We start from the raw sequence: 72089 nt of genomic DNA, 5'->3' as shown, positions 1-72089 counted from the left end.
AATAAGCTTGTTCTTATTATAAAACTCACAAAAACAAATCTTCATAAGCATAAAAAATCATTCCAGAAGTTGCTCATACATCTCTGATGGTCAAAAAGGTCATGGTAAATCTTTGGCCTCCACTTCACTTTGCTGCATGCTTCCCCAGATCTACAGATGGCTGAGTTCAAATGTCAATTGATCTCAGCCTTGATGAGCTCAATGATTGAGCATTCATAACCCTTAGCGAATTCCAAAGAGTCACAGAGCTGCAATTTCTACTCAACTCATCTCAAAATTGCTGCCCTTTCTCATGAGATGATGCCCATAGGTCTGTCCTCACCTATAAAGAGATACGACATCTTTACAACTGCCCTATCAAGCCCACTCAGAACCTGTTATGTTACAGTGCGATCACCTCTCATTCTTCAAAACTGAAGGTAGCACGGAGCTCTCGTGGTGCAGTAGTAGTCCCTGCTACTGAACTGGTAGCTATGGGTGCTCTGGAAGTGTCAATCATAGAATCCCTAGAAGCAGGCCTTTCGCCCATCGAGTCAACACTGACCATCCAACAGCATCCCATCCCCTACTTCCATATGACCCTGTATTTCCCATGGCTAATCCACCCAACCTGCATATCCCTGGACACTGTGGGCAATTTAGTATGGTCAATCCACCCAACATGCATATCCTCACACTGTGGGAGGAAACCAGAGCACTGGAAGGAAATCTACGCAGACACAGGGAGAACATGCAAACTTCACACTGACAGTTGCCTGAGGGTAAATCAAACCTGGGTCCTTGGCACTGTGAAGCAGCAATGCTAACCATTGGGCCACTATGCCATGTATATTAGAAAATATCCAGTCACATTCTCATCAATTTGCCATATACAGCAACCCTCTCATCCCAGCAGTTAATTTGTTGAATCTTAAAACAAATATGCTCATTCTCAAGTAAGGAAACCAGAACTGTACACAGTACTTTTGGTGTGGTCCCCATGAAAACCCTATACATTTGCAACAAGCCATTTTCAATTTTGTACTCCAACTCTTTCTATTGAACTGGTGGAGGCTCTTGGTGACAAGTCTAGTCTGTTCTACACTTAACTGAGTATGTTATACAACATGTAGCTCAAATTCACCAAAAAGGAACCAAGGAATGTTGAGAACACACCAACAGGGTGCTGAAATCTTGGGCTGTCAGTCTGCACATTGCTAGTTGAACCCTCCACTTCTCACCAGAGTGTCCACCATGGTGGTCTGTCATCACTTAAAGATGAGAAGGATGGGGGGGAGTATCTGTCTTCTGGACAAGCTGTCTAGGAATGCCACGTTTGACTCTGGTTCCCATAAATACTGCTCAAACGTTTTTGTTATTCAAATGTTCTACAGCTTACCACCCCTCTGTCAGAGGTCACTATCCTCTTAACTACAATCCTGAAATAAAAGTCATCACAAAGCAAGAATTCAACACTGACCTTATTCAACAGCATATCTAAATATTCCTCAATGTAACCAAATGTTCATGCTACTGCATTCCCATCGTGCTTTTCGTGTACATACTTTGGCCTCACTTGGTGCTGCTCCATTGTGCTAGGGCTTTAGCTGATGGAAGCTGACTGATTTTCAGTGGAAGAATACTACAGGTTAGGTGAGAGGGGATATGAAGAGATGCACGATCACCCTGTTTGTAGACTGTATATCATAAACAGATTAGGAGAAAGTGAGGACTGCAGATGCTGGAGGTCAAAGTCAAAAAGTGTGACACTGGAAAAGCGCAGCAGGTCAGGCAGCATCCAAGAAGCAGGATGAAGGGCTTATGCCCGAAACATTGATTTTCCTGCTCCTTGGATGCTGCCTGACCTGCTGTGCTTTTCTACTGCAACACTTTTTGACTCATCATTAACAGATTGCAGAGTGAGGATGAAGTGGGATTGGAAAAGCTTCACAAGGCAACAAAGTACTCTCATTCTTCATGATTTTAGCATTGCATCTTAGTATGACCTCAGTGATGATGCATTCTACTTGCCTTCAGCACCATGTGGCCTGCTTCCTGCCTGTTAATTATGATTGCCATTTAGTATGGGCGATCTAACCCTGCAAAAGCAGGAGAGTTGTGTCACTGACTGTGTTGTAGCCTATTTAGTGCCATAGTTGAACAGCAGGCTATGTGTGCAAGCTGAGAGATTTTAGTGAGCAGCTTCTAACGGCATTATGTCTGTCATGTTAATACCTGAAGGTGAAGTATCAGAATATGAGGCACTTGGTGTGGTTGATAGCAGTGTTGTTAGGTAAGTAATGGAGGTATGGTGCATTGAGCTTTAAGGGAACCTGATGATGTAGTTATTAGGATGTGGCATTTGAGGATACATTCAATGACCTTAGAAATTGTGAAAAGTCAGTGAACCTCTTATAGCACTGTCCAGATTCTGCACCAAAGCCTCTACTCAATATCAGAGAACTCTGGGGCTCACATTTTGTCCTGCGTGCCATTTTTGTTTCAACCTCCAGACTTTTTGTGCTTCTCCCTGCTGAAGCTAGAATTTACCGGTTCCAAATAGTGCAGGCTAGCTTTAAATGGTACAAGCTTCATACCAACCTTGCCTCCCTGTTGAGGAGTACAGTCACTCAGTACTGGGCTGCATGCCATTGTCATTACAATTCAAACTAGGCTGCTTGGAATTATGAAACTTGGTCCCTTAACCCATTAAGTTGAAGAGAGTTGACTCACCAGCATAAGTGCCACCCCAATAGGAACAAGCTAATACTGACCTGTTTATTGCTATTCTCTATTTCCATTTATCTATTTATTTCAGAAAACCACATTGGCTCTATCCAATTATATGATGATTTCACTATTTTGGTCGTTATTATTGCCCCAGAAAATGATTTCATCCTTCTTTTGATGTTTGATACCAGGCAAACTAACCTATACTTCCCTGTTTCTCCCCTTTCTGAATATGTGTGACCCTACAATTCACTGGGACAATTCCAAATTACATTGGGAAATCCCAACCAGTGCATCCATTATCTCAGCAGGTATGAATCTTTGGAAGTGATCCATTAGGCCTAGCCAACTTTGAGCAATTCAGTTTATTTGTGCCATAATTTGAATCAAAATAATGGTGAGGTTAATAGCACTGACTGTTATTTATGTGCAAAAGCTACATTAACTTTGCATAAAAGTCGATCCACAATTCAATTCAAAAATGCACAAGTTCCCATTTGAAATATACTTTTCTGCTGGGAGCATTTGTGAAAATAGCTCACCATTGAAATGCATTGATTGGTGTGAAGTTTAAACCACGGAAACAAACTGAACATATCACAGCATGTAAGAGTTGTAATGTGGAGAAAGTAAGGACTGCAGATGCTGGAAGTCAGAGTTGAGAATGTGGTCCTGGAAAAGCACAGCAGGTCAGGCAGCATCCGAGGAGCAGAAGAATCAAGGTTTCAGGCATAAACCCTTCATCAAGAGTGGTAATGTTTGTTTTAAAGCCATTTAAGGTCCACAATGTTTAATTAAACCTGGATTTGCTGCCTGAGATTCTTTCAATAATGTATTAATTCTTAATAGTTGTACATGGATTTGTCTGACACCAAGAATTAACCATCATAGAAGTGAGGTAACATTTCTTCAGGTTTAAATTGCTGGGCATTTTAAAGACACAAAATATAAGATGAAAACTCTTTTTTAAAATTTTTCTTTATTTAATTTCCTTCTTGCTCTAATCTCTCTTTCTCTCTTTCTCTCTCTGTCCCTGATTTAACATTGAATTCACTCAGCTGAAGTTGTACTCCTCCGTCCTTACGCTGTTAATTTCACAATCGATCTGACATGTTGAAATACACAAATGATTAGCCTGTCCACCCAGAAACCAAATGCTCTGTTTTATTCACTGTAGGTTTTCAGTTTATACTTTTCAGCAATTTTCAGCGTAAAATATTGTCAAGATGAAATTGGCAATTCTATCTATTGGTAGGTATCATTTTCATTGCAAATTATGGCCTCATGTCATAGACATTTGATGGTTCCACGTTGTTTAATCATTTTTCCTACGTCCCAGAATTATATCGACTCTGAAGTGACAAGGCTGCCAGAAAGATAGAAAAAGAAAAATGCATGTTAACTGAGCCAGTCATTTTTTTAAGATTTCCTGATTTCACTAGAATCTGCTGGAAGGTACGAGTACATTGTTTCCAGACTGTCTAAGTTCCGTGCAACTGGAATATGCTGTTATGAATGTTGAACTATTTACAGGAATGAGGGTTGCCACATGCATTAAGTAAAACTGGTAAGGTTATGACCTTCTTGCTTTTCATTCAGAAGGAATAGAGTAAGCCCTTACAGGAGTCTGAGTGATATGGGCTCAAGGAAGATTAATGTCAGAACCAGACAAGAAGTCTGGTAAGAAATATCTTGACTTTGGGATCAGCTTATTAAATCATTTATGATTTTGGGCGTGGCAAGATGTGTTTCTGACTTGGCAACAGTGAATTGCCAATGAAGGGGATTATTGCTTGTTAATCATCTTATTAACAGCCCTATTTGCCTCATTAATATCCAGCTTCCTAGCTTCCCAAGTGTACCAAACAAGCTTGATATTGAGAAATCTTGGCATGGATGTCAGAGTGGGTACCTGTCAGCTACAGCTCACTGCCCGCTCCAGAAGACTTCCATGTTGGACACCTGGCACCAATATCTCAGGGCATGTTCCATAGGTACTGACCATACACACCCCACTAGTGTCTGACATGTGGCAGCCTCTAAGAATCCTCGAGGCATAACTCCAATCTACTTCCAGGATGATTCTGTCCTTCAATGCTGAACCTCCGGCTGCACAAGCAGCTACCATTGTAATGTTGCTGCAAGGAGTCTGTGTGCATAGGGATTCGCACCCAGCTCATGGACTGGACCAGGCTGCATTGCTGGGCTCTGTGTGCTCTGTCATAGCACTCAATCACTCTGAGCTAACCTCTATGTTATCCACATCCCCACCATGCATTGCTTTTGCACTTTCCCCTTCAACCAAAGATATCAAACTCATGTTACTTCTGTCTTGGGTTGCTGTGTAGAGAAACTGATGGCATTTGGGCTGGCACATGAGCTGTGTGCCCTCAGGATAGCACTGATTTACAGGCTTCTGGCATACATGGCATTTCACATGAGCTGTGCGATGTGAAAGCTGCTAATGTGCTGTCCAGCCCCCTGCTTCTACACTGGTACCAACTTTTCTAAACAACTTAAATTTGCATCAAAGATGTGAATTTTTAAAATATAGTGAATAAAATTAACCATCAACTTATGCATTGTTTTGGCTGTTGAAAACGAAATGTGAGGAATATAAGCTTGACACGAGGACTGCATGGATCCAATAATAATAGCAATCTGATACATTTTTTTATCCTTTTTGGATCTGCATAAAAATTGCAAAAGAAAATCTCCTCGATCAAGTACAGAAGTTTATTTGGCAAGTCAGATACGTCGTGCTCCATCTTTGTACACAAAAAAAACTTATAAGAAAGTATTTGATTCAGTTTAATGCAGTTATCAAGAATATTTGTTGAGTTATATTTTAAAAAGACACATGTTTTGAGCTGTTGAGATTTTGATTCTCACTTATTTTACTATTGTGCGTTTCCATAAGGAATAAGAACAGGAATAGGATGTTCGGTCCCTCAAGATGGCTCTACCACTCAATAGGATCATGGCTGATCTGACATACCTCACATTCACACACTTCCTGCCTTTTCCCCAGAGCTCTTGAATCCTCTACTGATCAAGAATCTATTTATCTCAACCTTAAATATATACACAAGGACACTGTCCCACAGCTCTCTATGACACGAAGTTCCAAAGATTCCCAACCCCCTAAGCAACAAAATACTTCCTCATCTCAGTCATAGATTGCACCCCTTTACTCTGAGGTTATACCTTTGGTCCTGGACTTTCCTATGGGGGGAAACAGTCTCTCAGCGTTTACCCCGTTCTAGCCCCTTAAGAATCCGATATGTTTCAATGAGATTACCTCTCCATCTTCTAAACTCCAGTGAGTAGAGTCCCAATCTTTTTTTAACCTTACTATTCATATTTTGCAATGATTTTATTTTAGCCTAGTTGGGTATTTTAAAAAAACCTAAATTGATCAACAAAATATCCACACAAAAGCCAGATACTTGCACAACTGTGTGAAGATAAGATTTTGCAAGGTTTTAGAACTGCTGAGAGTGTTTCCTTTTCTCTCTCTCTCTGGAGGATCAGATGCCCTGAATGTGTCCATTTATTGTTAAAATTGGTGTTAGTAATTACATTAAAATGTGACGCTCTGAAATATTTTGGTTGTATCACACATTTGTTTGGAAACTTATCTGTCTGTCTGGGTATACAGTGAGATTGTGATTAGTTTGCTTTGAAGCTCAGAGGTAGAGTGCTCCATTGCCTCATATTATTTAGACAGCTGTTAGCAAATTGCTAAATTGTTCATTTAGACTAATTTCAGTTCTTTAAAGATGCATCTGGAGAATACTTTCACAGCAGAGAGAGTTAATATATCAAACTGCAAGGTCAACTATTGCATAAAGTCATTTTTAACATCTGAAAGGCTTATTCATTTGCTGTTAAAAGCCTTGGAATAGATTTACTTGGTATGTCATCTGAATAACAGACAAGTAAATTAATGAACTACATAGCGAAATGTGAAATTCACCCCATAAGCAGCATGACAACTGAAAATTGAAATGTTGAATGAAAAAAATGGTTCCTTGCTGTTTGTCATAGATTTAACATTTTTAATAGAACCATTTAAGCAGAGATGAAAGTTTTGTACTGATAATCGATACAAATTGCACTTTGAAATATGGACTTTCTTTTATTGAAATGTCTTACAAAAAACAATCTAAACAGCAATATTATTAAGGTTTCTCAATCCTCTCTGGAACATATTGTAATTTTAAAAAAATCAAATAATTAATGTTTCATTTAATATATATCACTGGTGTACTGTTAAGTCCACAAAATGTGCTACATTACAAATACAGCAACAAGCACCTACTCAAAAAATCTGAATATAAAAAAGAGAAATAAGGGTAAACGTATTTAATTTTCTCCTGACTTGAACATCCACTGCTGGCTATACAGATTGCAGAGATAATACTAAACTGTCCACCCATTAAACTTAACAGATGGGAAATTATGGGCAGTGTGCTTGTAATTTCCTGATACGTTTAACCAGTGGACAAGACTCCCCATTTGTAGCATTGCTCTGTAAATGATTTTCTATGGCATTTGAACTGTGTAAACATGCATGTTCTTGATTAGAAATATCTCTAAATACCATTTCGCCCTCTTAAATCAGTCATGCCAACACTACTTTATAAGATTACTCTGTGAAGAATTTCTAAAATGTGATAATTAAAAACCTAGGTATCCCTCCCTCCAACTGGGTGTTATTTATTTATTCTCTGTTTCCAATTTCCATTTCTCCATTATTTCAATCTTTCTTGTGCTGCTACTACATTAATATTTACCACATAAAGTGGATGCTTATGTTCATCTGTGACTCTAAAAGCTGTATTTGGTTAGCTTGAAAGATAGAGGTTTGGGCTGAGAACCACACCCCATAAAAGGTGAAGATTATGAAAACACTATAAAATTGAAATACTAAGTAGTCCACGCGATGAGAATGGATGTCACCACTTTATTAGGGTGAAAACATTGGTTCCATAGTGGTACATTCAAGCTCTGAATTAAAAGGTGGTGATTTACTCCAAAGTTCTGAACACATACATTAGGCTTCAATTAACTGTTGAGGAGATGAAGCACTGTCAGAGATTTTGCATTTCGAATAAGATGTTAAATGTGTCTGTTCTGCGTAGTGAAGGTAAAATATCCTATGACTCAATTTGCAGAAACGCAGGGGATTTTTCCAGTGTCCTGATCAAAACTTACCCTTTAAATAATATCAATGAAATACCTGTTTGTTTATCTCATTGCTGTTTGTGTTGTGTGGGAATCAACTGCTACATGTCTTATATTACAACTGTGCTAATACTTCAAAAATATGCTGAGATATGCCTTGGGAGATTGCAAGGTTATGAAAGGTATCATATAATGGTACACCTTACGGCCTAGTTTGTTTTTAGTGGATAAATTATTTATTATTAATAATCAGAATTTAGGTTGAATGTTTGCTTATCACCAAATGTAAGGTAGGAACATGCCAGTGATAGTAACTATCTAAATTGTTGAAGCAGATTATCCTTCACTGTTACTGACAAACATCGAACAACATTATAAGGGTGATATTGTTGATTGATGGTGCAATAACATAATGGCTATGTCACTGAAATGCTAATTCAGAGGCTGCAGCTATAATGAGCATTCATGAGCTCAAATTCCACTGCAGCAACTGGACAATGTAATGATATGATGAAAATAATATCTGCAATTTAAAATCAAAGTAGCATCCATAATGATGACCACGAAGCTGCTGGACTGAAGATAAATTCATCTGGTTTGTCAGGTTTAACTCCTACTATCCTTTAGAGAAAGAAATCTGCTGCCTTCACCTTTTTAGCTGCTACACATTCCAATTGCACCGTGATACATTGATTCTTATCTTCCCTCAGAAGTGGTTTTATTTGCGTACAAGAAGTATAAGCATCATTTAAGGATTTACAATAAATGTCCTTGGCAGAGTATACAGATCTTGTGAAAGAATAAATAGCAGGTCCAGGAATAAAACCTACATCACAAACAGAAAATATTGGAAACACTTAGCATGCTTGGCAGTATTTGTGCACAGTGAAGCAGTTAATATTCCATGTCAATATTCCATCCCTGCCTCCCCCATCCCACCAGCCCACCACCCCCACAAAACCATTGCATTGGAACCTGTGCACAAAATTGAAATCAGTCTTGCGGCATTTGTTTTCAAATCTGTCTTAAATTTAATACATTTTATCCATCTTACAAGTAAAACATTAATACAGATTTGAATATTCATTCCCGACTACAATGTTGCTGAAGTTGAATTTCCTTCCCCTTTTAACTAAGTAAGTGTTGTACAGGTCCGGACCCCTTTAGCTGAGGAATCTACATTAATTAATTATCTATGTCACATCTTGTGTCTTTTATATGACTGAAATATATTTATTATTCTTTTCACTGTATTGCGAAGAGCATTAGGAGAAATACTCTATTCCAATTGGCTGTGACAGTTAAGAATGTTGAGTTTTCATTCTTTTAAGGTGTCGAATAGAATTGGCCCCTGAAATGTTCAGAAGTTCAAATATCCAGGATGCCAGAAATTATGGGTAAGTAGGGAAATGTAAGCCTTTCTTTCACACCAAGTATTACCAGAGTAATGGAATAAGTTTGCTGAGAAGTCAAACTGTGTGATTTAAGAGATAGTTCATAGAATTTCTGGGAAAGTAGGAAGGTAGGGCTGCCTGATGCATGATGGCTTAGTGGTTAGGACTGTTGCCTCACAGCACCAAGGAGCCAGGTTTGATTCCAACCTCAGGGAACTGTCTGTTTTCACATTTTCCCTGTGTCTGTGTGGGTTTCTACCAGTTTCCTCCCACAGTCCAAAGATGTGCAGGATAGGTGGATTGGCCATGCTAATTAAGCCCATAGTGTCCAGTGATGTGCAGCATAGGTGGATTAACCATGGTAAATATGGGGTTATGGGGATAGGGAGGGTCAGTGCAGACTTGATGGTTCTAATGGCCTCTTTCCACTCTGTAAGAATTCTATGACATATAGAAGTAAGAATGCCGTTGGTGAACATAATGGCTTTAACTGTCCATGACATGATTTTGTTGGCATCTGTTTTATATCAGCTGACATTAGTTGACAGTGAATGCTAATAAATAGTACAAGATGTAAGTGTTTTGATTGCAATGTTATTTAAATTGGTTTGACATCTGAGTGTTCAGAGGTCACAATTAATCTCCTTGTTCCACTCTCATTATTAGCTGAGTGAAGAAGAAACTGCTATTAACTTTTTATCGTTGTTCTACCTCAGCGATGGATTTGTGTTGTGATAAACATCTTACAAATTGTGGCACTAACAGACAACAAAATAGCCTGCACACTACTTAGTGGACTCTTGTACACCATATAGGTGCACCGCTAGTTTGTGCTGTCTCTGTTTGATTGCTGGTTACCCTTTTTGAACTTTTATGGGCTACTTTTTTCCTACAAATAAATGATGACTTGTGGGAATATCTTTGCTTTTGTTTGCTTTGGAGAGAGCTGGTAGGTTTTGCCTGCTTGGCGGGAGAATTTTGCATTCATCCAACAAGATGGTTTAAATACTCAATAAGTTTACAGCAACAATGATAGTTTCAAAACATTGCTTTTTCTTAAGTTGTTCAAATTTTATAAGTACCATTTAAAACATATATTTAATTTTCAAACAGTCTGCTTTAGATACTTAAAGAAAGAAATCACAAAACCAAATTTACATTGGATGAAGTGACATTTTTATTAGAAATCTTTAATTGTGTCTACAATAAGCTGTTGGAATGGACAGAAAACCAGTTTGTTACTTGCGACAAAATCATAGACATGTAAATTACGTATATTTTCAAACTTGGAATACAAATAACGAAAGAAACTTTCCTGCTACAAGTGCATTTAAAACTGGCCAAAACTGACACGTCTGAACATAAGAAAACCTACATGACACAACAACACCTTTCAATTTTACAACTGCCAAATGCAATTAGCCACTTCACAGGAGAAATATAAAAAGCTGCAGGAAACCTTTGTTGAATGTTTGCCTTTTAGTGTTTTAATAAGAACATGAACATTCATTCTGGGTAATGAGGTTTACATTACCAGAAGTATCGAATGAAATGCCATTTTGTGTATGTATACTATAGCTCCTATCTGATGATACGTAAACAGACTGTACAATTCAATTTAAAGTGTAGACTGTGTACTTTGTAAATATTTTTCCTCAACATAGGCACAGTTACCGACAGAAAGTTCTAGATTCTACATTCAGCAAAATGCATCATATTGCACAACAATTCTTTATAGATACATTGCAAATGTGTCACCATGTGTTTTATTTAGAGTAAACATTCAAAAACAAATTCACATTTTCTTCATAAGAAGCATAAATTCATCATTAATATTCTCCAGATTGATAGTCTTCCTTTTTAACCTACATCTACAGCCTGAAAATTAATAGGGTTTCAGCATGTTTCACTTTGTATTTATCTTACTTAAAATGACCTGTTTAAAGTTATACCTGAAGTACACAGGAGTGTACTTCTGTTTAAAAGGTTTTGTATTTTTCCTTTTTTAACCATTTATTACATTGTATTGTGTGTCTTAGTGTCAGGTCTAGTTCTGCCTCTTAGAAGGGAGCAGTGCTTACTTGTTTCCATGTATGCAAATATGGATTTATGTAATATTAGGAGACTACCAATGGGAACTTCTACAATCTCATTACATTGAAAACACGTTGTGAAGTAGGTTTATAAAATATTTTGAAGATCCAATCTGATGCCTGAACATGAGGGGCAACTGTTTTACACAGAGAGTGGTTCATATGTGGAATTAACTGCTGGTAGATGCAGGTACAATTACAACATTTAAAAGACATCTGGTAAGTACATGAATAGGAAAGGTTTGGAGAGATTTCGGCCAAATACAGTCAAACTGGACTAGTTCAGTTTGGGAACATGGTCAGTGTAGACTAGTTGGAGCGAAGGGTTTGTTTCCATTATATCTGACTGTATATTTCAAATAACCTTTCAAAAGATTCCTCACAAGATGAAGTGATGTGAAATGGGCTCCTGGTGGTGGCAGTGATGGTGGTGGTGGGGGGTTTAGAAAATCACATGACAATGGAGTTCAATCCTGGTACTTCATTGGCTGAGAAATTACCATCTTATTTGACCCTAAGCTTACACACAAGTGTAATTTATACATTTATCAAATTAAACTAGATTTGCAACCAACATTGCCAATCTCTAAGTAACGATTACATAAAATTTCAAAGAAACTTTAGTTAGATAATATTTGACCCATCAAACTGCATTCATGTGTAACAAAAGCTCTATTTTTATAATATATATTTGAATATTCTTTAAGTATTAAATGTCTGCTTGTCAAATTGTTTCAAATGTTTAGGATTCTTTATGTAGATATGTCCTTTTTTTAAAAAGATAATGTTTTACATCAAAGTTTGTCTTATATGGTCTTATTTTCCTGCATTAATATTTTACATATATGTTGCTCAAATTCCTTTAAATTTTTTTTTAAACAGGACAGTATGAATTATTCTACATTTTCTTTATAGGTTAGCCTTTTTACATTTGGAATTAGCCCTGTTGCTTCTTGAGAACACCATAGAAGGATATATATAATTTGTGGCTTGGACTTTGTGGGAATGAAATTCCATATGATTCTCGTTTATTTATTGTAATCTTTGACTTCAAAAACCCAGGATAATCACCAATAATAGAACAAGGATGGGCACATCACACATCTTTGGGGATGTCTTAGTAAGAATGGATGAGTTTGAGTTTGATTTGCTGTTGTCAGATGTACCGAGATATAGCTTGTATAGATTGGTGTTCTATACAAGCAGATTGTATCATACAACACACATCAGTTAGCAGAACGGAGTGGAGAATACAGTGTTACAGCCACAGTGAAGGTGCAGCAAGTTCAGAATTAATATTTCAGAGGTCCTTCAAAAGTCTAATAACAGCAGGGGAGAAGCTGTTCTTGAATCTGTTCACATGTGTTTTCAAACTTTTCTATCTTCTACCCAACAGAAGTGTGTGGAAGAGAGTATAACTGGAGTGGAAGGGACCTTTCATGATGATGGTTGCTCTTCAAAGGCAGCATAAGGTATATATGGAGGCAATGAATAGAAGGTTGGTTTGCGTGATGGGCTGGGCTGCATGCACGAGGTTACAGTTAGGGAGAAAAGAGGAAATCAAGCAATTTAGTTCCTGGGATATGAGTTTTAAATTTGAAGTTTGTGGAAGATAATGTAAATTTACAACACTGGAGTAATGTGGGGTGTAAGACTTAGTGTGGTGTTAAAAAGTAGCAGTTGAAGTTTTACAAAGGGAAGAAGAGGAGAGGCTGATTTGAAGAAGACTGGCATGGTAATATTTAGAGGATGGCTTAGAGAGCATTGGCAAAGTTATCTCTTGTGATGACAAGCGTAGAGACAGGTGGTATAATAGCATTTGGGTGACATTATAATTATAACTTTGCTTCGATTTTATTTCTGCTTTGTGGTAACATTTTTATCCATTGCATCAGTCCCTCAAGCTTTCTTTATCTATAGTTGATAGTTCTCCATATTTTTCTGCTTGCTCTCCATATTTTAACTAAATCTGGTTTTATTCCCTCCACTTTCATATCTAGGGCCTCCAGCCTCATTCTGGATTGTTAAATCGCAAGGGTTAATGCCATGAAACTATCTCACATTAAAGAAATATCGTTTACAATTTTTATCTTCATCATTTGAACGTAAGGAGGACAGATGACATGTTCATTTAAAATTCATTACACAAGAAAAGAAACAATCTCCTTCAATTATAGATAAGGATAGCTTGAGGAACTGGTCCAAAGTATTTTTAAAAATTACCATAAAATTTAAAAAAAATCCAGTTGCAGTCATCTATGTGATATTGCCATATACTACTGGATCTCTTGCCTCTGCTTCTGTCACCTCCAGACATTACTATGCCAGTATTCCCTGATCCATTCTCTGCCCTCCATTAAGGTTGCCTCAAGCACTGCTTCTTACATCCTATCCCATGATCATAGAAAACATCAGAAATTAATTGGTACTCAGCTTGGAATGAATGTATTAGAGGTGATGACCTGCTTCATGAATTCCCTGTACAAGCAAGTTAATATGATTAATACCCTGTGAACTTAAGAATATGCAAGTTATACAAGACTATGAACTATGGTCCTTTTCCATGTGGATTGACATTTCTTTCAAAGGGATGTGTTTGATATTTTTGATTATTTGGGTAAACACTGTGGCATTGAAATGTGTTCATGTAACACCACTTCTCGTATTGATTCCCTGGGGACTGGCATTGCCACAGGGTATACCTCTGCATCCTTTAATGAAACTGTAAATGTTACAATGGAAAATGACCTCTCTTTGAAATATAATGTAATTTATGTGTTTCCTAAATTCAAATACTGCAACAAAAATTTTCAGGAATCCTGATATTGCAAGGTCACATATTTATCCATATAGTTACAGAATCATATGCCATTATGTACTGCATCATAATATAAAAACATTTGTTTCAACTTGCCCACATTTAGAATAATTTGTGTAATATTTTTAATTCTATCTCTATCAAAATATCTCTATGTTTATCAAAATAACTGGGCAATATTAACTTTTTTATCATCCAGGTTCAGCATTGAGTACTAATTTCTTATTCTGTTACCTTGATTGTTTTTAACTTTAAGGTTGGCATGATATCTTCCACTTATTTAACCTTCTTGTATTCATAAATAAAAACACTGTGACAAACAAGATAAACAGCAGGTTAGAAAACCACTCCCAACACTGAAAGTTTTGTTCAAATAAAGTCATTACATTATGTCATTCATGCCATGATAATTTTTAATTTGCAACATAAATATAAGCAACTGCTTTTGTTATTTGTACTGCATTGATATTGAAAGTATTTTTACATAGAGTTATGCACATTTTAGTATAAATTTCAGTTTTTTTTCTCTTTCCTATATATTTTATTCTTGATCACAAAGTATAAAATTAAGCCAATATAAATCTATTTACTTCATTTTTGTATTCAAACTATCCAATTTCAGAAATAGTGTATGTTGTGAATTTGTGTGCAAATGTAATAAGAATTTTGTATGAATTACATTACACCATGGAGACAGTATCCTTCAATCTGTTTCTAACATAAAGCTAATTATATTAATTAAACAGCAGTTTCTCAAGGCAGGTAGTTTCATTTTAATTGCCTCTGTGTTTTACTGAAGTAAATTTGAGCTGAAGTCATAAACATTGACAACTGGTGTTGATATGTGAACAACTTACTCAGAAAAGCTAACAGTTACAGTCATAATAACATTTAAGCAGAATTGAATTACTTCCATTCTTTTTTATCAATGACAAAAATATTATGATCTCACTGAGTGGTGGAGCAGTCTCAAAGGGCAAATTGGTATACATCTGTTCCTATTCATTATGCTCTCAGTGCATTGTAATTGTTGTCGCGACAATGTAAAATATGGACTGTTGATTTTCAAATTACACTGATTGACTTAACATTGTGGTCATCATGGACTAAAAGGATTTTAAAAAAGGAACAAAAACACTTACATAAAATGGCCACAGGCATCATCTGACTACATGCAGCTAAGTAAGCCTGTCAATCTCTCCTGCAAAAGGTGTAAACCTCATCTCATATTTTTGTTTTCCACCATGATGATTATGTTCACATGGTGAAGATGAAAACATCGCCTGAGATTATCAAGCCTGGGGATAATGAACTCAGTCACGGAATTACACTAATAATCCTGCACTTCAAGAAATGTTTAACAGAGTGTATAAAGATTCTAATGATACAGAACTGAAAGGTTGGCGAATTCTCTTTCTCTCTCTCTACATCTCAAGAAGAAAAGGTGCTTGTTAATAAAGTAACAAATATCAAAACAGCAAGAATTCAAAGAACAGCAAATAATTTCTATGACAGACAATCTCATTTGAAAACTAAACAATAATGGTCTCCGGTTAAACCCTTACACCTTTAGAGTTTTAATTTCCTTCCATGATCACCTCATGGTGGACACTACCTCATTTTAACTTTGTACCTGTGTGTCTATGCTTGATTTTTTTTTATCAGGATTAGCAGGGAACAAAATTGCTTTCTTTCACTCAAGAAAACTTTGAGATTGGCTCCTTACTGATGCATAGAAATTAGTTAACAACATTATAACTGGAGAGATATACAGTCTTGTATTAAAAAGAGCATAAAACTTTGTTGCAGCCAATCAAGGAGTTTGTAAAGAAAAGAGCCAAAACAATCCTCTTCACCTGGTCATTAATATCCACATGTGCTTGAAAACACAAGCATTAGTGCTCTTTAAGTGAAATTACAATTGAAGATCAGGCCGCATGAATGTTTAGTAAGCAGAAAAGCATACTTGTGGCAAGATAAAGTTACCTACTTGAATTCCACTGCTCTAACTCTGAACCACATTTCAAAAATTGAATCCAACAATCCTTCCTTCTCAAGGTCTCACCTCACCTGGGATGTGGTGACCTTCAGATTAAATCACCACCAGCTGACTCTCTCTAATGATAGAGCAGCGCTATGGTCGGGCATAGGTTTAGGGTGAGAGGGGAAATAAATAAAATAGACCTAAGGGGCAACTTTTTTACACAGAGGGTGGTATGGGTATGGAATGAGCTTCCAGAGGAAGTGTTGGAGACTGGTACAATTGCAACATTTAAAAAGCATTTGGATGGATATATGAATAGGAAGGGCTTGGAGGGTGCTGGCAGGTGGGATCAGATTGAGTTGGGTTATCTGGTCGGCATGGATGAGTTGGACCAAAGGGTCTGTTTCCATGCTGTACATCTCTATTACTCTATGACTACAGTGCCTTTATTACCAAGATTATTGATAAAAGAAGAAACACCATAGGAGAATAGGCCAGGAAAGTTACATTTTCTTTAGCTCGTGAATAAGTTACAGGAAAGAATAAACGGAAGAATCCACAAAGGGATGTTTGGACAACAATACTTTTCATAATTGGTAACTGATGCTATTTCAATCACAGCATTTAACACTAAATTATGTCAACACTCAGAAAATATAAAAGTTTGGAAGGAATATGTTAAGTGCAGATGCCTTCATGGTAGAACTAGTGCAAATAGGGAACCCAAAATGTTTCATGTTTTTTGTCAACACTTCTTTGTAAATGTAAAGATGATTAGGTTGAAATAGATTAGTAGACATTTGTGTTCAAATCATATGAGATGCAATTAATGGTATTTCTTGTCTTGGAAAAATTACCAGATATACTAACTGAGGCTTAAAAGACCATGGTAAATGTTACAACAAAATGATTTTGTAACATTGTTATGAACATTAAAAGAAAATGTTACTAAAATAAAGTTTATAGTAAACTAAACAAACACAATGCTGACCGAAATATTATTTGATTTGTTTTCTTTAAAATATTGCCTTTGTTCTCATTACTCTACATTAAATGATAAGTTTGCTTTTGTCTTTCTGCCTCTGAACAGTGCGAATACTCTAAATATGTGCAAGGCAATGATCTCATGCAATGGTATTTCCCATTTACATGTCTATGTGCTTTGAGACATACAAAACTTTACAAAGTGCAAGAAAAATACTGCTTGATTACCATTTTACAAAAAAGATAATTTTATCAATTACATCCCTTCTGAAATTGTTATAATGTGTAGATACATCACAGGATCTTTGTTGATATGAATTAAAGTTTTATTTTTTCTTGTGCAATGGCTGGGACAGAACATGTAAGGAATTGTAAACCATGAAAACATTCTTAAATTTGTTTTTCTCCTGTAAACCAAATTAATGGTGTGAGTCTGTGAAATACATGTTTGAGATTATATGTCACATTCCAGATGGAGCAAACATGTAAATCAATGCATTCAATCTCTAGTTGTCTCACATAAATTCTGACTTACTTTAAATATCCATTATTTTTTGGTTTTTTTCCCCTTTTTTTCTCACTTTCTCCTTCCATAGTTGCCATTGATCTCTCTCAATATCTCTCTCCTTCACGCCCATTCTTCACTTTGAGTATCTCTGGTGTGAAGGTGCCGGCTTTGGACACAGTCAGAGGTCACATGACACCAGGTTACAGTCCAACAGATTTATTTGAAATCACAACCTTTCAGAGTGCTGCCCCTTCGTCAGGTAAAGTCTTCACCTGACAAAGGGGCAGTACTCTGAAAATTTGTGATTTAAAAAAAACTGTAACTTGGTGTCATGTGACTTCTGACTTTGCATACATCTGTCCTTACCTGTGAGTCCTTGATCTTCATTACATTTTATCAGTATCGCTGCATCACTCTGACATATGTACCTTGATTCATGTAATAAGTTGCTGACACTTACCTTTTTAAAGATCCAGACTGAGAAGGCAAAGTTAATCTAGCAACTGGTGGAACACACGCAAAATTCAAAAAGAGAGTGGGTAATTATGAGTTTTGACTAAGTGAGAGAAGCTGGGTCTGGATAAATGGGATCTGATGGTTCTTAGAAAGTACTGATGCCTGGGGATTGGAGCATTCATTTTGAGGCAGTGAACTATATAAGTACGTGAACACTCAGAGGGTAAGTGTAGTTTGTAAGTTCTCGATAAAATATTAATGTTTTGGAACAATTGAGAGTTTCAGGGTCTGAGTCAGATAATTTTCAAGAAGGGACATGGACGTCTGTGAAGGATCTTGGGATCTGTTGATGCTTAGGCAGTAGTTCCAGTTGAGCCCCGAGGGAGCACTGCCAGATACCACAATTGGAATTGAGAAACAAAGTATCATCCCTGAGAGTAGAAAGGAACGCTGTGACTTCTAGGAACAGGGCAAAATTGTCAGCCCTTGGTATGAGACAGAAACTGTAGATGTTAGTGCATTTGTGAAGGTGGATTGAGGTATAGGGAATTGTATGCCTAGTGTCTGTGATTGAGCAAATGTCATTCAGGCTGAAAAGGAATATGAAGGCTTTTGACTTAGCACATGTACCGACCACCGAGAACTACTCTGGAAGGCCCAGCATTTTAATCGGAAATATAGCTTTCATCACAGAACAATAAGACTATGGCCATTATTCAAATTTTGTCATTTTTATGCTCAACTTATCTCAGGATATTTATGCAATACTTGTACATGCATTGCAAACTCAGGTGAGCTTTTCTACCTCCACAGTAACCTAAACTGTGATTTTATTTTTACTTTTATTCACCTTGATTTACAATCAGTGGAACATTTTTCCTGATCTTGTGCTTGATGTAAGCACATTTTTGCCTTTCAATGTTTTTCAACTCAATCAAACTTCTAGATTAATCTACAAGTCGACTTAGCATCTGAACTGATCATATTGTGGTGGCCTTGATTATCAAATCAGAGTATGTCTGATAGAGGCCATCACAGCTCACTGCTTACAAGGAATGTCAAGGGCCAATGTCTTTGGAACTATGGACATTCACTGTCAAGTGCAAAGATCATTCCCTGTGTTGGTCTGGTGCCCAAATTTACTGGGCCAAACCAATTTCTACCCTAGTGCAGTTCTCCTGTAGACAAAGCATTTATGTAAACATTGTGCATTAATAGAGAATCTTTCTTTTTGCATTCACAACAGCAACTTGAATCGAATGTGTTTCTTTTTCCCTTCGACATGAAAAGCAGATTTCTTTAAGGATGATCACAAGAAAGCTGTTCAATGTGGAAATGTCAGTTTATAGATTTATAAAATGGCAGCTTTGAGTGTTGGAACATTTCTATTCAGCTGGTTTTGCTTTATCTGAGGCTGAACAATTTAGTTTTTGTTTTAAATATTTCCATTTGCCATCCTCATGATCGCACTTTCCTTCATCATAAGTGCTTAGACCTCAGCTTCAGAGGGAAGGTAGTAGTGATCAATTTTCTAAAGGTGATATTGTAGCTCCTTGGAAATAGCAAATTTTCTTCTCCTTGACAAGAGATGGTGCCTCATTTTTTCTGCAACATAATAACATTAACACAATAAATACAACATTAAACAAACTCCATTCAAGTTCGGTTCCTGGATTACATCTCTGAATAACTGTCTCCTCTATCAGTGTTATTGCTACTGAAATTACCATCTCATTGGACATCGTTCACAGAGAGTTCGAAACAGACATCGTGACATCAGGAAGTAGTTCAGGCAAAATTCACAGACACATTCTAGTTGAGACAGGAAAAGCATGAACATGAACGGACTAGGAAGGATGTGCTGATGGACTAAGATAAAGAGGAATGGGAGGAGGCTTGTATGGGATTAGCATGGATCTGTTGGTCTTAATGACCTGTTTTGGTGTTGTAAATATTTTACAATATTTTCTATTGACTATCGTAGTTTTCTGCTGAATACCCAAATTGCAAACACACATTCATAATATCTGCACATCAAGGAATGGTTCAAAATCAGGTACAAAATTCTTCAGAGTATACATTCAGATGAAGCTGAAGATATCCAGATCCACATAACAAAATATTTTGAAAACTTTGCCTCATCGAACATAGAACAATACAACGCAGAACAGGCCCTTCGCCCCGCAATGTTGCGCCGACCTGTGAATTATTCTCAGCTCATCCCTCTACACTATCCCAAAATCATCCATGTGCTTATCTAAGGATTGTTTAAATCTCCCTAATGTGGCTGAGTTGACTACATTATCAGGTAGGGCATTCCACGCCCTTACCATTCTCTGCATAAAGAACTTTTCTCTGACATCTGTCTTTAATCTATCATCTCTCAATTTGTAGTTATGCCCTCTCGTACAAACTGACGTCATCATCCTAGGAAAAAATATTTCACTGTCTATCCTATCTAATTCTCTGATCATCTTGTATGTCTCTATCAAATCCCCCCTTAGCTTTCTTCTTTCCAATGAGAACAGACCCAAGTCTCTCAGCCTTTCCTCATAAGACCTTCTCTCCAGACCAGGCAACATCCTGTTAAATCTCCTCTGCACCTTTCCCAATGCTTCCACATCCTTCCTGTAATGGGGAGACCAGAACTGTACACAATATTCCAAGTGTGGCTGCACTTGCGTTTTGTATAGTTGTAGCATGACATTACGGCTCCGGAACTCAATCCCTCTACCAATGAAACTTAACACACCGTATGCCTTCTTAACAGCACTATCCACCCGGGTGGCAACTTACAGAGATCTATGCACATGGACTCCTCTGCACATTCACACTACCAAGAATCTTTCCATTGACCCAGTACCTGCCTTCCTGTTATTCTTCCCAAAGTGCATCACCTCACATTTAGCTGCATTAAACTCCATTTGCCACCTCTCAGCCCAATTCTGCAGTTTATCCAAGTCCCCCTGCAACCTATAACATTCTTCCAAACTGTCCACTACTCCACCGACTTTAGTGTCGTCTGCAAATTTACTAATCTATCCACCTATGCCTGCGTCTAAGTCATTTATAAAAATGACAAACAGCAGTGGTCCTAAAACAGATCCTTGTGGCACACCACTGTTAACCAGACTAGGAGAAAGTGAGGACTGCAGATGCTGGAGGTCAGAGCTGAAAAATGTGTTGCTGGAAAAGAGCAGCAGGTCAGGCAGCATCCAAGGAGCAGGAGAATCGACATTTCGGGCATGAGTCCTTCTTCAGGAATTCCTGAAGAAAGGCTCATGCCTGAAATGTTGATTCTCCTGCTCCTTGGATGCTGCCTAACTTGCTGTGCTTTTCCAGCAACACATTTTCAGCACTGGTAACCGGACTCCAGGCTGAATATTTTTCATCAACCACCACTCGCTGCCTTCTTTCAGAAAGCCAGTTTCTAATCTAGACTGCTAAATCACCCTCAATTCCATGCCTCTACATTTTCTCCATCAGCCTACCATGTGGAACCTTATCAAAGGCTTTACTGAAATCCATGCATACCACGTCAACAACCCTACCCCCATCTACATGCTTGGTCACCTTCTCAAAAAACTCAATGAGTTTTTGAGACACAACCTGCCCTTGACAAAACCATATTGACTATCTGAAATCAAATTGTTGCTTGCTATATGATTATAAATCTTATCTCTTATAACCCTTTCCAAAACCTTTCCTACAACAAAGTAAGGCTCACTGGTCTACAATTACCTGGGTCATCTCTGCTGTCCTTCTTGAACAAGGGCAGAGCATTTGCAATCCTCTAATCCTCAGGTACTAAATCTGTAGACAATGACGACTCAAATATCAAAGTCAATGGCTCTGCTAACTTCTCCCTAGCTTCCCAGAGAATCCTTGGATAAATCCCATCCAGCCCAGGGAACTTGTCTACTTTCATTCCTTCTAGAATTGATAACACCTGTGCGTAACTGACCTCAATCCTTTCTAATCTAATATTTCGTACCTTATTCTTCTCCTATACAATATTCTCCTTTTCCTGAGTGAACACCGATGAAAAATGTTCATTTAGCACCTCTCCGATCTCCACAGGGACCACACTCAACTTCCCACTTCTGTCTCTGACTGGCCCTATTCCTACCCTAATCATCCTTTTATTCCTCACATACCTATAGAAAGCTTTAGGATTCTCCTTTATTCTATTAGCTAAAGACTGCTCGTGTCCTCTCTTTGCTCTTTTTAATTCTCTCTTTTAAATCCTTCCTAGCTGGTCTGTAACTCTCCATTGCCTCATCTGAACCATCTTGCCTCATCAACACATAAGCCTCCTTCTTCTTCGTAACAAGAGATGCAATTTCTGTTGTAAACCACAGTTCCCTTACCTTATCACTTCCTCCCTACCTGACATGGACATACCTATCAAGGGCATGCAATGTCTGTTCCTTAAACCAGCTCCACATTTCCATTGTCTGCATCCCCTGCATTTTGCTACCCCATTCTATGCATCCTAATTCTCGCCTATCACATTATAATTGCCCTTTCCATCGCTAAACTAAAAGTTACTGAATTATGGTCACTCTGTCCAAAGTGCTCACCTACAACTGAATCAAACACCTGGCCTGATTCATTACCAAGCACCAGATCCAGTGTGGCCTCCCCTCTTGTCGGCCCTTCAACATACTGTGTCAGGAAACCCTCCTGTACATATTGGACAAAAACTGATCCATCCAACGTACTAGAGCTATAACATTTCCAGCCAATGTTGGGGAAGTTAAAGTCCCCCATAATGACCACCCTGTTCCTTTTACTCCTACTCAGAATAATTTTGTTAATCTTCTCTTCCACCTCCGTGGAACTCTGCAGAGGCCTATAAAAAAGCTCCAAGCAGTGTGACCTCTCCTCTCCTGTTTCTAACCTCAGCCCACACCACCTCAGTAGACAAATCCTCATCAAAAATTCTCTAGCCACCGTTATACTATCTTTGACTAACAAGGCCACGCCTTCCCCTCTTTTACCACCTTGCCTGTTCTTAATGAAAGATCTAAACCCTGGAGCCTACAACAAACATTGCTCACCCTTCTCTATCCAAGTCTCTGAAATGGCCACAACATCAAAGTCCCAGGTACCTATCCATGCTGCAAGCTCACCTATCTTATTTTGGATACTTCTGGCATTGTCTGCCAGCACATTCCTGTGACCCTGAAATCCTCTCCCTGTCCTCCCTACTCTTATCTTTCTGTGCACTGCAACGACACCTCCGGTTCCCATTCCCCTGCTGAGCTAGTTTAAACCCACCCGAATAGCACCAGCAAATTTCCCACCCAGGCTATTATTACCACTCTGGTTCAAGTGAAAACCGTCCTGTTTGTACAAGTGCCACGTTCCCCAGAATGAGCTTCAATTATCCAAAAACCTGAAACCCTCCCTCCTGCACCATCCTTGCAGCTACATGTTCAGCTGATATCTCTCCCTATTCCTTGCCTCACTATCACGTGGCACGGGTAACAACTCTGAGATAACAACTCTGTTTGTTCTACCTCTCTGCTTCCACCCTAGCTCCCTGAAATCCTGCCTTACATCCCAATCCCTCTTTCTACCTATGTCATTGGTACCTATACGGACAACGATTGAGGCTGATCACCTTCTCTTTTCAGGACCCCAAAGATATGATCCGAGACATCATCTGGCACCTGGAAGGAAACACACCAACATGCAGAGCAATTTCACTGAAACAGGAATTGCTGGAAAAACTCAGCAGATCTGGCAGCCTCTGTGTAGAGAAATCAGGATTAATGTTTCAGGTTGAGTGACTCTTCCTCAAATCTGATGGTAGCTCGGAAATAGTCACTTTATCTGTAGAAGATAGGGTGTGGGAGGATGTAAGGAGTAAACAATAGGTGGGGTAGAGCCCAAAGACAGAGAACAAAGGACTGGATAACAATCCTGCTAAGAGGGCGAATAGCTATTAATGTGGACTGTTAGTGGCTAACAATGGGTTGTGTGTATTCTCACAAGGCCTGATGTGTGGAAGTTGGGATAAGGACATGGGAGAGCTCAGAGTCCAGAAGACTGCTGAATCCACAAGCTGAATGTTTTTTTTTAACCATCCAATGAGAATACTCCCGCACAATTGTATTTCTGTTCATGCATAAAATACTTTGGGATTGGATTTTTAAGATCTTACCTCTGGATGACTCCTGGCACACAATTCCCAGGAACACAATCGCACGGAAAATTGCTTTAATGATCTGAAGGATGTACTCACATCAAATACCATTCACTCCTATCCTCATTGATCCATAATGACTGCTCATCTAGGAATGTCTTAATTTGAAATTCTCAATCTTCAAAAGTCTACACGGCGTTTGCACTTTGTATCTGTGTATCCTCCTTCAGCTCGACAACTTTCCAAGATGTTAGCTCTCCTCCCATTCTAACCTTTCATATATTCTCAATTTCTTTGCTCCACTATTAGTTTCCTTAGCCCTCAGATCTGCAATTTCTTCCTGAAATCTCTCCATATCGCTTCCTCCCACTCCTGCTAATATGACTTCAGAAAAAATGAGTTGAACTCTTAGCTGGATGCAAAAATGCTTTTTTGGTAATTGTATTTTTTTTTGGAAGAAATCTCATCCACCCTATTATAGACCCTACATCATTGTGTCTGATCTTTCTGTGTGTTGAGAATGCCTCCAGGTCAAAATACACATTCTCCCCGTGTCTGCATGGGTTTCTCCGGGTGCTCTGGTTTCCTCCCACAGTCCAAAGATGTGCGGGTCAGGTGAATTGGCCATGCTAAATTGCCCGTAGTGTTAGGTAAGGGGTATATGTAGGGGTATGGGTGGGTTGCGCTTCGGCGGGTCGGTGTGGACTTGTTGGGCCGAAGGGCCTGTTTCCACACTGTAAGTAATCTAATCTAATCACACTGCCCCATGAAGGTTTGGTTCCCCATTTTAAACCAGATTTTCTACCACACGCCGCTTTGGTCAGGAAGTGTAAGGATTGGAAGTCCATTAAAATCTTGACAACTTTGAGAGTTTGTGAAGAAAATGACATATCTGCTGAACAATCTGGAATGATAAGTGTAAAATGTTTTCATAATTTAAAACTTAACTATCAGTTGCTAAATTGTAACATGTACGTATTTTTAATTTAGTGATGTATAGGGATATGTTCTTTAAACTAAGTTGGCCCTTAAACTGGGGATCCTACTCTATTTTGTTTGTATGCATTACAATACTTTTTCAATCAACAAAGCACCACTGTGCAGGGAAAAAATGTTCCAAACACCCGACGATGTGGTGACTTCATCTTTTGTACTATACATTTAAATGACTCTGGGTAAAAAAAAACATGATGCTGACGTACAAAACATGCCAACTGGTGCTTTCATTGTGGCTTAACCATTGAAAGATAATCTATTCCGGAAAAAGAAATCAAATTCTCTACTCCCTTATTTTGATTAGAGACAAAATAAAACTGCAGATGCTGGAAATTAAAGGTAGACAGGCAGGAGGCTGGAGGAACACAGCAAGGCAGGCAGTATCAGGGGGCTGGGAGAACACAGCAAGGCAGGCAGTATCAGGGGGCTGGGAGAACACAGCAAGGCAGGCAGTATCAGGGGGCTGGGAGAACACAGCAAGGCAGGCAGTATCAGGGGGCTGGAATAGCACAGCAAGGCAGGCAGTATCAGGGGGCTGGGAGAACACAGGAAGGCAGGCAGCATCAGGAGGCTGGAATAGCACAGCAAGGCAGGCAGTATCAAGTGGCTGGGGAAACACAGCAAGGCAGGCAGCATCAGGAGGGTGGAGGAACACAGCAAGGCAGGCAGTATCAGGGGGCTGCAAGAACACAGCAAGGCAGGCTGCATCAGGAGGGTGGAGAAACACAGCAAGGCAGGCAGCATCTGGAGGGTTGAGGAACACAGCAAGGCAGGCAGTAGTACCAGGAGGGTGGAGGAACACAGCAAGTAGGCAGCATCAGGAGGGTGGAATAACACAACAAGGCAGGCAGCATCAGGAAGGTGGAGGAACACAGCAAGGCAGGCAGTATCAGGTGGCTGGGGGAACACAGCAAGGCAGGCAGTATCAGGAGGCTAGGAGAACACAGCAAGGCAGGCAGTATCAGGAGGCTGGGAGAACACAGCAAGGCAGGCAGTATCAGGAGGCTGGGAGAACACAGCAAGGCAGGCAGTATCAGGAGGCTGGGAGAACACAGCAAGGCAGGCAGTATCAGGAGGGAGAGGAACACAGCAAAGCAGGCAGCATCAGGAGGCTGGGAGAACACAACAAGGCAGGCAGCATCAGGAAGGTGGAGGAACACAGCAAGGCAGGCAGTATCAGGTGGCTGGGGGAACACAGCAAGGCAGGCAGTACCAGGAGGCTGGGAGAACACAGCAAGGCAGGCAGCATCAGGAGGCAGAGGAACACAGCAAAGCAGGCAGCATCAGAAGCTGGAAGAACACAACAAGGCAGACAGCATTAGGAGGCTGGAATAGTACAGCAAGACAGGCAGCATCAGGAGGGTGGAGAAAGGACCTGAAGAAGGGTTACACCCAAAACATCGACTTCTCCACCTCTTGATACTGCCTGCCTTGCTGTGTTCTCCCAGCCTCCTGACGCTGCCTGCCTTGCTGTGTTCTTCTAAACTCCAGTTTGTCTCCCTTTATTTTGATTGACAAGCAATCAATCTAAATTGTATTGAAGATCTTCTGTTATTCCTTTTTCAGATAGTGGCCAATTGTTTTGATGACACGTGCTAATGAATTTCAGCACAATAGGCAAACCATTTATCTGAGAATGAATGACAGTTTTGAGAAATTGTATTAACAGCAGGATTACAGATATTACAATGGTTATTCTTGCAAGAATGAATTCTGTTTCATATCAATGATACCGAGGCTTTTATTATATCTTGAGAGATTTTTGTTCCTAAGGTATGTGCAGTTTGCAAATCACAAAGTATGCAAGTCTTGCTTTTCAAATCCAAAGGGAGGCTCCACCTCATTTCTCTTTGCTCACACTTCTGTTTCCTTGCTTAACTATGCCTGTATATGTTTTGGTGTAAATTTTCCTAGTTTTCATTCTGTTGAGTGCTTCAGCAAATACTGATATGTTTAAGCTGACCGATAGGCACATTCGTTGCTGTTATTGATGCACACATTGATATTCTCATTCATTCACATCACTAAAATAAATATATGCTGCTGCGAATCTTTTATCACCATTTCCATGTTTAAGGCATTGCTTTTGGCTCACCATTCCACTGCTTTGAGGGCTGCAAGCTATCATGAAAGTATTCTGACAAACTCTGTACAAGCAACCCGCTGAATCATGCAGTGAACTATTCACATACTTGTTGCCATCATGTTAAAAAAATCAGGAAACTTCAGGCTGCTGTTGGAAATGATTAAGGTGTTTTCACTTCTGTTTTACAATTAAATCCTCAGTAACAATTCAATAATATAATTTATAAGCAAACACACAACACCAGGTTATAGTCCAACAGGTTTAATTGGAAGCACTAGCTTTCGGAGCTTACAATTAAACCTGTTGGACTATAACCTGGTGTTATGTGATTTTTAACTTTGTACACCCCAGTCCAACACCGGCATCTCCAAATTATAAGCAAACAGGTTAGTTCAAGTATGGAAATTATATTTTACTGCATCAGTTATCTTAAGTACATGAGATTGTAAGATTTCCATAACTGTTTATGAGGATATTTATCATATATCATGATAAATAAATCAACCTTCAAAATATTAAAACGTCCTTCCAAAAATAACGCATCAATGTATACATTGAGTATAAAATGTGAATTGCCTGTGCTGGTGTAGGTGTTCACCATTTTGAAATATGGAAAAATCATAACATTAGGAATTAAAATTAATCCATGTAACATGTTGTATTGAATGGCATGATTTTACATGCAGACACTTAACCACAATCTAAATATTTAAAAAAAATGAAAAATGCATTGCCTTCAACATTCAACACAAAGAGGTAATCATATTCATTAAACCACTTTGGCTATGGAATCATTATATGTATCCCGCTATGAGTCAAATTTGGCCCTCATAATTTTAGAACCCTTCTTTCATAATAGCCACTATTTCCATCTATTGAATTAGATATTTTATATTTTTTGAATGGTCAGATGTCAATTTCTATTCTTAGATAAGGAGAGGGTTTACTGCACGAAATCAATAAGTACACCTAGATTTGCTTGGACATAATTACAGGGACATTAGGGAGCTGGTGCAGATAAATCTGCTCCCTCCAAAAGCTAGAGTTGAACGCCTTGTCACCACTCACTGTGTGCAACATCAGTAGAATAAGTGGAATCTTGTGATATGAACATTAACCCCTTTAGAAGCACTACCAACACAGCACTCACCAGAACTGTATTTGAATGTTTCCATTCCACAGTTAAGCTGCTGGATTTTATGGAAATTCATGAGTCTTTCAAAAATGTTGTTGAAGTGACATGGATACTTTTTGCCATTGTGTAACAATGAATTGAAAACTGATCCTTTGCCATTGAGGTCTCTTAGTAATCTCTGGGCAATCTTGATCTTCTGCCACAGCAACAGAAATTTTCATTCCATGAACTGATTAGACCAATTCGTTGTTCCTCTGATATTCCTGGTGGATTTGAGGTTTTATTTACACATTGTGTTTCTGAGGTGATGTAACTATTCAGATATTTTCAAGGGCTCATTCAGACATTCTTCTCAAGTTCAGGACAATTGTTGGTTCCTCTTCTCATCTGTTATTTGACCTTGAGCAACTTCTTCAAGATATATTCCTTCTTCTTCCATTCTCCAATAATTTATCTTAACTTAATATTAAACACCCTCACTGCAGATAATTTATTTGACGAGTTAATAAATGTCACAACATTTATCTTGAAACGACATTTATTCTTTTTGTCTGAAGATGCTCCTCTCTTAGCTGTTCACCATGCATTGTCTGATGTGTTTGGACATGTCTTAAAACTCCTATCTATCATTCTGGGAACAGAACCCCTATTGCTGATTAATCCCATGTACTCTTTTATACATGATATACTGTGTATATCTTGAATTTCTATGGCTAAAGTGTAGCATTTCTTAGCAGAGAAGGCAGGTCACTTTATACAAATAAATATTCATATGAATAAGGAGCAGAGGAAGACCATTCAGCCCCTTATTCCTGCTCTACCATTTAATAATATTATGGCTAATCTGACTGTACCTTAAATCCTCATTCCTGTCTATCCCAATAATATTTTAGCCTCTTACTTAGCAAAAACCTACAAGCATCTGCTTTAAAAATGCTGACTCTGCTTCTATCACCTTTTCAGGAACAGAGTTCCAAAGACTCGCCAACCAATGACAGAAAAAATCTCAAACGCATTTCTTTTTTTTGGAAACAAAAATAGAGATTGCTAGAAAAGCTCAGCAGTTCTGGCAGCATCTGTGGAGAGAAGTCAGAGTTAATGTAGGGGTATTGGTGAGTTGCGGGTCGATGTGGACACTGTAAGTAATCTAATCTAAATCTTAATGTTTCTCAGAAGGTTATCTTAACTTGGTCACTCCTAATGTTTAAGCAGTGACCCTTAGTTCTAGATTCTTCCATGCATGTATCCCATCATGACCCCTCAGAATTTTACATTTCAATCAAATCACTTCTCTTTAACTCCAGCAGATGCAAGTCCAGCCTGCTTAACCTCTCCTCAAAATAATCCACTCATTTTAGGTTTTATTCTCGCAACCCTTCTCCGAACTGCTTGCACTGCCTTTACACCCTTCCTTAAATAAGGCTGCCAATACTCTGCACTGTACTGCAGATGTGGTCATATCAGTGTTCTACATAACTGAAGCTTAATCACCCCAACATTTTATGTATTCAATTCTCCTCACAATAAATGTTAACATTCTGTTAGTTTTATTAATTATGAACCGAACCTGTATACTTACCTTTTGTGATTCATATACCCAGTTCTCTCTGTCAATATCTCTCTGTTTAGAAAGTATGCTTTGTCTTTGGTCTTGCTGCCAAAATGAATGTATACACCAAATGCAGCCTGAAAAGTGACCTTTGCTGACTAGAAAATGTGATTGTCTAATCTGCTAGGCTGATGTACATACCATAATCTCTCTTGGCAGGACTAAAAGACTTCTCATGAGGAATACACTAACTTTTTCAGCTGACCATTCCTAAAGTAACTTCCTCAGAAGCTGCAAGCTTGTCATGCCTTTAAATCTTCAGTAGCTGTGACAAATTTGTGTCCAAATAATTACCTTATTTAAACCTCGATTTTTTAATGTTGAAAACGAATGAGGTAATTGAAGATTTATCACATAAGTGGAATTTTTCTTGTAAGTAGAGATATTTCCTTGTTAATCTTCTTTACTATCCTCTCTAAATTTTCACCTGGAATGCATTCCAGATATGTCCCTGAGTCAAAACACTCCTGTCCTTAATGGCTTGGAATCATGCTTAATATAAGAAGATCCTAATAAAGGGAACTCCCCAGATGTGACTGCCACTTCCCAGCTTTTTTTATACCAATGATCTATTTGTCTACTTTGATTACGTATCAGTTTGAATATTTAAAAATATGCCTTTAAGAGTTGGCCAGGAATTTCTTGGAACTTTTCAGCATAATAATAGAGCAAGTTCCCTAAATTCTGCCCTACATGGAAATTTTTGAAATGTCAGTCATTTGGTATAAATTGCGCTAGGAAAAAAATGTGATTCCGTAAGTGAGATTGGGATTCGAAAAATGAATCCTAATGGATTCGTTTCCTTGTATACCTCTTTGTGCTCTTTTTTCCCCATATTGCAATATGAAAAGGGAAGATATAATCATTGTAGAATAGTTCCACTTGTATCAAAAACTTATTTTAATCGTTCAAATAAGAAATTCTGCAATGACATTTGACTTAGATTTCCCCAAGCAGCTACTGACTGTGAGTTTTTAGTTTATTCGATTGTAATAGAATTAAATAAGGACTGCTTGCATGTTAAATTGCAGTGTGCGTAAAATTATGTGACGGACATAGCTAAATGACTTACAGGTCCTACTCCATTAAGTTGTGAATGGTGGTAGATAATTAAACAACTAACTGGAGGAAGAGAGTCCACAAATATCCCCATCCTCAATGATGGGGAAACCCAGCACATCAGTCCGAAAGACAAAGCTGAAGCATTTGTCACTCTCTTTAGCCAGATTTACTCAGTGGATGATTCATCTCAGCTTCTATTGGACATCCATAGCATGACAAACACCAGTCTTCAGCCAATTAATTTCATTCCACACAATGAGGAAACAACTGATAGCACTGGATACTACCAGTACCAGTCCAAAGATGTGCAGGTCAGGTGGATTGGTCATGTTAAATTGCCCATAGTGTTAGGTGCATTGGTCAGAGGGGAATGGGTCTGGATGGGTTACTCTTTGGAGGGTTGGTATGGACGTGTTCGGCCGAAGGGCCTGTTTCCACACTGTAGGGAATCAAATCTAAACTACAAAGTCTATGGGCCCTGATGACATAGTACTGAAATTTGAGTTCCAGAGCACGACACCTCCTGAGATAAAAGGTCCCGTATCACTACGGCTCTGGCAGCTATCTGACAACATGAAAAATTTTCCTAATGTGCCCTGTCTACAAAAAAACATCTAATTCAATTCAACAGTTACTGTTTCATCAGCCTCCTATCAAAACCTCAGCAAAGTGATGGAAAGTAAGGTAAAGTAAGGAAAGTAAGGAAAATATAAGGTAAACTTCTGAAAAGATTAATGCTGAAGACTGCATTTAGCTCCACTTGATCTGATGATGACATGAGGAGAATGACAGGACAACTTAAGACCTGTGTTTCCCATTTGTCAAAGTAACATTACCTTACTCATGTAAGTCAAGGCAGATTCCTATTGTGCAATACACTACATATTGTTCAAGACAATAGTCTCTCCTCATTAGAATACCTATGGATTTAACCTCACTACTTTAGAGTCAGTTGGCTCTATAGGCCCATTCAGAAAAAGGGACAGTGGCAATGATGTACTCAACCACATATTGGTGGTGGTGGCATCACATGCTCATATGACAGAAGACATCACTGACAGTGTCATCAATTAACATGCATAGCAATTAGCTGCTCACTGACACTCAGTTTGGGTTGCCCCATGGCCATTTAATTCTTGACCACATCACAGCCTTAGCACAAGTATGAATGAGAAAAGGTGAACTCAAAAAGGGAGGTGAAAGTGACTGTCCATAATATCAATAAACAGGGTTTAAACTTGTATGCATCAAGGCCACCTCATAGAAATTGAAGTCAATGGGAATCAGACGAAACAGCATAAACGAGGATGATTGTGGTTGTTGGTGGCCAATCATCTCAATCCCAAGACATCTCAGCAGGAGTTCCTCAGAACAGTTTCCTCAGCCCAATCTCATTCACAATGATCTTCATTCCATCATTTGTTCAGACATTAGGGTGTGCACTGATGATTGCACAATGTTCAGCTCTGCTCATGATTCCTCAGATTCTGAAACAGTTCAGATGTATCTAGATGTGGATAACTCCCAGCTTGGCCTGATAAATGAAACATAACACTCATGCCATACAAGTGTCAGGCAATGCCATTTCTCCCCTTCTCCCCTTACCATTCAATGGCACGATCATCACTGAACCCCTGACTATCAACATTCTGGCAGCTACTATTGACCAGGAACAGAATTGGAATAGCCCCAGGAACAGAATTGGAATGGCCACTTTTTGTGTGTGTATATATACATACATATATATATATATATATATATGGCTTGGAAGAGCACATATTGGAATTTCTGGCGTGGGTAATTTAGCTCCTGACTCCCTAATACCTGTCCATCATCTATAAGGCACAAGTCAGGAGTGGGTTGGAATACACTCTGCTTGCCTGAATGAGTGAAGCTCTGAGCTTGATACCATCCAGAACAAAGTAACCTGCTTAGTCAGCATGCCATCCGTGAACTTAAACATTTACACCTTCAACCACTGATGCATGGAGGCAACAAGATGCCATAACAACTGTTCACGGCTCCTCCTACTTCGCTTTCTAGACCCATGACCTCTCCCATCCAGAAGGAGAAAGTCAGCAGATGCATAGGAACACAGCCAACTGCAGAATCTTTATCAAGCTACACACCATCCTGACCTTAGAATTATATTTGAAAATGTGTTGCTGGTTAACGCACAGCAGGTCAGGCAGCATCCAAGGAATAGGAAATTCGACGTTTCGGGCATAAGCCCTTCATCCCGAAACGTCAAATTTCCTATTCCTTGGATGCTGCCTGACCTGCTGTGCATTAACCAGCAACACATTTTCAACTGTGATCTCCAGCATCTGCAGACCTCATTTTTTACCCTTAGAATTATATTATCAATCTGTCACTGTCACTAGGTCAAAATCCTGAAACTCCCTTCCTTCTTTATCTGTAAGTGTACCTGAACCATATGGACTACAGCAGTTCAAGAAGGAGACTTCCCTCTGCATTCTCCATGGCAATTAGGGATGAGCAAGACATACTGGCCTTGCATGGCCATCCACATCCCATAAGAGAATTGGACAAAAAGAGTTTAAGCTTCATTACATCCTGTCAAAGGGGTTAAAAATAAATTGGTTAATATCTGCACTACAAGAATTATTGGTGTGTCAGTCTTGGCTTAGAACTTTCAGCCTTGGTTTGGAAGAACACTATTTTACTTGCTTATTTTGGTGAATTAAACACATAATGTTGCACCATGCTTCTATATGATACTAAGAGAAAGTCAGAGGTGTAGTCTTTTAGAAAATATGTCAGAAACAAGGCTGAGCCTCCCTTCTTAGGCAGAATTAAAATAGGGAAGGGTGCAATTCAAAAGAGAACTGGTTTTTTGGTCTCCTGAGCAATACTTACCAATTGAACTACACCACAGAAACAGATAACCTGACCATTTATCTCATTGCTGTTTTTGGAATCTCACAAATTATTAGCTTGTTACATTATAAAGGAGTCTAGGATTTAAAAAAATATTTTATTGTCTGTGTTGCACGTTATCTTGGAGGGCTGAAAGGTACTGAAAATGAAAGTTACCCTTTTTTTCAAGGAATTGCTGGTAGGCAAGTTGTTGGAGGGACTCCTGACAATCAGGATTTACATGTATTTCAAAATGCAGGACAGATTAGGGGCAGTCAACATGGCTTTGTGCACAGGAAATTGTGTCTCATTAATTTGATTGAGTCTTTTGAAAAAATAATGAAGAAGGTTGATGAGGACAGAGCAGTGGATGTGATCTATATGGACTTCAATAAGGTATTCGACAAGGTTCCTCATGGTAGACCGGTTAGCAAGGTTAGATCAGATGAAATACAGGGAGAACTAGCTATTTGGATACAGAACTGGCTCAAACATAGAAGACAGAGGTTGGTAGTGGAAGGTCGCTTTTCAGACTGAGGCTTGTGACCTGTGGTGTGCCAAAATGATTGGTATTGGGTCCACTGCTTTTTGTTATTTACATGAACAATTTGGGTGTGAACAAAGGAGGTATCATTAGTAAGTTTGCAGGTTACACTAAAATTGGAGGTGTAGTGGACAGCAAAAAAGGTTACCTCAGATTACAATGGGATCTTGATCAGATGGGCCAATGAGCTGAGGAGTGGTAGATGGAGTTTAATTCAGTTAAATGCGAGGTGCTGCATTTTGGAAAGGCAAATCAAAGCAGCACTTATACACTTAATGGTAAGCTCCTAGGGAGTGTTGCTGAACAAGAAGACCTTGAAGTGCAGGTTCATAGTTCCTTGAAAGTAGAGTCACAAGTAGATAGGATAGTGAAGAAAGCACTTGTTATGCTTGCCTTTATTGGTCAGTGCATTGTGTGGCTGTACAGGACATTGGTTAGGCCAGTATTGGAATACTGCATTTAATTCTGGTCTCCTACTATAGGAAGAATGTTGTGAAACTTGAAGGGTTCAGAAAAGATTTACAAGGATGCTGCCAGGGTTAGTGAGTTTGAGCTATAGGGAGAGGCTGAACGGGCTGGGGCTACTTTCCCTGGAGAGCTGGAGGCTGAGGGGTGACGTTATAGAGGTTTATAAAAATCATGAGGAGCATGAATAGACTAAATAGACAAAGTCTTATCTAGAGGACATAGGGTTAAAATGAAGAGGGAAAAATTTGAACGGGATCTAAGGGGCAACATTTTTATATAAAGGGTGGCGCATATATGGAATGTACTGCCGGAGAAATTGGTGGAGGTTGGTACAATTAGAACATTTAAAAGGTATCTGGATGGGTATATGAATAGGCCGGGTTTAGAGGGATATGGGCTAAGTACTGGCAAATTTAACTGCATTTATTTGGAATATCTGATCGGCATGTATGAGTTGCATCGAAGTGTCTGTTATGTGCTGCATAACTCTATGAATCTATGAATACCATAGAACATACAAACATACATCTAACTGGGTTAATGTTAATTTCTAGTTTTTCTTTTTACTGCAGTTAATCCATTTGCATCAATGCTCTCCATAAACCTGATACAATCAGCATAAGAATAATTCAGTGTAAACATTATTGTACATAAAAAGTAAAGTATTGTACAACAACTTCAGTATAATAAATTCTTTTTAAAAAATTCCTGAATAGCCAAGAAGTTTTACTTTTTTAAAAAAATCATAAATCTAAGCAATATTCCTAGATCATCCACATTGGTCAATCTAAACAGCCTTGAACTATGCAAGATAGATTGATACCTTATGGAAATTATTACTGTTATATAAACTTAAATTCGTTTTGGATACTGCAGAGATTAAATATCTCTTTGAAACCTATGATTGATGCCATGTGATACTTCTGAATATATCTTCTTTTGATAATTTCAAGATTCCATTGAATAAAGACCAAGTATGTATCATAAGTTTTCAAACTGTTAATAAATATCATGAAATAAATTAATCATCAATGATCACATATTTCATATGACTATTCTCAAAAAGTTTAAAAGCCGACCATTGCCCATATTTTTTATGGCACCTACAAAGGATTACTTTGAAAGAAGGACTCATAGTTATTGGTTCTTAATCTATGGGATTGATTATTTTGTTGGGGAATGTGTAAATTCCCACAAGTAATGCAGTCTTCCCAGTGAAGTATTGGCCATGGTGTCTGCTGCTGGAAATAAAATAATTTACCTTCAACAGCCACAGCCATCTTCTTTTGTACCAGGAACGACTCCAATCACTGCAGAGCTTTCCCCTAAATGTCATTGACCAGGGCTCCATGGTTTTAACCTTTGATTGAATACTGCTTTGATATCAAGGATAGTCAGTCTCACCACACCTGTGGAATTTAGCATTTCCATTGATTTTTAGACTAAGCCAATAAAGCCTGGAACCAAATCCCATTTGAGCACTGATGCACAGGTTATTGATGAATTAATGCTATTCTAATCCCATTGGGCTGCTATCTCAGAGAAAGGACACTAATGGTGAGTTGAACCTGAGGGTCACCATGCCTCAGGTAAGAAGCAAGGTTGAGAAGGTGGGACCTTTATGGTAACCTAAGCCAGTAGGGAATTGAATCCACTCTGTTAGCTGTATTCCATCTTACAAGCCAGCTATCCAACCAACTGAGCAAACCCAATAAGCAAATGAATGCACTGAAAAAAATCATTCCCTTCTCTTATAGCAATTAGATATATCCTTTTTTAACCGGACGTAGCAATTTGTTCAATCCTGAAGAAGGGTCACTGGACTGAAATATTAACCCTGATTTCTCTGCTTGTCAGATCTGCTGAGTATTTTATTTTAGCAATTTCTGTTTTTGATAGCAATTTTATGTATTGCCAGCCAGATGCCTATGTTGATGCTATACTGAACAGTTTAATTAGGGACTCTACATATTGCTCAGCAATTCACCAGTGTTGTTTTGAAGATGAATTCCATAAGCTGAAAATCATGGCATGTGAGCTACAGAGGTTTGTCCTGAACCAGTGGAAACGGGAAAGGTCAATTGACTGGTTTCTGTATCTTATTAGTTCAATGTATCGATTCATTGTGTATATAGGCACTGTGTATATTACATTCCAGTGGAAATTATTACTGACCATTTTAGCAAAAATACTTCTAAAATCTAAGTTCCCTGCCCTTCTTAATAGTGCCCAAATAGTTTATATGTTAATAACCTCTTTGATAATGCAACAGCCTTCCTGTTGTAAGAAATGTTTGGAGCTGACACTTGATTCAATAAGATCTTGTTTGGGTAGATATTCTTCCACCAACCCTTCTTGTAACATTATTAACTGGTGATGGTTTCACCACCAGCAAGCCTAGTGGGTGGCCCATACTTGACTAACAAGGAATAGTTTATTACATCAGAATAAGATAATTGTTTACATTAGCTTTGACTTGTTAATTAAATTAACACTTGGTAAAAGACGTCGCTGTCACCTAATAAATGGGAACCAGATCTGTGGTAATGGCTGGGAACTGTGGAACTGACTACTAACTCACAACAAAAGCCAGAACATCAGAGTGCAACGCTATTTCAAAGCTTTTGAGTGAACTCTTTTAGGCCAATTGCATTTTATACAACACTTGAGTCCAACCTTTAATGCCATTTTAGAGTTACGATATAACATACCAGAAGTGTCTTTTTATTCTGAACAAATAATTTGGGATATCATTTATACTATAATTTCAAGAAAACGAAAACTTTGGTTTCATAATTTGGCATTCCATAAATTCCAAAATAAGTTTTTCTGTTTTTTTTAAAATTTACATCTATCATTTACTTCTCTATAAACACACTACGATAAAATGCTGGGCCATGTCTGTATTCACAAATTGTGGTCAATTTAAACGGCAGCTGATAATGTAAGTGAATAGAATCTGCCAAGGTATTCGTACAAAAAGTACATTCACTCTGATTTTTACCCTTATTTGTACATTCACTCATTCTAACCAGTTCACAATGTTAGATTAATTATTCATGAGTATAGTTAGCTCAGTTGGTGCGACAATTGTTTCATAATGCAATGTTGCCAACAGTGTGTGGTCAATTCCTGCATGGGCTGAAGTTACCATGAAGGACTCTGCTTCTCAACCTCTCCTCTCATGTGAGGCATGGTGATCTGTTGGTTAAACCTAGTGCTAATGAAAGGGTAGGACTTTGTCTAGTTTAATTATATTTTCATTTACTATGGTTAGCCAGACAAAAGAGAACTTCCAGGGACAAATATATGAGGTTGGATTTTGACAATAATTAAAAGCGACAGCTCCAAGATATAAAAGCTATTCATACAGTTCCAATCCAGTTGCCAGATGCATACATATCAGTATGTTGGTTAAGACACAAAGAGGATGGTCATTGCAGGATTTGAAAATATTCATTTTTATTTATATCTCCTCTATCTTTGGAGTACATTATACAATTAAACATATCGTAGAAACTTGCATTTGGTGCAATACTGCTTATTGTGCTGATGTAAGTATCTTTTGTGGCACCTTTTTATGATTTTGTAAGTGGTCAACAAAATCTGTTCCTTTCTCTGCTGTACCCAGGTAGTCTCACACACCACGGATATTAAAGGCTGCATCACTTTTGATTTTGAGTTTGCTTTTATCTGAAATGTTCATTCTGCTTTTAGAATTCAATTATATCACAACTGACACTATTTAAGATGCAAAATACTTTATCTAGAAACTGCACATACAGTTTAAGCTTCTGGTACCACATCAAGGAACTCAGGGCCAAATGTCATATTGATTTATTTGAAGTACTTATCTGAGAATGGTGTTGAGTCACTTAGATCATTCCTCATTTAACGTGTTCTTATTTTATCTGTACTCGTGGAAGGAGGTGGGGACAATGGCCCCTCTAACCATTTGAAAGAAACACAACGCGGATCAATTAGCAACATAAAAATAGTTAAGTTCGCCATAAGCTATAAAGTATCTATAAGAGAACCTGAAACAGGCAATTTAACCTGTGCAGCCTGTTCCACTATTCAGTTAGATCATGCTGATCTGTAACTTAATTCTATCTACCTTGTAACCATTAATACCCTTGATAACACAAAACTTTGAAACTAGTATTTTGAAACTTTCAAGAAATCTAGCCTCAAAAATGTTTTAGGGGATTTTTTGCCAGATATCCAACAACCATGTTTGAAGAATTACTTTGTGTCGTCACCTTTGAATGACCTTCGTCTAAGGATCTATGCCACAATTTTCTGAACTCTCGACTAAAGAAATGGTTCATTGCTGTCTACTCAACTGGTCATTTGAATAACATTGATTAACATTACTCCTTAATCCTGTATATTCCAAGAAATACAAGCGTACTCTATGCAAACTATGCTATAATTTAATTATTTTAGACTCAGTATCATCTGGTGAAAGTGGACTGCACCCCTCCAAGCGCAGCATGTTTCTTTCGTGGGACTTAGGCAGAACTTTTTACTGCTTTAACATAACCTTTGTCCTTGTGTAGTGTAGCCTTTCTGAGATAAAATCCAGCACAGGATTACCTTTTAATTTTTTTTTATAACTGCACATTTGCTTTCAGTAATTTGTATGCTTGAATATCTACATTTTTCTATTATTTCAATAGCTTCCCTGATCTATCAGTTTAGATCCAATCTCATTTTCCCATAATGAACTTTATCTGCCATAATTCTGATCATTTACTGAATCTATCAATGTCCTGTTGCTATTTCTGCTCTGATACAGGTAGTTCTTCTAAAGTGCAATGGTTGCATTCTTGTGCAACCCTGTATTTTAGAAAAAGCACGCTTTAGGAACAGTGCTTAAAGTGTTAATGCTGTAATCACATTACAACCAACACACATTTTAAAAGTTCACACTTTACAAACTGTGTCTCCAGTTTGTTAATTGGGTTCAGCAAATTTGTGTTAATGAAACACACGTTATAGCAGAATGACCTGTACACTATATTAATATCTAACATAACACTGTCAAAAAATTAGATTTTATAGCTCTGTATTCTTCCTGAGTCATTTATTATAAAAGTGAAATGTTTAGACTTTAGCACAGATTCCCATTGAAAACCTACTAGTTACATCCTGCAGCCATCAGTGCATCGTTATCCCTACACTGTTTCCCCTTCTTCTAACCAACCCCCAAGCCAAACCATTAGGATACCACCAGTCTTGTGAACTCTCCTTTTTATTAACAGTCTTTATGTGGACACTTGTTGAAGGTGTTCTGGAAACCTATGTAAAACAGCACATCTGAAAACATTATTTTGTCTCAAATATTTACCACCTCCTTAAATAATCAACTGAGTTCTTTCAGTATGAATTATAACTTATATACTTCTCCAATCTCTCTGTCAACTCATATTTGTACAAATGCTCAGACAATCGCTCTTGTAACAGATTAATGTTGAAGTTCTTAATCATTTTGCATTACGAATTTTGGGATTGATATTCCTGACATTCTGTACTTGAAAACAGAAGTGCTTGTTCCCTATCACTAAGATTTTCAATAATCATAAAGCTTTACAAAAATTTGGAATGCAAAAAATGACCACAAAACTTATTCACAGTTACTTCTGTTACATAATCAAATATAATACTAATTTACATGAAGTCAGCTGCCTAATTTTATCCTCATTCTTTTCTCCTTCGGGCAAACCAAAATCATGTTTATAATTTAATTAGAAAATGTCCAGAGAAATAATCTTCATAAATAATGTTTCAAGATGCTCCAACATACCTAATGAATTGTTACATCTTGGCACATGAATAATTCCACCTTACTGTAAATATTTGCAACATGGTACGTGTATGGAATGAGCTGCCAGAGGAAGTGGTGGAGGCTGGTACAATTGTAACATTTAAGAGGCATTTGGATGGGTATATGAATAGGAAGGGCTTGGAGGGATATGGGCCGGGTGCTGGCAGGTTGGACTAGATTGGGTTAGGATATCTGGTTGGCATGGATGGGTTGGACCAAAGAGTCTGTTTCCATGCTGTACATCTCTATGACTATGACTCTATTAGTTGTAAAAAGAAGTTGGTAAAATTTGACTCCTGACATATTGAAGTATCACCTGATCAGCTCATTGTATAAGTACTTTTGTCTATTTTGTTGAATAATTACTCCTTGATGTAATGAACTGAATGGGTTTTGATGAGTCATTTTTCTCCCTGATTTATTGCTAATTATGCTTTCAAAGATAACCTTTAAAGGTATAAAGTTGACCACTACATTTATTTTTAACTATCATAGCATTTCAAAACGGTTTCCAGACTTTTGAGGATTCACTCCATTTGTTTTTTAATCACAACACTGGGTTTTCATGGCATAACAAATAAAATACCATCTTTAGGATTTGGGACTTTCAGTCCCACGGATCAATTCCTATGATCTAATCCATTCTTCCACTAAAGCCAGAAACCCAGTTGCTTTGGATTTATGCTAATACGTAATGACGTATCTGGAAGGCAAATGAATAACAGGTTTACTTAAAGATTAATATAACTTTTACAAACTCAGAATGGAGCAACGGTAACAAGAATTATAGAATTAATACAGAATGCTTGAGTCCTTTTTTTAAAATTCCACAACTTATTTAAGAAACAGTCACTGATTAAACTGTGATATTAAAGAAGAAATTAATCTGTACAGTAATAGTGTTTCAATTTTAAGATAATTAAGGCTTATAATTATTTAATATAAGTGACTATTCTATTTTAATAATGGTCTTGGCTCAGTTAGGGAACTGGGTACTTTTTGCCATTTATGAAAACTGTCATGAAAATGGATTCCTACAGCCTCTGGTAGTTTCTCCAATACCTTGGTGTTATTAGTCATTTTCTTTGTTTGGCTTTAGCTTACAATTTAGAAAATCATATGACTGATTTACAAAATGGCCAGCAGAACCTTGCTTCAAACCACTTTTAGTAACAGTTATCTCAGTTTCCTGAATTATTACTTTACAAGTTCAAACATTCAATATGATGGAAAATGGACATTCAGTCAAAAATATTCTAACATTCAAAATCATTATGAGTTAATTTTACTGCACTACAACTGTTCCAAAGTGTGTAATGTTGACATTGCACTTCTCTTCTATAATCAACAGAATATGTAATTACTAGCTTATTAAATTATATACTGCTGAATTGAATAACATCATTTTATAGAACATTTATCATTAGTTGGATTGAGCTAAATAATACTGTTCAGATAGTTACATACTTAACAGAATTCCACATTCTCTAATCCAAACAAGGTAATCTTTTAACATTCTTAGCATTTGATTAGCCAAGTGCGTAGACTACCAAACAGTCATAAAACCTTATTAAAAAGTTATAACTTGTGAATCTCCCTTTTCCTTCCCTAGGTCTAGTAGAATATATAATAAAACTTTGTATGCCTTGCTGACTATTAGTAAATTAGAAAATGTATCTGATTTAAAACATAAGCTTGAGAATGTGTCAAAGATTATATATTTGATGCAGATTATCAGAGGCAAAGACTCCAAAGTTGTCTATAAACTTTAACTTTCAATGTAGTTAGCTGCAAAGTTACAGGTGGTATTTGGACAGTTTTTGGCACAGGGCTGTCAATATTAACCATCAATTGAAAGTTAGCAGTATAGTAATTATTCTATAATGATGGAAAATTAAAGTGGGAAAATGGCTGGAATTATAAAGTGGATTAATGCTTTCTTTAAAAAAATCAAGTGCATTTTGAAAATTACTGAAAGAAATATATAGATGTAAATATGGATTAGCATTAATAATTTTGCTAATCTATTGATTTATCTGATTTACCTTGGTATTTACAGTGCTTTAAGAGAAAGTGAGGACTGCAGATGCTGGAGATCAGAGCTGAAAATGTGTTGCTGGAAAAGTGCAGCAGGTCAGGCAGCATCCAAGGAGCAGGAGAATCGACGTTTCGGACATGAGCTCTTCTTCAGGCTTTTATAGTGCTTTAATAACAATCTAACACAATTCCAGCAATTGATTCACATAAATAGACTCCACTTATCTTTATAGGACGCAAAATCATCATTAATCTATACTGAGACCAAAACGGCAAAGCATTATTGGTTTATGTAAATTCAAAGGCAATTATTTGTTTGAGGTCTGCTCCAATTAGTGTTTTTGTATCTTTTCATGTTATATTCTACATCGTGCTTAAGAAACTAAGAGGCACAACTTAGTACTGCATATTTTTTGTAAGCTCTAAGTGAATCCAGACATCCAACTTTGGCAACTATGGGGACATTGGAGTTTTTTAAATAGAGGGCTTGAGAGTTACCTAGGGAAGAAAGTTATTGGCGTACATTGGAGGGTGGGAAGTTCTGAAGTTTGAGTGATAGGCTACAGGAAACCATAAAGCTTCTGGATCTAGCTGGGAGGCCTGTATAGATTTCAAGGCACTTTCTTTTCTAACATTGACTGAAATTGTTAATTCCATCTTGGGTTGTGAGGTGTCTCAAGATCCGTTGTCAATTAGACAGGAGGATAAGTGTGTTTGATCTGTTGGGCTGAACTTTGCGCTAAATCCATATCAATTTTGTAAATCTGTTAGTATTAAATGATCGGTCGTTTTAAGCAGAGTCGGTTGCTCATGTGGCATGTACTCTGAATAATTTTCCACTAAAAATGAACCAAAATACGGTCCTCTTCACTGATGACAGGAACTTGCAATGAATTCAATCGTACTCAAAAATTTTGAAGCACTGACGATACATGATTGTTCAGTTAATTAAACTTTTCTTTTGCCAACCTGAATTTTACATTGGAAGACATATTTCTATCCTTTAGAACGCTACAATTCTTTCAGTAAATATAGTGTTACTCTACAGTAACTTACACGAGAAATTGGGGCAGGTATGAATTCTGAATAAGTCACTCACGGATCCATAGCCGCACACCTTCAGTGAAAACTAACTTTAAACAAAAATGGGCTTTCCGTTAAAATAATGGAGCACAAATGTAATAACCCACGGCCAATCCATACTGTCGTCAGGGCCGGAGGTGAACAACAAATTGTCAACGGTAGAGGCAACTCGAGCAGAAGGCGAGCCTGGATCTGAACCGCTTACCTAGATGGTGCTGTTGTTCGAGCCGGAGATCTGACTGAGGGTGACGGACTCGGTGTACTGCTGACTGCTGGAGGAGAGCGAGCGGCGGCAGGAGCGCTGGAAACGGGGGTTGCGACCGTGGAACGAGCTGCTGTTCCCGAAGCCCCGCTGCTGGTTCCCGAGGTACTCCTTGTAGTTCTTGGTGAGCAGCGTGTACAGGAAAGGGTTAATGCAGCTGTTGCTGTAGGTCAGGCAGGTCATCAGGTAGTTGATGTGGCCCCGAGTGTCCTGGGACAGGGACAGGGGGAGCTGGTAGTACTCGATCATCTGCCAGACCCAGAAGGGCAGGAAGCAAGCCCAGAACACCAGGACGATGGCGAAGATCATGTAGAGGACCTTCTGGTTGGGCGAGCGCTTGGTCTGCTTGTCGTTCAAAGTGGTGACCTGGGAGATCCAGTAGGTCCGGGCCAGGCGAATGTACAAGTAACCAATGATTATACCCGGGGCTAGGATGCTGGTGATGAACAGCACGGTCATATAGATCCGGAAGACATGCGGGCTCCAAGTGGGGGCGCAGATGTTCTTCCCCCGGGTCCGCATTAACCGGATGATGAGCAGCATGGGCAGGGCGAGCAACAGAGAGACCAGCCAGATCACCACCGCGATCGCCTTGCGGTAACTCTTCGACCGCTTCACCGTGTCCAGCGGCTTGACCACGGCCAGGTAGCGCTCGGTGCTCATCACGGTCAGGGTGAAGATGCTGGCGTGCATGGTCAGGAAGTCCACGCTGAACAGCAGCCGGCAGCCCAGGTCCCCGAAGTGCCAGCTCTTGGCGAAGTAGGTGCAGACGATGAAGGGGATGGTGGAGAGGTAGAGCAGGTCCGCCAGCGCCAAGCTCACGATGTAGATGTACATGGAGGCGGCGGAGCGCATGGACTGGCACATCAGCACCAGCGTGTACACATTGCCGGCCACCCCGGTCAGAAACATCAGCGACAGGATGGTCCCGATGGAGCAAGTCACCGCCAGCTCCTCCAGGGAGGCCGCTGGCAGGAGCTCACTCACCGTCTGGTTGGGGCTGGAGATGGTGCTCAGGTTCCAGGCAGGGGGAGCAGCGTCCGTGGCCATCTCCCTGTCAGTGTGTGTGTGTGTGTGTGAGGGGGGAGTGCTGGGCTTGGGAGGTCACTCACAGGGAGTGGACTGACACTCTCCTAACCCAACACACACACACACACACACAAACCACCCCCCACTCCCCCAATAAATGCCACCTTAGCCTTCAAGCGGTGGTCCTGGGGTGGCATTCACAATCTCCCCCTCCACCTGCACTGAGAGCCAGGTAGACATCCCGGTGCGGTCCAAGTCCGCTGCTCACGGTTGGGTGCAGTCCTGCAGGGAGCCGCTCCGATTGCAAATGTAGTGTGGGGCTCTTTATGGTCTTGGAGCCGGGCCGGCTTGCTGACTCTCTCTGGGTGAACCGAGCTGTCTCCCCTCGGTCCTGACCAACGCTATTTATTGCGGCGGGGGATGACGCGGGCTATCCCTCGCCGCTCCTTTTGAAACGCTCAGAGCCATGAGCTGCCGGCACCTCTCCCTCCCTCCCTGCCTGCCCCGGGGCGGGGAGTATCACTGGGATGTCCCGGGCGATCATCCCCATCCCACTGCTCACTGCAAACCACCCGGACTGTGCTTCAGAATGTCCAGCTGAAAGCAAACAGTGAGGAAATCCCAGCAAGGAAACCTACACCGGCAAAATAAAAACTCTCCTGCTTTAGTTTCACAGCGTCTGCAAACCGAAATCATACCAGAACAGAGAAATAGTCCCAATTTTTATTTTATTTAGACACTCCTCAACCGGCAAAATGTTGCCGGATGCTGGATATATGAAGTAAATAATAACAGAAAGTGTTTTGGGAATAGGAAGTTCTTATTGTTTTAAGGTTGTCGGTTCTGTTGAAGAGTAAATGCACCAGACACTGTCCCCGCTAACAGTTGGCTCATTTCTCAGTGCAACACAGTACGCTCTCACAGAACCACAATCACTTTAGCATCAGCACAGCGAGGACCCACTAAACTCATCTCGAAGTACTCCGAAAGCCACTTCCCTTTGACCCTCCAAACATTATCCTTCTGGAGTATGTTCTCACTTTTTCCGCGCTATTGCAATGTGAGTGCAGCCCAGGAAAGTGTGGCTCAGAAAGGTACGAGGTCGCTCCCTTTATCCGTCATTAAAACCTATGCAACTGAAGAGGAAACGTTTTCAGGCCTATGGGAAAAGGACGTGACGCGAGGTGAGTTGCTCTTGCAAAGAGCTAGTATGGCCACGATGGATCTAATGGCCGCCTTCTATGCTGTAACCTAACAGTGCAGGTGCTCTGTGCAGACCCACCTTCCTGTGTTTTCTCCAGTTGCTCATTAACCAAGTTGATACCCACTTCTCCCGGCTCCTATGGTGCAGTGGTAGCACCCCTATGTCTGAGCCAGGAGACCCAGGTTAAAGTCCCACCTGTCTGGAAGTGGATAATAGCATTTCCAACCAGGCTGATTGTAAACATCTGCAATTGTTACAACTGAGAGCTGTGAGGGTAGGGTAATATTTATACCCTCTTCATTATGTTCTTAGAACTATCCAAATCTTTCTGTTGACTGCTAAGGTAAGATGTAAGGAGCTCAGGTTATCTGCATCCAATGTTTTTATGTTAAGACACATTTTGACATGCACCAAATCCTTACCTCAGTATGATTAGATCTCCTCGCAGACAAATTCAATCACTTTTATGTTGAAATTCAGCAGCAGTTATGTTACTGTCGATCTGAATGCATTTTGAAATCATAGAAACCCGACAGTGTGGAAGCAGGCTATCAGCCCATCAAGTCCACACTAACCCTCCAAAGAGCATCCCACCAGCACCCACTCTATTCTGGTAACCCTGCATTTCCCACAGCTAATCCATCTAACCTACACATCCCTGGACTCTATGGGCAATTTAGTATGGTCAAGCCTGCACATCTTTAGACTGTGGGAGGAAACCCACGCAGACACAGGAAGAATGTGCAAACTTCACACAGTCTCCCAAGGCTGGAATCGAACCCGGGTCCCTGGTGCTATGAGGCTGACCACTGAGCCACCATGCTACCCTAATGTGAAGTGTGAGCATGGCAAATCAAATGGAGTAGAACAATTTGATTGTGAAGAACTGGACTGCTGACTATAGCCCTTCATTGATTAGTAAAATTAAAGTAATAATTTGTCTCTTATTTCTCAAAGGAAAAATATTTTGGTTTATATTTATGCTTTATGTGTTCTGTATTTAGGTGAATTAAGAATGTAATTTCCAGCTCCTTTACCAGTAATTGTATGTGTTTTACAAAATAGCAAAAATGTCCAAGGATCCATAACAATGACTGTACATATTATACCACCCATTAAGTGGAACTTTAGTAGGTCCCCAGGATGAGATATTTGCCAGAAAGTAAATTTAACAAGAAATATTGTCTTCCTGTCACTGAACTGCTATTAAATTAATAATCATGAGATCTTTCCTCATGCCATTGGTTAAAATTTGCTAGTGATGAAATGGTTGTTGGAATTTTATTTCCAATAAAAATCACATTTTTTGATGAGAGAGATACGTATGCATTACCTGCTTTAAATGAATCACCATGATGTAACTAGAACCTATATTAGAATTCCAGAATTCAGAAGATTTGGAGTTCACTGATGATGGGAGATATTGATGCAAGGTTTGTGAAGGTTTTGTAGCTATTGGTTTGGAGTTATTGAATTGTTTATGCTCGATTCTTCGAATGAGTGAAAAAATTATATTTACTATTTTGAATTAAAGGCAAGATAAAATGTAAAAATAGGAATTGCAGCATCAGATAAAATAATTTTGTGCTACAAAAATGATCTGAGACTTCAACAAAGGGGGAGTGACATTGAAGGAAATAATGCTTATTCAGATTTTGAACAGGGGATTGATGGTGAGGCTATCAGCACTGCTATTATTGTGGGACAAAGCAGAGAGCAAAGCAGAGAACACAGCTGGTGTCTGCACATGTGCACATAAATGCAGGAATCGAGAAGATCCTGTCCAATTTGTCTTGCTTCTCCACAAACCTCAAAGACCTGGCACTTCCATGACAGATATACCATGAAAGATATGAAGTTGCAACTTGTTACTCACTTGATGCACACTAGTTGTGCACCAAGTCAAGATGCAGTCAAGTATTCATACTTTATGTCTTTATCAAAACCAACAGCCTCATTAGGAAACAATTTTCTTTTTAGAAGTGCGGAGACTCTCTCTTTCAGAATTTCTTCTTGGAAAGATTAGAGACTAAAAGGTTTTCTATTTTTTTCCACCCCTCTCTCTTTACATTTTTAAAATCTCCTTTTCGTTTCATGTTATATTTTACATTAGAATTAAATATTCTAATTTATCATTCCTGGTATATACTCTGAGGGCTTGATTGTAAGTTTGTGTAGATTTATGGGCTTTGACCAACTTAAAATCACACCCTGCATGTCACCGAGAATTCTTAAACTCAGATTGACTGAAGAGGCATGGTGTTTCTGGCTTTGCTCACTTTTGCACGAGTCAGAATTGTGGGAGCCATGTTGAAGAGACATCTAATTACGGTAAATTACTACTTGAAATCAAAGAACAACATTGTGGCCACTTGCAAGAGGAATGAACAAGGAGCAGTCCTTTGCTGCTCAACCCAAAATCTAGATCTTGACATGGAATATTGTTATGATCCCAGTTGATAATACTGGACAAGTCAGATTACAGAATGAAAGCTGGCTCGAAGTTTTATTTTTGCAGTTGGATATCTTTGTCGTTAATCACTGATGTCATTCACACAAGGCTGTCTATGTTCTTTTAAGACAAAATCTCAAGCTTATTATGCAAAAGAAATACAATAAAGCTATGAATAAAAAACAGAAATTGTTGAATAAACTCAGCATCTGTGGAGAGAAAAACAGTTGATGTTTCAAGGCCGGTGACTCTTCATCAAAACTGATGAACTGAAGGAGAGTCACCAGACTCAAAATGTTAATTGTTTTCTCCCCACAGATGCTGCTAGACCGGCTGAGTTTCTCTGGAAATTTCTGGGTTTTTTTGCAGATCTCCAGCACCTGTGGTTATTTGTTTTATTTTAGGCTCTAAATATACACATATTCCAAATGTACCAACATTTAAAAAGGCTGCCATCCAGCAATAGCATGCTGGGGGCAGCATAAACCTGCTAAACTCCAAACTCCCAGTGTTGATGTATTCTTTCCACAAATCTGGATGAATCGAGTTTCAGTATAATGATGGATGTTCATTACCGATAGCCAGTGAGAGATTCTCAGTGACACCAAAGGAGTCATGTAGCCTACTATTGGTGGCACTTCTCAATGAATCTCTGCTGTACACACAAAGGCAGGATATTTTATAGGAATAATACAGAGGTCGACAAGTCACGTGGTTGATTGATGCTACATTATTTAAGACAGACAATTATAATTTTACAATGCCTGATGATTGTCGATTCCCTGTGAGAACTAGTGGATGGTTTACAGGGACTGGTTATCGTATTCTACATAATCATATATTGATGGGAAAAGATTTAAACAAAGAACTTTGCTTGTTCTCATTATAGGATTCACATGCCTATGTTAATAGGAAGGGGAAGCAGGATAATGGGAGTAGGAGGCAGTTAATAAAGCTATGGCCGAAACTATCGGTCTTGTCCGGGGAGGACAAATACCTTTCCCAGAGGCTGCAAGTGTATAGATCCAGAGGATTCTGTTCTTTGAGAGTCAGCCAGCAGCACCCCAATGTGATGTCCCCCTCATTCTGTAAGAGGACAGACATGCGATTGATACTGCAGTGAGTCCTCTTTGCAGTGGGATGTTCAACCCTTGAGCCTCCAGTATGTCAGGAAAAGGAAGTAAAAATGGAACTGATCCCTTTGTGGCTTTCTAACTTCTTCATCAGTCCTCGGGGATGAGAAGTTACTCCTACCTCACCCAGAGAGCTGAGGGTTCAACTGACTGGCCATGATAGCTATGATAGTGGTGGGCACTGTCACAGCTTACAATATTGTCATGAAGGAGAGTAAAGAGAACAGATATGAAGTAACCCCTGAAAGAATTGGGTCCCCAAGGTGGGGGCGGTGGTTGGGAGGGTGCAGGATTCGGAGGCTCTGGTGGAGAGGGACTACCAGAGCGGTTCACATCTTGCGGGGACTCCTGATGCACTGAAGTCGCCACTGGACCCCAGCTATGACAGCTAATACTTTCCTTTTTTTCCTTCCTGCCTTTTCAAAACAGCAGTTTTAAAGCTAGCCTTTCCTCTCTGCTCCACCAGCACTCTGTAGCTGCAGGAAGGAGCAGACTGGGGCTCTTGATTACCACTTAATGAGATGGATTGAGAACCTCATTAAATGTTGAGGCTGGCATCCTAGTGGGCACCTCACTGAAATGCTTCATTATTGGCAAAGGTTGGTGATGGCTGGAAATGCAATGGAATGGCTACCAGACATTTTGTGTATGCTCCCGCCAAAACTGGACCTGGCAGGGGCCTGTAATATCCAGGCCAATAAAAACCAACATCATAGAAACATTCCAAACCAATTTTCTAAATGAAATCATATCATATTCCAGGCAAAGTTAAATTAATTGCCTTGTTAGTGCTTGTCTTCCAAGAGCCTTGGTTATGGTGCTGCTATGAAGTGCTGCTCCTGAGTAATTCCTCAATAACCTTAGCTTGAGCACAGCTTGCTGACCTGCTGCAGTATTCAACAAGTGCATTTTAAACAATGTTATTCACAGCCATAATGACTTCACCTGACAAACGAAAAGTGTGCTAAAAGCTTGTGATTTCAAATAAACCAAATAAATGGACTATAATCTGGTAACTTCTGACTTTGTCCACCTCAGTCCAACACCAGCATCTCCACACCACAGCTATACTGGCAGCTGTCTAAACTTATGCCCAAAATGTCGAATTTCTTGTTGCTTGGATGCTGCCTGACCTGCTGTGCTTTTCCAGCAACACATTTTCAGCTGTCTAAACTTGCATGACACCAATATCGATTTCCACTGTAACGCTCAGACTTTTGGTGGAAGCTATTTGTGCTATAATAGTAGCTGAGACATCAGCCATCAGAGATCGCACCAACTTTCAATCAATATATGTTTTCATAGAGTTAGTTAGCACTTCCATGTTGTAAGGAATGGGCCTTACTCTTAGCCTTAAGTCAAGTTGGTGCTGGACTCCTCAATGTTCCCTGATATTGATCACAGCCTTTCTGGAAAGTTTCCTAATGCTCCAGACATTTTGTTGGGCACATCCATCAACCTTCTTCTGGAGCTTGGTATATTGAGGCTGTCATCTGGATCCTTTAGGGAGAGCATGCATACAACCTTGCCCTCTGGCAAACTGGAATTGCACCATCTCTGCACCCCCACCCCCCAACCTCACTGTGGTACATTGTACCTGATGTTTCAGCATGTGCAGACCTCACCTCAACATTATTGTATCATTTTGGACTTTTGAAGGTTTGTAATGCTGGACTTTTTATTTCTTTATTTTTCTAATTTTTTTTCCCCAAAGGGGTTGTACTCAAGAACCTGTATCTAAGATGTCGCCATAAGTGGTGAGTTGTAAATTTTTCACTGTACTCATATGAATATATGTGACAATAAAACTAATTCAGTTCATTTTAATATTCACAGCATCAGTATCTGAGTGTGAAATTAAATGATGATGTGTCTTCATCCTCACTGTTATTGCTTGTCCAGTACTGCCTGGTCAGCTTGAACACCATGGTGGTCTGGAAAAAAAAAACACACATTGGTAGGAGTGTGATTGAGATGGTAAGAGGTTCTTGTTATAGAACTTGAAACATAAGTAACAAAAGATTACAGAATGAAGTTGAAATGGAGGTGAGAAAGAAGATTATATGAAGATACCATTATTTTTCATGGATTCATCCTTGCTGATGCTGACCACAGCCTTTCCCATTATGAACAACACCATTTCCTCCACTCGAGTGCCTAAACGTGCTTCTCCCCATCTGTTCAGCTCCTGTTAACTCCTGCTGTGCACTATCTGTGCAGGAGAGTTGAAAGTGCAATATACTTGTGTGATGGTGATTCCATTATTAAATAGCTGTCAGTCTCTTCTGGCTCGGGATCCTCGGCAAGGCTTGCACTATGCCAAGTATGAAAGTGAAAAGGAACAATTGAATGTTAAGGTCAGAGTAAGGATAGAGATTGTAGGTCAGTGAGTAATGAATGGATGAGGATTGTGAGCAATGAGTGATGTTTGGAGATGTGGTTGGGAAATGTGCCATTTGAAAATGCATTCACGAAGATTTAGTGTTGCTGAATCCGGGTCTAAATGGCTGCATTCCTGGCAATGATCTCTGTAGCTATCAGCTCCCATTTCCTTCCCATTTATCTGCAAGGCCTTGCGGTCCCCATGTGGAATCAGAATGTCTCCCATCCTTCCCACCTAGTCCAAGTCCTCTAAGACTTGCAGTGGTGTGTTGGAAAACCTGGGTGTCATTTCTGTCCCAAATCCAGCCACTGTCCTCTCTTTTCCAAGCTAGATTCAGCTCACAACAAACTACCAGCACCTGCTTCATTTACGATGTACCTCCCCTTTAAGAGATACAGGCTGGCTTTAAACCATGCTGGCTGGATTTAAATAGTTCCAGTAAGTTACAATTCTAGACCCATTGCTGATGTATGCAGTCAATCAAGATCGTGGTTAGCATTGGCTGCAGGCAGAAAGCCTGATAATCAGCAGACAGCACGAAGATTCCGTGCAGCCTGAATTATAGCAAAATGGCGTGGGATTATTGCACATTGAAATCCTCATCTCCCCCTTTGGAGACTATTGAATTGGGCCCCACAGCCTCAATTATATTTGATGAATCTTGCTTTCCCCTGCGGTGTTTAATGCTTTTTGATGTTGCAAATATTTTACCCTTTTGATATATGCCATAGTAATAAATAGTTATATTTGTCAAAGTATTTAACCATAAATTAGGAGAAGCTGCCTTTCTGAAGTGGTTGATATTACGGAATGTACTGGCATCTTGTAACCTTACATCACACAATACTTTAGTGTCTGAAAATTGGTTAACCTTCTTCATTTGAGTCTGTTTCCTAGGGAACATAGGTTAAGAATAATTCATCTATACTTCTTGTCATACAGAATGACCAAAGAAATAACAAGTATTAATGCACACAATCATGGTTTGTGAAGCATAAAGGATTAATAATAAAATAAAATGATAAATCCATTCTATTACATTCATTATTTTCTTTAGTTTGCAATGTTCCATCATTTTATCCCACCCTCATTTCACACTTGACTTTCTTTTCAGTTTTGATAAGTCTGTTTCTCATAACATCTTAGGGTCATATTTGACCCACAGATGCGCTTCCAACCATCTATCTGCATGATGAAAAGGACTGCCATTTATCACCTCTGTAACATCATCTGATGTTACTCCTGCCTTAGCTATACCTTCATTCACGTCTTTGTTATCTCTTAGATTGATTGCTACACTGCACTCCTGACTGACTTCCCAGAGCCTCTGAGGTATTTCTAATTCTGGCTCCTTGAGCATCCCAAGTCTAACTGCTGCACTGTGCCTGGATTCTATGATCTAACATCCCCCTCTGAAAACATGTCTGCTTCTTCATTTTTCTTTCTTCTGTTAGGCTGCTCCACAAGTGAGACTACTTTGACAAAAGTTTGGTCAAGCAACTAATGTCTGCTTATGGCACTTGAAGCTTAATTTTGCTTTATCATACTCCAATGAAGCACCTTAGGGCATCAATTACATTAAGGATGCCACATTAACGTAAGCTGTTGCTTTTTATTTGTTTACACAATTCCCATTATCTTCATTTTGCTATCATCCATGTGCCCACCCAAGTGCCGCTTAAATGTCCCTAATGTTTCTGATTCTACTACCACTGCTGGCAGTGCATTCTACACACCCACCATTCCCTGAGTAAAGTACCTACATCTAACATTTCCACTAAACCTTCCTCCAATCACTTTAAAATCATGCCCCCTCTTGATAGCCATTTCCGCCCTGGGAAAAAGTATCTGGTGATCCACTCTATTTATGCCTCTCATCATCTTGTACACGTCTATCAAGTCACCTCTCATCCTTCTTCTCTCCAATGAGAAAAGCCCTTGCTCCCTCAACCTTTCTTCATAAGATATGCCCTCCTTTCAGACAGCATCCTGGTATATCTCCTCTGCACCCTCTCTAAAGCTTCCACATCATTCCTATAATAAGACCATAAGACATAGGAATGGAAGTAAGGCCATTCGGCCCATCGAGTCCACTCTGCCATTCAATCATGGCTGATAGGCATTTCAACTCCACTTACCTGCATTCTCCCGTAGCCCTTAATTCCTTGTGACATCAAGAATTTATCAATCTCTGCCTTGAAGACATTTAGCGTCCCAGCCTCCACTGCACTCTGTGGCAATGAATTCCACAGGCCCACCACTCTCTGGCTGAAGCAATGTCTCCGCATTTCTGTTCTGAATTTACCCCCTCTAATTCTAAGGCTGTGTCCACGGGTCCTAGTCTCCTCGCCTAACGGAAACAATTTCCTAACGTCCACCCTTTCCCAGCCATGTATTATCTTGTAAGTTTCTATTAGATCTCCCCTTAATCTTCTAAACTCCAATGAATACTGTCCCGGGATCACCAGCCGTTCCTTGTACGTTAGACCGACCATTCCATGGATCATCCGTGTGAATCTCTGCTGTTCACGCTTCAGTGCCAGTATGTCCTTCCTGAGGTATGAGGACCAAAACTGGACACAGTACTCCAAATGGGACCTAACCAGAGCTTTATAAAGTGTCAGTAGCACAACAGTGCTTTTATATTCTAACCCTCTTGAGATAAATGACAACATTGCATTCACTTTCTTAATCACAGACTCAACCTGCATGTTTACCTCTAGAGAATCCTTGACTCGTACTCCCAGATCCCTTTGTACTTTGGCTTTACGAATTTTCTCACCGTTTAGAAAGTAGTCCATGCTTGAATTCTTTTTTCCAAAGTGCAAGACCTCGCATTTGCTCACATTCAATTCCATCAGCCATTTCCTGGATCACTCTCCCAAACTGTCTAGATCCTTCTGTAGCCTCCCCACTTCCTCAGTACTACCTGCCTGTCCATATAACTTTGTATCATCGGCAAACTTCGCTAGAATGCCCCCAGTCCCTTCATCCAGAGAATAAGGTGACCAAAACTGAACATAATATTCTAAGTGTGGTCTAACCAGGGCTTTTTAGAGCTACAGCATAACTTCACGGCTTTTAAACTCAATTCTCCTGCTAATGAAAGCCAACACACCGTACACCATCTTAATAATCCTATCAACTTGGGTGGAAACTTGGAGGGACCTATGGACATCGACCCTCTGTTCCTGCACACTGCCAGGAAACTTGCCTTTAACTCTGTATTCTGCAATCAAATTTGACTATCCAAAATGAATCACTTCACACTTTTCCAGGACAACTCCATCTGTTACTTATAAGCCCAGTTCTGCATCCTGTCAATGTCCCATTGCAACCTACAACAGTCCTCCATATTATCTATAACTCCACTAACCTTTGTGTCATTGGCAAACTTACTAACCCACCCTTCTACTTCCTCATCCAAGTCATTTATAACAACCACAAAATGCAGAGTCCCAGAATAGATCCCTGCGGAACGCCACTGGTCACTGAGCTCCAGGTTGAATACTTTTCATCAACTATTACCCTCTGTCTTTTATGGGTTTGCCAACTCAGTATCCAGACAGCCAAATTTCCCTGTATCCCATGCCTCCTTACTTTCTGAAAGAGCCTACTATGGGTAATCTTATCAAACGCCTTGCAAAAATTCATGTACACCATATCCACTGCTCCACCTTCATCAATGTGTTTGATCACATCTTCAAAGAATTAAATAAGTTTTGTGAGGCATGACCTGCCCCTCACAAAGCCATACTGACTATCTCTAATCAAACTATGGCTTTCCAAGTAATCATAAATCCTGTCTCCTGGAATCCTCTCCAATGCTTTACCCACCACAGAGGTATGACTGACTGGTCTGTAATTATCCCTATTCCCTTTCTTGAACTTGAGTATAACATTTTCCACCCTCCAATCATTTGGCACTACTCCAATGGACAGTGAGCACGCAAAGACCATCGACAAAGGTGCAATAATCTCTTCCCTTGTTTCCCATAGTAACCTTGGATTTATCCCATCTGGCCCGGGGACAAAGGAGGATAAAGGGATCTAAGGCAGTGGAGGCACTTTACAAAATGCTGAGCTTAAATTGGTGGAGGGGCGATGACACTGTGGAAATTGCAGATGGGGTGACAGGAGAAATTACAGAAGATTCCCCTTTTAAAAATGGAGTCAATACAGTCAGTCATTAATGCAAGGCCTCTGAGCTGTATTCCTTTCGATGAGCACATGTAGAATGATTGATTGCCACATAATTTGAACCATTTGGATAAACATTTATACTGTGAGGTTTTGTTTTGAATAATACTCATGATATAAGGAGAACATCTTCAGTTTTTACAATGCTTTATTAATAGCAAAATAAAAATAAGGCCGCAATCCACAGAATTAAATCCTTTCTATGCTGTAATTACAAGGAGACATCAGGGACACCAGACAGTATGAATTTAAACATCGCCCCATTGATATTTGTGAGCCAGAGCACATGCATCTTTACCCAGCAGTTCAGAAATGCCCATTCTGGAAACAGCCAATCCTGGAGTTTGCCACAACTGGCCAACCTATTTATGCTGAAAATAAATTGAAAATTTGTTTATAGCAAGTTTACTCCCAGATCAAATGCCAAGTAAAATATACTAAAGTGGACAGTAAAATCCCAACCCAGACAACTGTAGTTAATATTTTGAGTTTCTTGGTGTTGCTGCCAGTTTATATCTTAGATATGAACTTATTTAAAGCTTATGAGAATGTGTCATGTGCAATCTCAGTCAGATTTTGCTCTGGAGTTACTAACGGTCTATATCTATTACACTAAATCAACAACACCACTAATAGCTTTTGTCTGTTCACTACAGAGAAGAATCTATATCATCAGTACTAAGTGTATGAATCTGGACATAGCATGCCTTTGATGTAACTCATAAAATTAAATGTATTCAACAGTTCAGAACAAGGATTGCTACACTTTAACCAGACCTCAACATTATACCAAGCACACATGAACTGCTGTTGCTATGCCTGAACATATTGTACAAATGCAACTTATCCAAACAGAAGGCAACCGATGACATTGTACAGACCACTTCTCTTGCATCTGGAAGTTTATGCCCCAAAGATGGTAATTAAATGAGTGGATCAATGAGAAGAGTCATGGTAACATTTAATTTATCCAGCAGATAGACTCCAAGTAGATACACAAAAAAAAACTCTGGTGTTACAAGTTGTCCATGAAAAATCACAAAATTGTAAGAGATTGAAGGGTAAAACTGAATAACCCCTGAAAATAGGCAGAGATTGGATTGCTTGATTAATCCATGCTCTTTCACTGGAATGTGGGCAGAATGCCAACTTTGTGCTATCTGTTTATTTCCATGGCTGCAATATGCATTCTCTCGCTGTTCATCCACCACACCTATCAGCAGGGGATTCAGTGTTGCGAGTGATTAGATTATTTAAAGCTAGCCTGAATCTCTTAAAGGGGAGGACCATTCTAGTTACTGGCAGTGCTCAGGTCATTCTGAATATTGCAATGTTGAAGAGTTAACAATGACTGATTATGGAAGACTACATCAAAGAATCAGTCACATGCTCAGAACGCAGAAGGTGAGATAGTCATGGAGCTCAGTGTTACCCCAAAGATCTGGAAGTAGTGCAAAAAGAAATTGAATGACTTCACACAAATTGTCATGGTAATGAGTGCACCTTAAAAGCTTTCTGGTGGTATAGCCACTTGCTCTGGTGTACACTGTACATAGCCCATTTTCACACGTCACTCACTTCTACTTTATGTTATGGTGGGACACATGAAATTGGATTTTCCTGGCGTGGTGCCTCTGATCATTTTAAAATTTGGTATCCTGCTGCACTCATAAGCAAAAGCCATCGGCAGGTACACAAGCAGAGTCCTATACAGAGCACTATCAGTATGACCAGCCCTACAAATAGTAGTGCGTGTAGGTTCCAATGCCCCCATCCTCCCCAAAGGGAGGTAAGCCACTGGAACCAGGAGTCATCTGCTGGGGGAGGTGACCACCTTCATATGATTTATTACACTAGCGATATTCTGGGACTCATCAGGAATATTAAAACAGCATAAGGTACCTAACATTTTGCAGACACCCACTCTCTCGGCCATCAGTATGTCTAGTACCAATCGATTTTATATCACTGCTTCTCTTACTGCCGTTAACTCAGTATTAATGAGTGTTAGACCTTCCTCTGTCTCATTTGCTAACAGAAACACACTATATGCCAGGCCATTAATCTTGTTTATTGACATCGTTGTCCTTGCTCCCAAGAGAATAGACCACCCAATGCTCGCTCCTGGTGTAGTCCAGGGGTCTATGAGTGTGTACCCATTCCAATGCCATGGGATGTCCCTTCGGGTTTGCCCATTACTGGCCTTTGGGACGAACACTGTCATGCCAATAGTCAGTACCCCAGGGTAGCAGCACCCCTTCCATCCCAGAGGGAGGTGGTGGTACCCTCTCTCTCCGCAGGCCCATATTATACCCGCCATCATGGTCTAATTATTGATAAAGGAACAAGTAACATTGATGATCGTACCATTTGCATGGTTGCTGAGCAAGAGTCATTGTTCAGGTACAGCATTGTAGTACACTGGGAGATCCCCAAATGGAGTCTCCCTGACTGGTGCAAATATACATTTCTCCCCTGCCTTCCACTGCAGTTAGCCTTGAGTGGGTGGTGACGTGAGATTTGCCCTAATTGCTCCCCTTATCCGGATCAGGGTCGTCACTGCCCGCGGAAGCACATAGCCATTTCTCACCAGGTTTGGCAGTCCATCGTTGGGCTGTGTGCAAACATATCCAACAAGGATAGCCAACCTCTAATCTCTGGTGTTGTATTAGGGCCAAGGCACAAGTCCTGTTCCCTTCACATCTAGCGATGGTCCTTCGCACCTCCCAACCTACTGGCATCGCATTTATGCCTCTTATCTCATGAAGGACTATTTCCACTTTCGAGTTAAACTTGCTCCTGAACCCTGGCTGACTCCCTCCAGCTTCTGGCGTGACATTAATGCCCTCTGCCCTGCTTGGGGTTAGGTCCATGATCTGGTTTGGTTGGTTGCTGTGCCCTGGTGCTACCATTTCCTGTAGGACCTTCTGCACTGCATCTCTGGGGGGGGGGGGGGGGGGGGTTGCGATTTTACCACTATATTCACCTGCTCTGTCAGAGAAGGGTCTATCTATTCCACACCACCAGGCTCTCTCATCACTCTTCTGAGTCTTGGTTATTATTACCCGTGGCCTGGCACCTCCTTCCTTGATAATAGAATACCAATTTCCCATGTCAGGTGTCCCTGTAGCCGTGGTGGCTGTTACTAAGTGCCAGTCACTGGGACCACAAGGATCCTTGCACAAATATTTATCATCCCATTTATAGTCATCCTGGTTACTAAACCGCCATGGGTCACATGTAAAGGTCCCCTTAGCACCCTCAGTTAAGATTACTGTCTGTGCTCTATCCCAGATGCCCCTGCTTTTACAAGTGATCCTGCCAGGGCACTTACTAACAGTGTGAGCTGAGGCAGCCCCATATTTGTATGAGGTGTCTAGCAGCCTTACAAATCCCTATCTATATAAGTCCAATCTGGTTATCGGAGTTTCACGACTTGCACTTATTTAGTTCCAGTGTTGTCCGATGTCTCCTCAGGACCAGCTACACATTTGCAATGGCTGGCATGTATTCTCATGGTGCTTTTGACGATCTTAACAGTTGTCTGTGTTGTAATGAGCACTTGAAATGGCCCCAGCCACCTCTTTGCCTTCCAGCTTTTCCTACTGAAGTCTTTCACCGCTATTCAGTCTCCAGGTTCTAGATCGTGCAGCTTCCCTTCTGCTGGTTGGGATAGTGCTGCCTTCACTTGATTCTGTCCTTTGTGGGATGCCCGCCTCCACCTTAGCCTTCCCCCATTAGTCACCCTGCTGTCCAGCCTCCAGGGCTGACTGAGGCTGTCTGTGCGGGCACTGCTTCGCCCAGTGGTCCATTGCACCGCAAACAAAGCACCCGCCTTTTCCTTTTCCTCTTCTGTGACCTCCACCTCTGCCTCTCTCTCTTCCTGTAGCACCTCCCTTCAATGGCTGGGTGACCATTTGCATCATAGTAAGCTGAGCTTTATGTGCTTGCTGTTCCATCTTTAGTTTCTGCTTATCCTTCTCTTGGGCCAGCAATTTTTCAGCATGGATCGCGTGTTGTTCTATCAAATTAAGCTTTCCTGTGTCCTAAGTGTGTCTTTAACCTTTTTCTCTATTTCCCCTTCATTCCATTGATGAAGCTGTTCCTCAGGTGTGTCTCATATGGCACGATTTCTGCTGTCGTTATGTCCTCGGGTGGTTTCAGTCCACTATGGGTGTTATGGACTTCAGTGAGGTGTGTAAGGTACTGGAACACTGTCTCACCTTCTTGTTGTTTACACATTGCAATTTTGGTCATGTCCATTCGCACTGGGAACGCCTCCCTACAGGCGGTTGCCAGCGCTGCAACAAAATCATCAAAGTCTCTATTCTGCTCCGCTTGGCTGTTCTGGAATGGGCGTTTGCGGCTGGCCAGTTATACCTGATTTTGGTGATCTGGCACCCAGTTTTCCTCCCAGGAGATGGCTCATCTCATGTGATGTGGGACGGAACTTGGTACAGAACCTTGTCACTTCTTCAGGGAACGCATTACCTCCAACCTCGCGTGGGTCAGGCAACTGCTCATAGGCACTTTCCAAATCCTTCATGGTCCATGGCCGGTGGACCAACATCAGGTACCCTTCTGGACCTGCAGCTTCAACCATTGGGGCTTGCAGAACCACCTGGTTAGGTGATAGTGTGTGAATACTCTTGCCGTCTGACTCATCATCCATCGTGGGGTGATCGCAGACAGGCCCTGAATGCCTTTCCGTCTTGAAGTGGCCATCCTCCGCTTGGCCTTCTTGCTTCGATCTGTTGCTGGTATGAAATGCTACCGGTAACCCAGCAGACCCTGAGGCGGCGGCCGCTGACTTGGAATCTTCGCCAGACAGATCTCGTAGGGGTGCTGTAGGTCACGGAGGGGGCCATCAAGGTCAGGATCTGGAACAGACATAAGACACTGTACAGCTTCATTAGGTTGGTTTCCGCGTGCCTCTGTTTCTGCGCTGGTGTTTATACACGTATTTGATCTATCTTTTACTTGAGATTTCTTTTCTCTGATATCAGCCTCAGCCTTCCACATTCTAATGAGCATTCCAATTCACAGGTTCTATTTTTCCCTTCCATATCCCCTTCTCTCTCTCCTCTAACTATGACCTTATTATTTCCAACTGCCTTTTACTAAAACTTCCTACTTCCGGAAAACCATATTCCTTGACCACACTTCTAACTGCTTTACAAACTCTGGGCCATAATTATTTAACATGTATTGTAATTTTGGTTGACCATTCCAAGTCCTCCTGTGGACCCTTTTTTGTTTGCTCATGCTGTAGCCCATTTTCAGCTTTATTGGAAAAGAGTTCAGCTCTCTCTCTCTAATGGTACTGTTATCTTTTTTGCCAATATGACTTGCTTTTACCTCTGGAGATCCCCTCTCATTGGGCACATCCGCCTCAATGCCTTGGTTTTTGTAAACTATGAAACCATGTACCTGGTACATCTTTGGTGAGTCCAACTCAGCCAGTGTTGGTTTCAAGTCTAAAACCTTAAATTTTCTGTCTCTTAAACACTCTAGAGATGACAATCCTTTCCCTTGAGTTTTGCTCGAATACCGCGCAAGAGTTCACTGGACCCTCCTGCTGATTTATTTATTCTCTTAGAACAAGTCGCTATGTAGGATACTTAGCCATGGCTCTTACCCTGACCCTATTGGATTCTGACCCCAGCACTAGGGCAATCCACAGATTCCCAGCCTTCTCGTGCAAAAGGACCAATTTAGCACTCGAGATAAAATGAAAGACCTTCAAGGTGCTGGCGCCTATGCCTCCTGGGAATCTTCAGAATCTTCCCCAGTCACGGGATCCCGGGCGAGCCCTCAAGTTTACTGTTGTGGCCGTTAAATTGACTTGACTCAAATGCTTGCAAGAGCAAAGAAAAAGTTTATTTCAGATCTCTGCAAAGGGATCCAATACATTGGCAAGATGCCTCATGTAAGGGGCGCCTGATAGCTTTCACATATCCCCTTCATTCTATAATTCGCTTCTTCTTATTATCAGCTGCAAGGTTAGGGGCCTGGAACATTCGAGTTCCTTTCCATATATGGAGTTATTTTCTCATTCCCTGACTGTTTAACTGGCCTTGTAAATCTGCTGTTAGGTCGGGTTGGCCTTTACATTTTTCTGTTTGTTTGCAATACTTGCCCCTAGTTTCAGTCAGGCCCTTACTTCTTTGTTTCCCTATGCCTTTATAGATTTCACAATAAATGTTAATTTTCCATTATACACAAAATGTCATGGTAATGGGTGCACCTCAAAATCCCACCAATTGTAACGCTTTCCTCATCTACTGGTCAATTTTTCACATCTCTGCCTCACCGAGTAATGATCTCTACTAGTCAGGATTCTCCTAACATACATATTCTTTACCTCTCCCTTTCCCATTTAGCCCCGGGATATAAGTCTTTCACCCACAGATTGCATCCATCTTTTGAACCATGGCTGTCACATCTCCAATCCTATATTAACGCATCTCCCTTTTCCTTCAGGAAACATTGGTCACAATCAGAGGCAGCAGAAATTACTGGAAGAGGTAGGGATGCACTAGGATGCTTATCCCAATTGGGTAAGATAGCATTGGCCATTATAAGAAGGAACACTGCTAGGAGTCCTACTCCTACTCCTACCTTTTTTTAATCAAATGGTCGAGACTCTGCCTCATTCTCCTGTTATTCTCAATAGTAAGATGAAGTCCTAATAGACCCATCCATCTAGAAAACAATTCATTTATCTACAAACCCCCAAATCATTAAGACTGTACACCAGCGCGAGCAGTAAATGCTAAAGGAAATAGTTCTTAATTATTGACTCACAACAAAGATATAACCCCAGTAATGGAGAAGGATTCTAGGAAGGGACAAAATAAGTATGGTTAACCAAAGAATGACATTTTTAAAAATACATGTGGCAAAGATTAGTGGCAAACCAAAAGATTGGGAAAGATTTAAAAGCCAACAAAAGATGACCATACAAGTAACATGGAGGGACAAAATAAACTATAAGGCAAACTAACACGTAATCTTAGAGTAATGAGTAAGAGCTTCTTTAAATGCATGAAAAGAAAGACAGAGGCCAAAGTGAACGTGGCCCCTTGGATAACAAGATAGGGAAAATAATAAATAGGAAGAAGATATGGCGGAGGATTTGAATAATTTATATGCTTCAGTCTTTACAACAGAGGACACTAATAACATGTTAAAAATAATAAATAAGCAAGACATATATATTATATATTGCAGGTAGATAGGATAGTCAAGAAGGCATTTGGTATGCTTTCCTTTGTTGGTCAGAGTATTGTGTATATGAGTTGGGAAATCATGTTGCAGCTGTATATGACATTGGTTAGGCCACTATTGGAATATTGCGTGCAATTCTAGTCTCCTTCCTATTGAAAAGATGTTGTGAAACTTGAAAGGATTCAGAAAAGATTTACAAGGATGTTGCCAGGGTTGGAGGATTTGAGCTATAGGGAGAGGCTGAACACGCTGGGGTTGTTTTCCCTGGAGCGTTGGAGGGGTGACCTTATAGAGGTTTACAAAATTATGATGGGCATGGATAGGATAAATAGGCAAAGTCTTTTCCCTGGGTTCGGGGAGTCCAGAACTAGAAGGCATAGGTTTAAGGTGAGAGGGGAAAGATATAAGAGACCTATGGGGCAACATTTTCACACAGAGGGTGGTACGTGTATGGAATGAGCTGCCGGAGGAAGTGGTGGAGACTGGTACAATTGCAACATTTAAGAGGCATTTGGATGGGTATATGAATAGGAAGGGTTTGGAGGGATATGGGCTGGGTGCTGGCAGGTGGGACTAGATTGGGTTGAGATATCTGGTCAGCATGGACAGGTTGGACCAAAGGGTCTGTTTCCATGTTGCGCATCTCTATGACTCTAAAACGATAGGGGTAAGAAACACAATAACCATCACTAGAGAAAAAGTACGAACAAAACAAATGGGCTAAAAGCCCAATAGGTCACCTGGATCTGATGGGTTGCATCATAGGATTTTAAAGGGAATTGCTGCAGAGACAGTGAAAGGACTGATAGGAAGCTTTGAAGATTTGCTAGATTCTGGAAAAGTTCCAGAGGATTGGAAAACTGCCAACGTAACAGGGTTATGCCAAAAGGGAGGGTGAGAAAAAAAAGGTAACAATAGGCCAGTTTGCTTAACATCTGTTGAAATTGTTAGAGTTCATTAAAAATGATGTAGGAGTTTGAGCATTTAGAAATGCATAATATGATCAAGTGGGATCAGGATGGCTTTATGAAGGGGAAATCATGGCTGACAAAATTTATTACAGTTCTTTGAAAAGGTAACAAGCAGATTAAATAAAAGGAACCACGAGGATTAGATTTGGATTTCTAAAAGATAATTAACAATGTGCTACACATAAGAGTACTTACTAACAACTCATCGTGTTGGAGGTAGTATATTAGCATTGATAAAGGATGAGAGAAGATTTGTAGCTCGGGTGCTCGTTGTTGTGCTTCTGTTTGCCGAGCTGGGAGTTTTTGTTGCAAACATTTCGTCCCCTTTCTAGGTGACATCCTCAGTGCTTGGGATCCTCCTGTGAAACGCTTCTGTCATGTTTCCTTTGGTATTTATAGTGGCTTGTCTCTGCCGCTTCCGGTTGTCAGTTGCTGTCCGCTGCAGTGGCTGGTATATTGGGTCCAGGTCGATGTGTTTGTTGTTAGACAGCTAACAAACCGCATCCACGAACACCAACTAGCCACGAAATGACACGACCAGCTATCCTTAGTAGCCATACACACAGACGACAAACAACATGAATTCGACTGGGACAACACTACTATTATAGTGCAAGCCAAACAGAGAACAGCCAGGGAATTCCTAGAGGCATGGCACTCATCCACTGATTCTATCAACAAACATATCGACCTGGACCCAATATACCAGCCACTGCAGCGGACAGCAACTGACAATCGGAAGCTGCAGAGACAAGCCACTATAAATGCCGGAGGAAACATGACAGAAGCGTTTCACAGGAGGCTCCCAAGCACTGAGGATGTCACCTAGAAAGGGGACAAAACGTTTGCAACAAAAGCTCCTAGCTCGGCAAACAGAACCACAACATTGATAAAGGATTGTCTGACCAATAGAAGGTGTATGTTGGGATTAAGGGATGACATTTTCAGGATAACCATTTTAACTAGCAGAGTGTCAGAGGGATCAATGCTGGGGACACGATTATTTACAACATACATTAATAACTTAGATGACTGAAGTGAATCTACTACTACTAAGTTTAAGAATGATACAAATAATAAGTGGGAAGGCAAATAAAGAGGATGATGTAAAGTGCCTGGAGTGATATCAATAACTTGACTGAGTGTGTGAAAACTTGGGTGATGGAATAAAGCATGGAAAAATGTAAGGTTGTGCCCTTTAGCAGGAAGAATAGAAAAGCTGAGTATTAATTAAATGGGGCCAAACTGCAAAAAACTGCAGCACAGAGGGAATTGGGGCCTTGTGCAGAAACTTAAAAAGTAATAGGGAAGGCAAATAGATTGATGGCATTTCTTTTGAAGGGAATTCGATATAAAAACAGGGAGATATTGCTAAAACTATGCAAGGCACTAGTCAGATCATATGTGGAATACAGTGAACAGTTTTTCTCCCCTTATTGGAGGGATGATAGATAACAATATAAGAACACAGTAAGAACTAAGAGCAGGAATAGGCCATCAGACCCTTCGAGCCTGCTCCGCCATTCAATAAGATCACAGCTGATCTTTTCATGGACTCAGCTCCACTTACCCGTCCTCTCACAATAAACCTTAATTCCTTTGCTTTTCAAAAAAGTATCTATTTTTAACTTTGAAAACATTTACTTCATTGGGCAAGGAATTCCACGGATTCATGACCATCTGGGTGAAGAAATCCTTCTCAATTCAACCCTAATTCTGCTCCTCCTAATTTTCAGGCTATGCCTTCTTGTCCTAGTTCCACTCACCAGTGGAAACATCCTCTCCACATCTATCTTATCTATTCTCTTCATAATTTTATGTGTTATGTTACTGTAAGATTCCTCCCTCATTCTTCTAAATTCCAATGAATATAATCCCAGCCTACTCAGTCTCTCCACATAAGCCAACCCCCTCAACTCCAGAATCAATCTAGTGAACCCCCTCTGCACCCCCTCCAGTATCAGTACATTCTTTCTCAAGTAAGGAGACCAAACACTGCACACAGTACTCCAGGTGTAGCTTCACCAGCATCCTGTACAGCTGCAATATAACCTCCCTGCTTTTAAACTCCATCCCTTTAGCAATGAAGGAAAAAATTCCATTTGCCTTCTTAATTACTTGTTGTACCTGCAGACCAGTGTTGTGTGATTCACGCTCAAGGTCCCTCTGCAAAGCAGTGTGTTGCAAATTTTTACCATTCTCAAGTAATAATCCTTTTTACTGTTACTCCTACCAAAATGGATGACATTTATTAACATTATATTCCATCATCCAGACCTTTACCCACTCGCTTAAGTATTTATGTTTCTTTGAAATGTTTCAAAGTCCACTGCTACTTTACTCTGCCACTCATCTTAGTGTCATCTGCCAACTTTGACACACTTCATTTGGTCCCTGACTCCAAATTATCTATATAAATTGAGAATAATTCTGGTCCCAACACTGATAGAGAGTCAAGGAATAGGGAGAGAGAGCAGTTAAATGCGTGGCTACAGGGATTACAGAGACGTGGGTAGAACAGGGACAAGAATGGCTGTTGCACGTTCCAGGGTTCAAATGTTTTAGTAGGATCAGACATGGGGGTAAAAAAGGGGGAGGCGTGGCATTACTTGTCAAAGACAGTATCACAGCAGTGGAATGGACGATGGAAGAGGACTTGCCATCTGAGGTAGTTTGGGCTGAGGTTAGAAATAGGAAAGGTGAGGTCACCCTGTTAGGTGTTTTCTACAGGCCTCCTAATAGTCCTAGAGAAGTAGAGGATAATATTGCGTGGATGATTCAGGAAAAGAGTGAAGGTAGCAGGGTGGTTGTTATGGGGGACTTTAACTTCCCAGATATTGACTGGGAGAGCTATAGCTCGAGTTCATTAGATGGGTCGGTGTTTGTACAATGTGTGCAGGAGGGTTTCCTGACACAATATGTCGACAGGCCAACAAGAGGGGAGGCTATATTGGATTTGGTTCTAGGTAATGAACCAGGCCAGGTGTTAGACTTGGAGGTAGGTGAGCACTTCGGGGACAGTGACCACAACTCGGTGACTTTTACTTTAGTGATGGAGAGGGATAATCGTGCGCCGCAGGGCAAGAGCTATAGCTGGGGGCAGGGAAATTATGATGCAGTGAGGCATGACTTAGGTTGTGTGGATTGGAAAAACAGGCTTCAAGAGAAGAACACTAATGAGATGTGGGGATTGTTCAAGGAGCAGCTACTGCGTGTCCTCGATAGGTATGTACCAGTCAGGCATGGTGTAAAGGGCCTTGTGAGGCAGCCGTGGTTTAGTAAGGAATTGGAGTCCCTTGTGAAAGGGAAGAAGGCGGCATATGTAAAGATGAGGCGTGAAGGTTCAGTAGGGGCGATTGAGAGTTATAAGGTAGCCAGGAAGGAGCTAAAGAGGGAGCTAAGAAAAGCGAGAAGGGGACATGAAAAGTCTTTAGCTGGTAGGATTAGGGAAAACCCAAAGGCTTTCTATAGGTATGTCAAGAATAAAAGGATGACTAGGGTAGGTATCGGTCCAGTCAAGGATAGTAGTGGGAAGTTGTGTGTGGAGGCGGAGGAGATTGGAGAGACATTAAATCAGTACTTTTCATCAGTATTCACTCAGGAACAGGACACTGTTGCTGATGTGAATATGGAATCACAAATAATTAGAATGGATGCCCTGGAAATATGCAGGGAAGAGGTTTTGGGAATATTGGAAAGGATGAATATAGATAAGTCTCCTGGGCCTGATGGCATTTACCCCAGGATCCTATGGGAAGCTAGGGAGGAGATAGCAGAGCCATTGGCCTGGATTTTTATGTCGTCATTGTCAACGGGAATAGTACCAGAGGACTGGAGGATAGCGAATGTGGTCCCATTGTTCAAGAAAGGGAGTAGGGATAGCCCTAGTAACTATAGGCCAGTGAGTCTGACTTCAGTGGTGGGCAAAGTCTTAGAGAGAATGGTAAGGGATAAGATTTATGAACATCTGGGTAGGAATAACGTGATCAGGGATAGCCAGCATGGTTTTGTGAAGGGCAGGTCGTGCCTCACAAACCTTATTGAGTTCTTTGAGAAGGTGACTAAGGAAGTGGATGAGGGTAAAGCAGTAGATGTTGTGTATATGGATTTTAGTAAGGCGTTCGATAAGGTTCCCCATGGTAGGCTAATGCTAAAACTTCGGAGGTATGGCATTGAGGATACATTAGAGGTTTGGATTAGGAATTGGCTGGCTGGAAGGAGACAGAGGGTAGTAGTTGATGGATTATGTTCATCTTGGAGCGCAGTTACTAGCGGTGTACCACAAGGATCTGTTTTGGGACCATTGCTTTTTGTTATCTTTATAAATGATCTAGAGGAAGGACTTGAAAGCTGGGTAAGCAAGTTTGCGGATGACACGAAAGTCGGTGGAGTTGTGGATAGTGAGGAAGGAAGTGGTAGGTTACAGCGGGATATAGATAAGTTGCAGAGCTGGGCGGAAATGTGGCAAATGGAATTCAATGTAGCTAAGTGCGAAGTCGTTCACTTTGGTAGGAATAACAAGATGATGGATTACTGGGCTAATGGTAGGCTACTTGGTAGTGTGGATGAGCAGAGGGATCTTGGTGTCTATGTACACAGATCTCTGAAAGTTGCCACCCAGGTAAATAGTGCTGTGAGGAAGGCATATGGTGTACTGGGCTTTATTGGCAGAGGAATTGAGTTCCGGAGTCCTGAGGTCATGTTGCAGTTGTATAAGACTCTGGTGAGGCCTCATCTGGAGTATTGTGTGCAGTTTTGGTCGCCATACTATAGGAAGGATGTGGAAGCTTTAGAACGAGTGCAGAGGAGGTTTACCAGGATGTTGCCTGGAATGGTAGGAAAATCTTATGAGGAAAGGCTGAGGCACTTGGGGCTGTTCTCATTGGAGAAGAGAAGGTTTAGGGGAGATCTGATAGAAGTGTATAAGATGATTAGGGGTTTAGATAGGGTAGATACTAAGAACCTTTTACCGCTAATGGAGTCAGGTGTTACTAGGGGACATAGCTTTAAATTAAGGGGTGGTAGGTATAGGACAGATGTTAGGGGTAGATTCTTCACTCAGCGGGTTGTGAGTTCATGGAATGCCCTGCCCGTATCAGTGGTGAACTCTCCTTCTTTATGTTCATTTAAGCGGGCATTGGATAGGCATTTGGAAGTTATTGGGCTAGTATAGGTTAGGTAGGACTCGGTCGGCGCAACATCGAGGGCCGAAGGGCCTGTACTGCGCTGTATCCTTCTATGTTCTATGTTCTATGTTCTATGATCCCTGAGGCACACCAGTAGTTACTGATTTCCAACTAGAATAGCGCTCATATTCCCACTCTTTGCTTCCTGTTAGTCAACCAATCCTCTATCCATGCTAATATTTTCCCCATTATGCTGCATCTTTGTGTTATGCAGCAGCCTTTTGTGTGAGACCTTGCTATTTGAAAATCTAGGTACACCACATCTACTGGGGGGTCCCCATTGTCCATTGTGCTCATAATGTCTTCATAGAATTCCAGTGGATTAGTTAAGCATGACCTTCCGTTCATGACCCCAAGCTGCGTCTGCCCAATGGGACAATTTCTATCTAGATGCCTTGTTATTTCTTCCTTGAAAATAGACTCAATCCCCACTACAGACGTTAAGCTAACCAGCCTATAATTCCCCATTGTCTAATGCCCTTTTTAAATAGTGGCATCACATTTGCTGTTTTCTAATCTTTAGATTTTTTAGATTACTTACAGTGTGGAAACAGGCCCTTCGGCCCAACAAGTCCACACCGAACCGCCGAAGCGCAACCCACCCATACCCCTACATTTACCCCTTACCTAACACTACGGGCAATTTAGCATGGCCAATTCACCTGACCCGCATATCTTTGGACTGTGGGAGGAAACCGGAGCACCCGGAGAAAACCCACGCAGACATGGGGAGAACATGCAAACTCCACACAGACAGTCGCCTGAGACGGGAACTGAACCCGGGTCTCTGGTGCTGTGAGGCAGCAGTGCTAACCACTGTGCTGCTGGAACTGCTCCAGAGTTCAGCGAATCTTGGAAAAGTACTGCCAGTCCACCTGCTATTTCTCCTGCCATCTCTTTTAGTACCTTGGGATGCATTCCATCAGGGCCAGGAGCCTTGTCTATCCTTAGCTCCATTGGCTTACCCATCACTACGTCTTGCACAATAATGATTGTTTCCAGGTCCTTACCTACTTTTGTCTTTTTGTCAACTACTGACATGTTATTCGAGAACATTAGAGAAAATCCACAAAAAGTTCATTAAGTTGATTCCAGGTATGGAGGGATATTTATACGATGAGAGGTTAACTAGGTTGGGCTTGTCCTCATTGGAGTTCAGGAGAATAAGAGATGGTATTGAAAAATGTCGGATCATTAGGAGGCCTGCCAGGGTGGATGCAGTGATGTTGTCTCCTCTTTTAAGTGAGCGCAGAGCCAAAGGGCATAATCTTAGAGTAAGAGGCCACCCATTTAAGATAGAAATGTGGAAGAACCTCTTCTCTCAGTGTGGTGAATGTGTGGAATTCTGTACTTTCAACAACTGTTAAGGCTGGGTTGTGAAGAACATTCAATGCTGAGATAGATAAATCTTTCACCTGTCAGGGAATCAAGGGTTACTGGGAAAAGGCAGGATAATGGAATTGAGGATTATCTGATTAACCATAATTCTATTGAATGGCACAGCAGATTCAAGACCAAATGACCCCTTTCTATTCTTCCATCCTATGGTCTTTGTAACTTTTGCAACTCTAAACAAGAATAGGGAAGCACTCAAAATGGTAGGATTTCAACATCTCGGAGAAATTGTCCAGTGTTGAAGCTGCAAGTACTTTTATAGAGTAGTGACAAGAATGGAGTGTGAATGAGAGGTTGTGGTTTAAACTTGTTCATGAAATTTAACATGGAATGGCTGGAAATCCTTTGCAACCTTAAAAGGAGATGGCTGACAGCTCGTTTGCTAACCTAGAATGCATCAAACATAGCAAAACAGGCATAAAAAGCTGACTGCTCAAAAATAAATCTGAATATAGGCTTATGATACATGGAGATTATGAAATAGATTTAATACTGGAACACAGACTTGACATAAAATACTCTGTGCATTTGCTTTGTGCATTTGTCCAACTGTCTGTCACTTTTATGGTAGTGAAGCTAACCTCAATGCTGACTTAGATGTTAGTTGATGAGCACTGAGAGCTA

General features: G+C 40.2%; 1 protein-coding gene across 1 annotated transcript; it reads right to left on the bottom strand.

The window, feature by feature from the left end:
* Positions 1–18006: 18006 nt before the first annotated feature.
* On the bottom strand, positions 18007–45801 carry LOC132827816 (urotensin-2 receptor). Its single transcript, XM_060844550.1, has 2 exons — positions 44226–45801; positions 18007–19741 (listed from the first exon to the last, which is right to left on the bottom strand). The coding sequence occupies exon 1, from the start codon at positions 45330–45332 to the stop codon at positions 44226–44228; it is 1107 nt and encodes a 368-aa protein (XP_060700533.1). The 5' UTR covers positions 45333–45801; the 3' UTR covers positions 18007–19741.
* Positions 45802–72089: the final 26288 nt, after the last annotated feature.

Source organism: Hemiscyllium ocellatum, chromosome 25 (genome assembly GCF_020745735.1).
Source record: "Hemiscyllium ocellatum isolate sHemOce1 chromosome 25, sHemOce1.pat.X.cur, whole genome shotgun sequence".
NCBI lineage: Eukaryota > Metazoa > Chordata > Chondrichthyes > Orectolobiformes > Hemiscylliidae > Hemiscyllium > Hemiscyllium ocellatum.
The sequence above is the reverse complement of the archived record's forward strand: the minus strand, read 5'-3'. Positions and strand labels throughout refer to the sequence as shown.

Bases quoted from the DNA above. Each gene is read 5' to 3' on its own strand.
- LOC132827816 (XM_060844550.1), bottom strand. From the start codon at position 45,332: ATGGCCACGGACGCTGCTCCCCCTGCCTGGAACCTGAGCACCATCTCC.